We start from the raw sequence: 72089 nt of genomic DNA, 5'->3' as shown, positions 1-72089 counted from the left end.
AGTAAACAGCTTTCTGATGTTCTGTGTGTCTGCTCTCACTCATGATTTAGGTGTTTTTAGATAACGAAAAACATACGACCTATAAGTATACATTTATTTTACTTGTTTTTATTTCCTTTTGTATTTGGGTGCTCTATTTCTTTACTCTTGACATTTTCTGAACAAAATTTCATCCCTTTTTGTTTGATTGGGTCACAAACTATATATATTTTGTTTGATTGGGTCACAAACTATATATATCTATATATTATGTTTTTGGGTGTTCATTTCAGAAATCTGCCCTTATATATATTTATTTATCTTTCAACAATCATTTATTATTTCTATGTTCAAGGTACTATGCTTGGTGTGAAGAAGAATAGGAAGTTGCAAATGCACTGTGCCCTCCAAGAGCAAGCCATTTAGTAAGGGACAATAGCAGAATGCAAACTACAATATCAACTATAACCTGACGGTGCCACGGGAGCTAGCGTGCAACTAATGCTTTCTTGGTGTTCAACTTCAACTTAATACCAGGCAAGTGGAAGGAGTTTTTGGATTTATTACATGTTCACGTATGTGTCATGAAAGGCAGCTGAGGAACCTTGCTTATCTCTGACTTAGCTACATCTTAGCTCTTGCTGCCTCAGCTCCCACTTGAGATCTCAGTGAATAACAAGAGCCCTTTCTACCACTGAAAGAATGGAGGGCCAACAGTAGTGGAAAATGAAACTACATATGAGAGAGGAAAGCATAAACAGAAGAGAACCCCATGAGAGTCCTACTACTGGTATCTTTATAGCTGGATAGTGAACACTACCCTTAAAATAAGTGGTCACAGACAACATGTGCTAGAGTATACACCTTCATTCTAGATGTTTCTACCTGTGCAGTTGCAGGCAACCTTTTAGGCCCGAGTTCTATAGCTTAGAGCAGGTGACCTTCAAGGGCCTCTGCTATGCATCAGTCTCTGAAAAGCATAGGAAATTAAGCTTTAGCATATTAAGCATAGTTTTGAAAGTCCACCCTTATTTTTCCCCCTTTTCACTTCTAGAAGAGCCTCTAAAAAGAAGTAAAACAAAGAATGAGTTAGCTCTTTTCCTGAATTTGATATATCTTGATCATGGCTTCTTTCCTGGGTGGCTTCAACTGCCTTTGGTTGTGAGTTTCTGTTGGATTCAACACTCCCATGTTACCATGTTGGCACCATAAGGAACTGATATATGTTCCAAGTGGCAACCGGTGAGTTGAGAAGAAAGATGGAAGCGGTGCAAGGAAACCAGCACGAACACAGTGACAATCAGTTCTGGGTTTAACCACCTGTTTCATTTCCAGCAACATGATTTAGCATTAATGTGATCCATTCCAAAGCAGACAAGTAATGTTGAAGTAGATCAAGAGGAAGACGAGTGCCCGACAATCAAGGAGAGAAAAGACGAGCAGCCGCACCAGTCCTGCAGTCAGATTGCCTGCGGTGCCCTTGCACGTATGTATCTCATTGATAGCTTCACTTTTCTAAACACATTTTAAATAAACTTAGAAATGCCCAACTGGGAAGCAGTGAGTGAGTGCCTTAGGAAGGTGGAGGGAGGGTGGAGGCATGTCTGACCTCAACATCATAGAAATCTGCCGTGGGCAACGCTGATGTGAAGTGTGATGATCCTTCCATGTCTCTATTGTTGGACTAGGTCAGACTTGGCACCACACCTTTCCTTTTTATGGGGCGGTCTCAATGAATAAAATGAAACATAGTGTGTATGAATTGTTAAAAGTAAAATAAGATCTGCCCTGTTAACCTTTTCCCAATTCACATTTTAAAAAAAAAGAATGATAAATTTTATAACTGGGGGATATTTATACCTGCTTCACAACGTTTTTTAGTTCAAAACTAATGTAGATATAATAAACCAATTATAGTACCCAATTTTGTATGTCTCCTTTAGCTTTCAGTAAGTTGTACTGAGTGGACACCAAAGAAAATTAAGTCTAATGGCCAATTCCCTGTATTTTAAATCCATTGAAAAAAGTTTGTAATATATATATATATATACTTATATATATATATCAGGTTAGTAAATATTGGAAGTATTTTTATTTAGCATGGATACTCATAAAAAGCTAAGTAGAGAGCAGTTTATATATTTTAGATCTAGAGAATTGGTAGAATAGACATTAATGCATAGATCTGTAAATTTCAGAGGTACTTTCAACAGAATTCATTAACCTTCACAGTGTGTGCATAGGAAAGGAAGGGATCATGTAAATTTGGTATGATGAGGTTAGAGTATAGAGCCTGTTGACATTCTGTGTCCAGGAATTTTAATTTCCAATTTGGGGTTATTATTTCCATGATTTGGAATATATGTGCTTTATCAGGCGCTCTGGTAGCATAGTGGTTACGCATTGGGCTCCTAACCAAAAGATCACCCATTCAAAACCACCTGCTGCTGTTTGGGAGAAAGATGAGCTTTTACTCCCATAAAGAGTTCTAGTATGGGAAGCCCCCAGGGACAGATCTATCCTATCCTATCGAGCCATTATGAGTTGCAATCTACTTGAAGGCCGTGAGTGCCTTACATATTACCCTAAAACAGGAATCTCATTATAGTTGAGGGAAAAAAGCTTTGTTTGTTGTTTTTATCACCTAAGTACACTTCTGTTTTCAAGAATACAAATGATGTTTATCACTTAAATTCATTCTAAAAGCTTAAAATTTGCAGCGGTAGTGCCACCAGTATATTTTCTTCCTATGACATTCAAATGTATTATAACAAAAATAACAATGCAATTAGTAGTTAAAATAATGACAATATTGCTCTATATACATTTCATTGAGAAAATAACTGTGAATGCAAATAGGAGAAAGCACTGTATAAATTTATTAGAGGTGATTTGTATTACACTAAAACACAAAGACAAATTTGGTTACTAGAAATAATTTGTTATAATTTTCCAGTGCAAATATAAAACACAAAACAATAATTGTATAATAATCGATCTACTATGATGAAATAGTAATACCAGTTAATAAACAATCTGACTGGCAGAAAAACAAACTATTTTTTCTCTATCACTTAAACTATTAATAATTTTTTGCTACTGCTATATATTGAGCCCAGTAACATTCATGGTTGCTGACATAGATCTATTCATTTGGACAAAAAAATTTTCTCAATAATCTAAATGACATAAAATGATTACTTAGAAAAACTTGTCTCATAGAAAGGGTACTGAATGCCAAGTTCAAGGACATTGAATGAGGGGTCCATTGCAATACTAATAGAGAGACAAGGAAAGACAAGGAATACATGTAAATTAAAATAACAATGTGATTGTCAAACAGTTTAGATATAAGTGAAAAGGGAAACTGAGAAAATGCACTTATATTTTCACATAAAATTGCCAAATTATGACTCACTTGTTATTATTTTCTCCCCTATCTAGACTTGATTATATCTGTTACTTTCCTATAAGCCCACTTTTCCATTATTTTGTAATTCACAATTTGAATTTTACAGTTCTATTTTAAAAAGCAAGACAAAAATTTGCCTCAGATGTTTTAAGAGAACAATGTTGTATGGAGGGGAGCGTCACTCAGTGCACCTGGAAGAAACACACCAACCTTCATCACGGAGAGTTGTAAAGCCTGTAATCACAAGTCGAAGGAGGGAATAGTATCAGAGCCTAAATTGTAAGAATCCAATTTGCAGAAAGCTATGGATGACAGTGGGATCCCAAGGTACATCTATGGGACATCCATAGGAAATAAGCACCAGTGGTTTCCCTCTATCCATAGCAGAGGAATGGGAGGAAAGTGGTTACTGAGCAGAGTGCATTGGAGAGATGATTATAGAGGACAAAAAAGATAAACCTGACATAGATGGTTAAGACCTTGTCAATTGATCCACTCTCTGATGCACATTAGGCCTGATGTGGCTTTCAACACTTGCTGTATTTTTTTGTTGGTTCATATTGGGGTTTATCTCAGACATCTTATGTCCATGGGGACCTTCTTTAATTTTTGTAACAACTTTTTCTTCTCTTTTTAATTTATTTTAAAAAATCATTTTATTGGGGGCTTGTACAATTCTTATCACAATCAACACATACATCCATTGTATCGAGCACATACGTACATTTGTTGCCATCATCATTCTCAAAACATTTGCCTTCTACTTGAGCACCACTTAATATCGGCTCCTCATTTTTCTCCCTCCTTACCCCAATGCCCCTCCTTCATGAACCCTTCATAATTCATAAATATTGTTATTTTGTCATATGTTACACTGTCCAACATCTCCCCCTGCCCTCTTCTCTGCTATCCATCCCCCGGGAGAAGGCTGTACTTAGATTCTTGTAATCAGTTCCCACATTCCCTCCACTCTCCAGGCATCGCCACTCTCACCACTGGTTCTAAAGGGGTCCTCTGTCCTGGATTCCCTATGTTTCCAGTTCCTATCTGTACCAATGTACATCCTCTTGTCTAGCCAGATTTGTTAGGTAGAATTGGGATCATGATAGTGGGGGGAGGAGAGGAAGCATTTAAGAACTAGAGGAAAGTTATGTTTCGTCGTTGCTACCCTGCACCCTGACTGGCTCATCTCCTCCCCACAATCCTTCAGTAAAGGGGTGTCCAGTTGTGTAACAACTTCTGTTTTTCTGTATGTGAAATCCAGGATTGATGAACCTATAGGGACAGCAAGTGATTATGGGTTTCTGGGATATGGCGTCTTGGGGCGAGGGTAATATCAAGGGGATGATGTCAAGAAGTTCAGGAAGAAAAAGAATGTTTTGAAACCGATTGTGGTAACAATGGTACGATACTGCGATGTAATTGAATTGTGGAAGGATATCCTATCTGTATTAAGCCATATAAAATCATTTTGAACAAACAAAATAAACAAAAATAAAAGGAGGGCCAAAGACTTGATTATGTACTTTAAACAAGCTGAAAATATACCATGCAAACCTCAAACACTGGACAAAAGTTGATGTAGTTTCTATTGAAACCCTTTTGACTATTACTCTGAAAAAGCCAGAATCCCAAGTGCTAGATATCTGTCACATTCAATATTAAAATAGCTGATGATATAGTGGTTTAAGCAGTGGACTGCTAACCCCAAAGTCAGCAGTTCAGAATTGCAAGCTGCTCTGTCAAAGAAAGATGATGGTTTCTTCACCTGGAAAGAGCTGCAATCTTGGAAAGCCACAGAGGAAGTTCTACCTTGTCCTACAGGGTTGCTATGAGTCAGAACCAACTCAATGGCAGTGAATTCCATTTTGGTATATCCACTGATTAAAACTATTATTCTCAGTGATTCCCAGACACTGAACATGTTTCTTCTTCATAATGTAATATAATGTAATAACTTTTCATGATGTGACTCAATGTGATCAGCCAAACCAGTGGAAAAGGGAATTTCCTTTTATGTATATTTTCTATCTAATGTTCAAGCTGTCTATCCAATGTTCATTTCTATATAGATAAATATCTGGCAAGCCTCTCATTATATGCCCATCTCTCCAGCCTGCACTCTTCTCTTCTCCTGACCTCTTAGCCACAAAAGAAGGATGATACATAGCATTATACAGTGCAATCTATGTAGAAACGATAACTGCCATCAAGTGGATTCTTACTCATGGCGATTTGTGTGTCCGAGGAGAACTTTGTCCAGTAGTTTCAAAAAGAATAAAACCCAACCTTTTTTTCAAAGACAGATTTAGGTGGACTCAAATCATCAACCAATCTTACAATTTTTATCATCCAGTGACTATGTCTGTTGCTTATCTGGCATTTCCCACAAACCAAATCCAATGCCATAGTCAATTCCTATCCTTGCTGATAATTTATAAGGTTTCTAAAACTTGAAGTTTTTAGGACAACAGAAAGTCTCCTATTTCTCGTATTGAGGGACTGGCGGGTTTCGGCCTTCACCTTTGCAGTGGTCTCTCCAGTGTCTCACAGGGCACACTGTCAGGTGGCATCGAGCTGGTGCATGCTTACAATGACCCTGGTACCACAGAAGGACCTACCTCCCACCACACCATCCTCACAATTTCTATATTTGCGCTAATTGTTCTAGGCTCTGTCAATCCATCTCATCTGGGGCCTTTCGCTTTTTCATTGCCCCTCCACTTTACCCAACATGATGTCCTTCTCCAGGGACTGATTTCTCCTGACAACAGGTTGAAAGCACATGAGACAGTCTCACCAGCCTTGCCTCTAGGGAGCATTCTGATTTTCACTCCTTCCAAGACGGATGTTTGTTCTTTTGGCAGCATTTTCAATATTCTTTGACAACAACATAGTGCAAATCCATCAAATGTGGCTTTTTTGCGTCCTTCCTTAGTCAGTGTCCAACACCCACATGCATATGAGGAAATGGCACGGAAGGCATAGTGCCACCAGACCTTCTTTTCTATGACATTAGATGGCAGAACTAAATGTTTTTTTTAATCATTTTATTAGGAGCTCACGCAACTCTTATCCCAAATACATACATACATCAAATGTGCAAAGCACATTTGTACATTCACTGCCCTCATCATTCTCAAACATCTGCTCTCCACCTAAGCCCCTGACATCAGCTCCTCATTTATCGCCTCCCTCCCCACTCCCCTCTCCCTCAAGAACCCTTGATAATTTATAAATTATTATTTTGTTATATCTTGCACTGCCTGACATTTCCCTTCACCCACTTTTCTGTTGTGCGTTCCCCAGGGAGGAGGTTATATGTAGATCCTTTTAATTGCCCCCCCCCATCTTCCCTACCCCCCTTCCCTCCACCCTCCCAGTATTGCCACTCACACCACTGATCCTGAAGGTATCATCCGCCCTGGATTCCCTGCATTTCCAGTTCTTATCTGTACAAGTGTACATCCTCTGGTCTAGTCAGATTGGTAAGGTATAATTGGGATCATGATAATGGTGGGGGGTGGGGGGAGAAAGCACTTAGGAACTAGAGAAAAGTTGTATGTTTCATCATTGCTACATCGCATCCTGCCTCGCTTGTCTCTTCCCCAAGACGCTTCTGTAAGGGGATGTCCAATGGCTTACAAATGGACTTTGGGTCTCCACTCTGCACCACGGCCCAATTCACAATGATATGATTTTTTGTTCTAATAATGCCTGATACCTGATCCCTTCAACACCTCGTGATCGCACAGGCTGGTGTGCTTCTTCCATGTGGGCTTTGTTGCTTCTCAGCTAGATGACTGTTTGTTTACCTTCAAGCCTTTAAGACACCAGATACTATATCTTTTGATAGCCAGGCACCATCAACTTTCTTTGCCACCTTTGCTTAAATGTTTAGATTTAGAATCCAAGGTAAAAACTGGCTATGCACAGAAAACATGAGTTTTCTTATTGAATAGTTTTATACATATAATATAGTTATCTTATTGAATAGATAGAGTTATCTTATTGAATAGTTTTATACATATAATATAGAGGCCATAACCATGCAAAATGGGCAGCACTATAAAAATCTCTTTCCTAGAACCTTCAGAAAGAATGAAGCCCTACTGACAGCTTAAGTTTAGCCCATTGAGACTCATGGTGAACGAAATGCCGCAGAAGTGTAAGATAATAACCTTGTATTGCTTAATGCTACTGAATTTTTGGCAATACACCATTTGTTCACTTTATTTTAAGTAATTTTTAAAGAAAAAATATTGCCCATAGAACCAATAAAGTTGATTATTATTCATGGAAATCGATATATTTAGAGAATTTCTCTTTCATACCTTCAATAGCTGATTTTTACCCCCACAAATAAATCATCAGGTTTTTTTCTTCCAAAACATGTCTGAGTATGTTTGAACCACCAATCTTTTGATGAGGAGATGAGCATGTTAATCACATGCACCACTGAGGAACTCCATATACCAAGTGTTTATTTTGCTCTTCATTTAGCAGTCTACCAGCAGAAATATGTGTGGTTTCTCCCTTCATATCTTATAAACTTGTTATCCAAATATTTATATTCATATATGTTGATTTTTTTTCCTTTTTATTGATTTATTCTCTGTGACAAACTAACATTTACAAATTTAGGAGTAGCAAAAAATAGGATTATCTTTTGAAACCTAGTTACCAGCATTCATTTAAAATGTATATGTTCATATGTCTTCTTTGTAGCATTACAATCTTAAATATTTTATGTTTGCTATTTTCATGATAAAAATATAAATGCAATTTTATACAATTGTGAGTAATATTCTTGATTTGGCTTATATTACCTACTTCTGTCAATGAAAATGTAACAATATCTACTTTGAGGAAATGGCCTGCATTTTGCACATAATGACTACATTTACAGGTTTATTTTCCTGTTACAAGTAGCCAAGATGTCATAATAATGGAATGTTAATTTAACAGCAGCATTTTAAATGAAAAATGCAGAATGAAAAGCATTTGGACTATAACATTAGTGAATGTTTTCAAATGCTCTGACCTATCCCTATTGAAATAATGTAGTTTTACGCTCTGTTGGTTCAGGACTTGATGCTGTAAGAGTTGTTCTTAACATAAGAAGCATAAATCACATAAAATGTCCCAGAACCCCTTACCCTCTGGCTGTGTGTATATACATTTATTTAAAAAAGAAATTGCACTGATGCTATTTAATCAAATAACATAGTCAACAATTCTTTGTTTTCAATGCCTATTACACTTTATGGCTGATGTTGTGATTGGTAAATCACCTCCTATTATCACTTTTAAATTGTATTTGACCTTGATAAAACTATTTTTCCTACTGAAATTAATGTGCAGCTCGCAACTGCACCTTTTATATAACACTAGAAAATACCTAACGACATATGATTGCACTTTGAACAAACCTGTGTTTTCAAATAGTTGGTGTGTTATATTTTGATCTTAGGCAATGATACTGTGAAGATTGAATGCTTACTTTTAGGACAATTTTCTATCCAGGATTTTCTTGCAAAAATAATTTTTCTTTGTGTATTCTTTTTTTCAAAGGTTTTTTTTCTTTTTTTTCGCATCAGGGATTCATTTGTCCCCCTGATCCACTCTGTTCTCTGGCCCTTTAAAATGGGTGGGATTGCTGATGCTCCAGGAATTTCATTTTCTGGCCTACACAATGAAGTAATTCCAGAAGACAAACACTTTCTATGAAGTAATGGGTCTCTGTGTGGCCAGCGTTTCCAGGTTTCTCTGCAGGGAGATGCAAATGGTCAGAAAGCGTTCCAAAGAACCATCACCAAGTTCACAGTCCGCCTGTGAGGAATGCTGAAGCAAAGGCCGTCAGAAGTGGAGGCAGGGACTGCCCTACCTGAAAGAAGCATTCAATACAGAAAACCAAAGCTCCTTTAAGTAAATTAAGATGTACAGAATCAAAATATTGCTTAAAATTGTCTAAGTAAATGGGATTTGTGTCTGATCTCCTCCAGCTTCATAAGAATAGCAACCTCAACCCAAAAGGTTTCTTCCGAGTCAGTGAAGGGCAGACATGCTCCAGCCTCCATACTCCTTTACCGGTTTCAACACGACCTCTTCCTCCCATGGCACTCTCTGCTTCTCTTTTGCAATGGTCACAAAGAAATAGCAGACCACACTCAGAATCATAGGGCTTATTAGGGGATTTAGTAGGCGACAATTCCATTTGATATATGTTCAGAGAATATTTCTCCCCACGTTTGTTAGTTGTGCCCAAGGGCACAACTCTCTGGAACCTCAGGTATTTAGCCACGTGGCCTTTTGGTCTCTGTAATGCTTGGATAATCTTACAAATCTCTTTTAGCACTGCCAATAAATGCCCAGAGGGATCCCCAATCAGCCAAAAGGCCTAAATCTAATGGCACTCACTTCTACCTCCGTGGGTCAGCAAACTTCACTCCCCAAAGTAAGTGCCTGAAGGGACCCACAACTCTTCCAGCAAATCTGCTTGAAAACACGAAGCATTCTGGCTCTGGAGGTGGGCAAGTGCATAGCTCTGTCAGGTACTTTGGCTGCTGCCGCAGCTGCTGCTCCTGCTTCTGTGCCGCTTTTCTGGTGACATCGCCCTCCATCGCCTTGTAACTGAGTGCACAGGGACAGTGACCTCCGAAGGGCTGTGTTCCTGGCTGCTCTTCACTTATGATACTGAGTTTTACTCTTTTGCTTCTGAGATGACTCATTTTCAACATAAAAGGATGGTGGAAATGCCCACTCCTTATGTCCTATTTAATGCTTCCACCCTGCAAGGGTGCCTGGCACCACATGGATAGCAAGCTATCCATTTGGCTTAGATCCATATTGACTCTATGTAGAACAGAAGTAAGCACTCCTAGGTCCTATACCATGATAACAGCCATTGTTAAGTTTGAGCCCTTTGTTGTAGCCACTAGGTCAATCTGTCATGCTGAGGTTCTTGCTCTTTCAACCAGCCCTCAGTTTTATCAAGCATGATGTCTTTGCTAGTCTAGTTCAGAGGCACCAGTGTCTCTTGATAACATGTCCTAGTTACGTGAGATGAAGTCTCGCCATTGCTGCTTCTGAGGAGCAGTCTGGTTATCTCTCCTACAGAAGAAATGGATTTGTTCTTCTGGTTGTCCAGGGTTCTTTCAATATTCTTAACAAAATCTTCATTCAAATGCATCAACTCTTCTCTGACCTTTCTTACACCTTTTTGCCCACCCTTTGCATGCACATGAGGTAATTGAAGATATCCAGACAGCATTTTAGTCTCCAAAGTGATATCTTTGCATTTAAATATTGTAAAGAAGTCTTGTGCAGCAAATGTGCTCAATACAAAAGTTTACATGATATTTTCACGGTTGCTTCCTTTAGTGTCGATTGTGGGTCCAAGTAAAATTAATTCCTTAATGACTTCAGTCTTTTTATGTGTATCATGATGTTTACTTGTCTAGTTGTAACACTTTTTTTACATTGAGCGATAATCAATAATGACAGTTGTATATAGTCTTTGATCTTCTTTAGTAAGTCTTCTTCTCTTTCAACAAGCAAGGTCCTGACATCTACATATTTCAATCTGTAAATGAAACATCCTCCAAATATAATGCCACATTCTTCTTCATATACTCCAGTTTCACATGCTATTTGCTCAGCATACAGATTGAACACGTACGACCGAAGGATACAGCATTAAAGCACACTTTCCTGATTTTAAACCATGCCATAGTCCCTTGTTCTATTCAAATGACTGTTTCATGATCTATGTCCAGGTTAACAGGAGGAAAACTAAGTGCAATGATCCCCACAGTTGAATGGCTTTTCATAGTCAATAAAACACAAGAAAACATCTTTCTGACATTACCTATTTTCAACCAAGCTGCATTTGAAGTCAACTGACTTGCACTCTGGCAGCTTCCTATTGATGTGCTGATGCAACTGCTTTGGAATTGCCTTCAGCAAAATTTTATAGAAAAAATATTTTATGGATATTTTTCTATAATTTCCATATTTTGATCTTTTACCTTTCTTTGTAATAAGCACAAATATGAATGTATTCCAGTTGGTTGGCCATGTTGCTGTCTTCCAAATTTCTAGACATAGAATAGTGAGTAAATCTAGTGTTGTACCACTTTTTGGAAACATTACAATTGGCATTCTAGCAATATCTGAAGCCATGATTTGGATTAATGCTTTCAGTGTGGCTTCCACTTCATCTTTCAATACCATTAGTTTTGACCATTTACAACCTATTGAAATGATTAAACATTGGCTTATTTTAAAATTTTTTTACCGTGACTCTGTATTTCTTCTATTTCTTTTTTATGCTTCTTGAAGCATCCAATATTTTCCCCCAAAGAATCCGTCAGCATTTCTACTCCAGGCATAATAGTTTTGCCTTCAGTTATTTCAGCTCTCAGTATGCTGAGCACTCTTTTCTCCGATTTTCTCACTCTCAGCCGTGGCACATTTCATTACAATCTTTTCCTCCTAAAGCTGCTTATTGAAAATTTCTCTTCAATTATTTTACTTCCTCATTTATTTTTCTTTTATCTACCTTCTCTATGTGCAAGAGTAAGTTTCACAGTGTCTTTTGACACCCATTTTGGTCTATTCTTTCTTACCTTGTATTTATCTTTTGCTTTCTACAGGTATGATATTCTCGATATCATTTCAGAGCTCATCAGGTCTTCTGTCATTGGTGTTTAATTCAACAAATTTATTCTAAAGATGCTTTCTAAATTCAGAAAGGATGCTCAGTTTGTATTTTGACTCTCAGGGACTTGTTTAAGTTTCTGTAACATCATCCTAATCTTACTGATAAGTTATTTGTGGTTTCATCCAGAATCAGACTTGTTTGGCTGGTGACATGAAGTTCCTCCATTGTTTCTTTCCACAGATGTAGTCAATCAGATTCTGTGTTTTACATCTGGTGTCACATGCTTGTACATTCATTGTTTATACTGTTGGAAAAAAGGTAGTTAAATGAAGAAGTTATTAGCTTTGTAAATTTATATCATGGGATCATTAGTTGTTGTTGGTTTTTTTTCTATCACCAAGGTCTTATTTTTCCAACAAATATCTTTCATCTTTGTTTCTGCTCTTTAAATTATAATCATCAATAAGTGTCAACATATGCTGTATGTTTTATTAAGTGCAGACTGAAGAAACTGGTAGAATTCTCTGATTTCTTCCTCCTTGGCTTTATTAGTCGGTGTGCAAATTATAATAGTAATTATATTTACTGGTTTTACTTTAGAGCTGATAGGTATTATTCCATCACAGAGAGCACTGTACTGAAGCAGGTATCTTGAAAAATTGATGAATGCAGTGCCATTTCTCTTTAATTTGTCATTCTTGGCATGGCAAACCTTATGACTTTTTAATACCAATCCATTTCAGCTTAACAGGACTGAGGTTATCAATCTTTATATATTCCATTTTCACTTTAATAACTTCCAATTTTCTTAGATTAATTCCCCTGTGCAATCCATGTTTCTACAATTAGCGGATGTTTGTATCCGTTTCTTCTCATTGGGAGTCATATCCCATTAGCAAATGAAGATCCTTAAGCTTTTCTTCAACTGCTCCATTAAGGTCAAGTTCAGTGTGAGGAGGGAGCTCTTCCCCAATCATTTTCTGAGTGCCTCCCAACCTCAGGAGCTCATTTTCTGGCACTATAGGAGACAATAGGAGTCCTGGTGAGGTAGTGTTTCATGTTGGGCTGAAAGCCGCAAGGGCAGCAATTAGATGTGACCAGTCTCTCCTTGGTAGAAAGACTGGGTTTTCTATTTCTGCAAATAGTTTCAGTCTTGGAAACTCACAGAGGCAGTTCTACCCTGTCCTATAGAGTCAGTATGAGTCGACATTGAGTCTACGGCAGTGAGTTAGATTTTTGGTATATCATAAAGTTTTCTGTGGCTGTATCTCAGAAGTGGATTACCTCCCACTTATTCCTAGTTTGTTCTTCATCTGGAAGCTCTGCTGAAACCTATCTACCATGAGTGACTCGGCTGACATTTGAAATACCACTGTCAAGTGGCATAGTTTCCAGTATCACAGCACCATGCAAGCCAACCTAACAGCCCACACTGACAGAAGGCCGAGTGTGCTAAAAATCTGATCCGCTATCTACTTGTATTATCCTATTCAATAAGCACGACCTTTATTCCCTTTTTAGGTCCACACATTAAGTGATATAATGAGTGGGAAGTTGCACACCACACTGGGTGGGGGGACGGAAATATCTAATAAACACTAATAGTGTCTATCAGTTTTACATATGCAACCCTGCTAATTAGAAAAATGCATCAAAATGATAGATCAAAATAAAGTATGTAATAATTTATAAAACAAATAGCTGACTGACTCAGTGCCTGGAAGATCTATAATGGGTACATTTTATTGTTATAATCACATTTATTTTTTATTTCTAGTTTTTATTCTAAAGAGAGTTTCATTCAGGAAAGAACACGCATTTTAGATTATGTACATATAAACTCACTTTTCAAAATGTTTATCCTTAATGTCAAAAGAACATTTCAAAATTTACCTGAAGAAGCCGTTAGCAAGCATCATGTAGTTCTTTATGACCACTTAAGTGACAATGTGGAAGTGTGGGGAAAACTGCAGATAGAAAAATAACACAAAACTAAACTTGTGTTTCAAAGCAAGGCCCCTGAAGACTGCTTTTCTGCCTTCAGCTTCCAGTCCCGTCAAATAGCGCTTCACCAGCCCTGTCAGCTTGGGAGAGTTGCTTCTACTCTCTGGAGTCGCATTGCCAGAGCAATATTTGTTTTGCATTTTTCTGACATAAACTCTCCAAAATACCACCTAGCTTTGCCAGTTACTTCCAGTGGCTTCTACTTACTAATTATTCTTTCTTCCAGATTTGAAGTAGTGAAACCAATATACATCTCTAGATTTTTTTATTGATTATTCTTTCCTTAATTAACAATACTATAAATTGGATATTGTAATCATATATACAATGATGAATCAAAAATGAATATTAATGATCAAATCTTATATTCTATTTTACTAGAAATCTTCACTTGTTTATTGAAATGGCAATTAAAATTCAGCATTTAAAAAGTTTTGTTCACATCCTTACTTTTCCCAAGCAGGGATTTTTCTTATCATTCATGTATTAGCCACATTTCTGCACATGTGAATTTTTGAAATTTAATTTTTCAGCACTCCTGAAATTGACCAATATCTTCCACTCCTCAGTCAAGAATGTTGCTGTTGCTATCTGCCATTGACTTGGTTCTGTCTTACAGTGATAGTGCCCCTATAAGTCAGAGTAGAACTGCCCCTGTGTGTTCCTCGGGCTGTAATTCTTTACAGAAGCAGAAAGCCCTATCTTCCTCCTGAGGGTTGGTCGGTGGTTTCGAACCGTGCCCTTGTGTTAGCAGCCCAGTGCAGAACTACTACACCACCAGAGCTCATGGTCCTATTAGGGCATAGTGGTCACAGTCTCATCAATATAACACAATAATCGCAAGTGGGCCAGCAAATGTCATCTAATCATGAGCTCAGGATAAAAAGCAAGGAAGTTGGGGAGGAGAGAGAGGGAAAAGTGAGAAGCTGATACTAAGGGCTCCAATAGAAAGTCAGTGTTTAGAAAATGCTGATGGTGGCAACATAGTACAGGTATACTCGATATGATCCATGCATAGATTGTACAAGACCTGTAAGAGCCCTCAATAGAATGATCTTTGGAGGGGGGGAGCAAGACAATTTAGTAAACAGTTAGCAAAAGTCTACCATATCATTACCATATCCATTTCCACCAAGTTTATTCTACCTCCTAGCTGCTCTATACAGTTTCCAAGGCTTTCCATCTTTATAAGAGTACACAGTAGTGAAACCTATACACATATCTAGATTTTGTAGTGAAACCATACACATCTCTAGATTTTTCATTTATTACTATTCTTTAATTAACAAAACCATAAAATGAATTTTGAGGCTAAGTCCTGTCTTTCCCATAGCCTCATCTTTTTCCTGAGGAGCAGTTGATGGATTTCAACCACTGACCAGAAATTGTTTACAGTGCTACTGAAGCTTTTATGTTTTTACCAGCAAGAATTATTAGGCATAACATTTATAACTTGTTGGATTCTGCATAAATATTAAGCTATAAGATCTGTACGTGCAATAAAATTAAATTTGTGTTTGTTTTGGTGGAAGAATCACCACAGTATAGAGCCTTGATTAACTTGAAGAAGTTAACAATTGTAAATGCTCTAAATAAAGGTGGCTGAAATTCTGGTCCAATATAGGCATGTAGTCAGAGACTCTCTGAAAACGTCTTCAAACACATTTGAAAAAGCAGAGCAGACTCAAGAACTTGAGTTCTGGACCTCCCTTGAAGAATAGAAATCTCTACCAATTACATCATGGTATTTCAGAAGGAGGCAGCATCCCAACAAAACCACCATCGATCTCGCATGGTCACGCGACTGAGGCCTCGGAGGAGCGCGGTGTGTGGCAAGTCCACTCGGACCCGCAGGCAGTGTGACGAGCGGTGGGTATTCTAGAGCAAGAACTGCGAAGGCTCCGGACACAGTGCCCATGGTCCTGGAGGCATGGCGACAGCAGGAGTGTTTCTAAGTAGGGATTGAAGACAGCCCCTGCCCAGTGACAGAGATCCATCTAGAGCTGACAGTGTGTATCCATTTCCCCCGTGCAACAATGTCAGCTCAGTCTTTACACTGACTCTTGGCTACAAAGAACAGGGGAGATAGAGACAGGATGAAGAAACTCACCAATATTTGCCTTCCAATGGTACTGACTGGTTCCAAGAAAAAAAGCCGAAACCCCGAATGCTGGTAAGCTGGAATCATCTCATTTTTCTGAACCGCTGGTTCAATTCCCAGGAAAAAAAATTTTTTAACTGAGATTCTTTATGTTTTAGAATGTACTTCTAAATTACTCTACACATCCATATAAATAATATCTAATGATGGCATTTCAATGGACTCACTCAATTCCTGGAGCCTTATTTTTTTGATAATTTCTGTGCAGCTTGAATTTCTTCTTTCAGCACTATTGGTTATTGCTCATATGCTACCTCCTAATATGGTGTCATGTCACCTCGTTCTTTTTGGTACAGTGTCTATTTTTCCCATCCTATTTTAATCCTTCCTGTATTATTCAATATTTTCCCCATAGAATCTTTCAATGTTGCAACTTGAAGCTTGAATTTTTTTTCATGAGTTCTTTCTGTTTAAGGTATCCTGAGTGTATCAACAAACAGCTGAAACACTGGAAGCAGGGAATTTGGAAGACTGCTACTTGGTCAATTGACTGGAAGAGATCCATATTCGTGACCATTCCAAAGAAAGATGGCGCAACCGAATGTTCAAATGATAGAACAATAGCATTGATAATCTCATGCAAGTAAAATTTTGCTGAAGATCATTCAACAACAGTTGCAGCAATACATTGGCAGGGAGCTGCAAGAAGTTCAGGCCTAATTCAGAAGAGGTCATGGAACAAAGGATATAATTGTGGGTGTCAGCTAGATCTTGGCAGAAAGCAGAGAGAAACAGAAAGCTGTTTACTTGTGTTTTATTGACTGTGCCAAGACACGTGACTGTGTGGATCATAACAAACTCTGGATAACGTTGAGAAGAATGGAAATTCTAGTACACTTCATTGGTTTCATGAGGAGCTTGTACACAGACCAAGAGGCAGCTCTGTGAACAAAACACGAATCATGCGAGGTTTAAAATCAGAAAAGGTGTGTGTCAGAGCTGTGTCCATGCATCATATTTATTTAATCTGCACGCTGAGCAAATCATCAGAGAAGTTGGTGTATATGAAGACGAGGTGGCATCGGGATTGGAGGAATGCATGCTTATTTGCTTGCATAAAATGAGGAGGATTTGAAGCACTTGCTGATGAAGTTCAAGGATGGCAGCCTTCAGAATGAACTCTGACCCAATGGGCAGAAGACTCAAACCCTCACAATTGGACCAATAGCCAATATCATGATCAATGGAAAAAAGGTTGAAGCGGTCAATGATTTTGTTTGGCTTAAATCCACAATCAATGCTTATGGATGCAGCAGTCAAGAGATCAAATGACATGCTTCATTGGGTAAATCTGCTACGTAAGTCATAAGAATGTTAAAAAGCAAAGATATTCCTTTGAGGATTAAGGTGTGCCTGACCCTAAACCATGGTATTTTCTTTTTTTAAAATCATTTTATTGGGGGCTCGCACATTGCCTCATATGCATATTGAACATTGATTAAGGAGGACCCAAGAAGAACCCATGCATTTGAATTGTGGTGCTAAAGAAGAGTACTGAAAGTACTGTCTTGTGCTAAAGGGACCGTCTTGTTAGAATTACAGCCAATTTACTCCTTACAGGCATTCTGCGGACATATCGTCAGGACAGACCATTTTCTGGAGAAGGACATCATGCTTGGTAAAGTGAGGGTGCAGCGACACGAGGAAGGCCCTGGAGAGATGGTTTGACCCAGTAGCAAGAGTAATGGGCTCAAGCACAGGAACAATTGTGTGGATGGCACAGGAATTTGCAATATTTTGTTCTGCTGTGCTTTGGACTTCTATGGAGCAGAACCGACTAGATGGCACCAAACAATGATGACAGTGTCGATGATGACACTCTATGTACTGTGCGGTTTTCTGCTTTGAAATTATTGACCTTTTTAAATATAGCATAATAGAGGAAATGGTGACAATACATTTCAAATGCCATCGTTCCAGGCTTCCATAATGGACAGTCTTATTTCCAGAAATATTATATCCTGGTACCAGTGGCCAGCACACCACCAATTTATCTGATCCTTGTCACCTGAACTGGGTCACATCTAGTAAGTTTAAAGGTACTGCCTTTCAACTATCAAATAGGCAGGTCCTAAGTGTAAGTTTTAGACTCACACCATACTCTTAACTTGTCCGCTACCTACAAATTTTGAGGGTTCCCTTTTACTCCAAACTTGCTACCTCCCTGGGAAATACATGGAAGCTACATCTGACCTCCACTGGATTCAGTAGGCAGAAGGTGAATCCAAATCTAAACACAACCCAAGGCTAATTGCCACCAGGACGAGGTGAGACTTGTGCCAACCCTCCATTGTCCTTAACCATGTTCTGAGACCAACTGTTCCCACCATGACATTCTACTTCTCTGTCGGCTTTAAGACCCCTTTAGAGTACCCATTGAGAACTCACATACAATACTCAAAATTATGGGGACTTGTCAGGGAATTTAACAGGTTATAAATTAAGATCATAAATCATTCAGTCCAAAGGATGGAATACTTTCAAAGTCTAAATTGTGAGATTCTGGTTTGCAAAATGCTGTGAGATCTACACAGGAAAGAAGCCTCCAATGATTTCCCTCTATCGATAATGGACGGATGGGAATGAACTAGTTACCCAACAGAGAGTTTTGGAGAGATGACAATAGGAAACCAAATTGACAAATCTGACTTGAATGGTTAAAATCTTGTCATTTGATCTCCCTCTGAAATATATTGGGCATGATCCAGTTTTCAACTGTCTCTCTCTTCTCTTTTCTCCTTCTTCTCCTTCTTCTTCTTCTTCTTCTTCTTCTTCTTCTTCTTCTTCTTCTTCTTCTTCTTCTTCTTCTTCTTCTTCTCTCTCTCTCTCTCTCTCTCTCTCTCTCTCTCTCTCTCTCTCTCTCTCTCTCTCTCTCTCTCTCTCTCTCTCTCTGTGCTTCCTTTTTTTCCCCTTAAGGGCTTATCTCTGATGTACTTTATCATTGTGGTAGCCCTCTTGAATTTGTTGTCTATGTTTTTTGGGTATATGAGCCTATAGAGACAACAAGTCCAATAAAGGTTCCTGGAGGGAACCGGGGCAGGGTGGGGTGTGGAGGAGGTGGTAAAGAGGAACTTAAATCAAGGTGTTTAAGAAGGAAGAGAATGTTTTGAAATGTTGGTAGCAATTGTACCATACTGCTTTATGTGATTGAACTATGGAATGATATATCTGTATTAGCTCCCACTAATATGATTTTGAAAAAGTAATTTAAATAAGAAACACCCCCATCCTCACCCCAACCACTACAAAAGCTGCTGATTCTATGCTACCCATACAGGATGTCTATGGAACCACTTCAACAGGATGCCTCCCACTTGGGCTCTTGGCCTCACAAATGAGAGGGGAACAGATGGGCTAAGGCATCATCTCTATACCTGCTCCTCAGGAATACCACCAGGACCCTAGGACTCTCCCCCACATAATTGCTGCCATGTGGGTTGCGTGAAGGTGTAACAAACCCATGCGTGGGGCGCTGGTGAACGTGATGGCATGCAAACAGGAGATTCACCTGTTACTGCACCCTGGGGCTGACAAGGTCACAGATCACTCACTGCACTGCAGGTAGATGGGAGACACATAAATCTTAACAGACAACTCTCAGGACTGGATTATGGAGACACTTTCCTGGAGTACCCGGGGGATGAGCCAGTCCTGGGGAGTGCAGAATCAGGTGGACCTGTTTTGGAGAAAATTCAGAACAGGAGACATCTCTCTGTGGACCCAGATTTCTAAGTGGTATTACGTGCCTGGCAGTCCGCTCACATCCGATGAGAACTTGAGTTTGCGATGATATACAGAGCCAGCCAATACAGCGTGAGTAGGTGATCAAAGATATTCACTTCTCTACCCCTTGGTCACATTTGTATTTATCAATGGCTGCACTCCCTGAAAACTCAGGAACTAAACCAGGATCTTGATGGGGGTCAATATTTAAGTGTTCTAGATAGAATGCCACAAGACCTGGTTATCCTTGACAATTCCGATCTACAGAAAGTGTTGAGAGTTTTTTATTCAGGCAGAAACAAATATTAATAAAACAAAACAAAATACCATCATGCCTGAGAGAAAGCACTCTTGTGATCATATGAAAAGAAGATAAAATGGCTCAATTGAGTGGGAAATATGCAGATGTAGACAGAGATGAAGTCTTGGAAAAAAGGAAAAATTTAGATCTTCCTGTGAAGGAGGGTATGACAATGATTTTCAATTGCTTTAAACAAATGGAGGAAAAATTGAGAGAGATACATAAAAAGGAGAAGAACTCAAGAAAGCACTGCAAGATCAAATTGACAAAATAAATTAAGAACTAGGAATAATTCAATGATTAAAAATGGAAAGTCTAAAATCAAATAGTAAGATATTAGAACTGGACAATATTTTGAAAGAATAAAACAGGAGAAGTGAAACAATGGAAACACAAATCAAGATTTCAAACACAAATTCCTGAGACCAAAACACAAGAAAGTCCAGCTATGAAAATGACCAAAAAGCTGAAGTGTAGACACTATCAAAAGAAACAATTTATATTTGATAAACATCCCAGAACAGAAAAGAGAGAAATAAATACAGAGAAAATGATTGAAGAAGTGCAAAGAGAATTTCACTAACATTATGAAAGAACAGAAAATAATTATCTAAGAAGCCCAGAGAATCTTAAATAGAATTTGTTCCGAAATAAAATTATCATAGCACATCATAGTCAGAATTTCTAACATCAAAGAACAGGAAAGAATGCTGACAGCAACATGGGGGGAAAAATTCACTTATGAAAGGTGAACAATTAGAAGGATCTCATATTTTTTCATGAAAACAATGAAAGCAAGAAGACAATGGATCAATATATTCAAAATCTTGAAAGGAAAATATACAACTGCCAATCATGATTCCTATATCCTGAAAATTTTATCTCTCAGACAGCTACAAAAGACTGAACCCACCAAAAGCACAATATACATTTTTTCTAATGAACATGCAATGTACATATTGGTTCATAAAGCAAGGATAAATACATTTTAAACATCAATTTATTACAAACCATTTTTTTTCTGAACACTATGCTATAACATAGGACGATCAGCCGCAAAATGTCAATTACATGGATTTTAAAACCACAGGGTAACTGGAGATATAAAAAAGCCCCAAAATCATTTAAACAAAGAACAAAAATAAAACACAACAAAATCTTGGTGACACAGTAAATATAGGACTCAGAAAGTAATTTAAGGTGATTAGTGCAGACATCAAAAATTAATACATAATTAAAATAAGCATGTTAAAATATCACTTAACACAATTAGAAAAAATCAGCAAAACAACCTCTTAAACAATAGCAGAAAAGAAAGAAATTAAAATTTTAAATATAAAATCAATAAGATAATTTGATTCTTCATAAAGATTAACAAAATTGATAAACCACTGGCAAATTTAAGGAAGGAAATGGAATAAAAAAGCAAATTATATGAATAAGAAATGAAATAGGCACTATTATAACAGCATAAGCCAAAATTTCAAAAGAGACAATTATTTAATATTATGAAAAATTTTATTCGAACAAATTTGAAAACTTGGGGAACGGGCAAATTTCAAGAAACACATTACCTCCTAAATTACCACAGACTAACATAGAAATCATCAGATGTGCAATACAGGAAGAAATTAATTTGGTCATTAAGAAGGTCCAAACACAGATGGTCTAAGTCTAGATGGATTTACTGAGGAAGTCTACCATACTTTAGAGAAGAGTTAACACTATTCTATGTAAACTGTTTCACAATTTACAAAAGTGCAATATACTACCAAACTCCTTGTTAGAACCAAGTATAATCCTGATATTTAAGTAAGCAAAAAATCACCAGAATTGAAAATTACAGAACAATAGCTACTGTAAATATAGATGCCATAATTTCCACAAAATTCTAGCCAACAATTTTCAACACAAAATTAAATATATATCTATGTAGATATGTAGATATACACACACATATATATATCATGATCATTCAGATTCATATCATGTATGCAAGGATGTTTAAACACTGGAAAAACAATAAATGTTCATCTACCACATAAACAAACAATATGAGTATATTAATCAATGCAAAGTGCATTTGATAAAAGTCAACATTCATACTAGATAGACATATTTAATAAAATAGGAATAAATGGGGACTTATTCATTATAATAAAGGCCATATTTGCAAACCCATATAGTCTAGTTAAATTAGTCCTGACAGTATTAACCAGAGTTATGTTGTTAGGTGTCATCAAGTCAGTTGCAAGCCAGAGAGAACTTATGCACAAAAGACCTCAGCATCTCACCATACTGCCCCTTGTCATAGCCATTCACATGCCCAATCTTGTTACATTCACTGTCACTGTAATAAGCCATTTCTTTGAAGGCCTTCCTTTTTTATTGAGCTTCCCCATCGTCTCTTCTCACAGATTTAGTCAATTTGATTTCTGTTTATTTCATCTGGTGAAGTCCATGTGTATAGTGGTAGTTCGTGTTGTTGTTAAAAAGTAATTGCTATGAAGTTGTTGGTTTTGCAAAGTTCTGTCATGCCATCTCCTGCTTTGTTTCTATCAGCAAGTTTATATCTTGCAATGACTATTCTTTCTTGTTTCAAACTTTCGCATTCCAATCCCCAGTAATCCTAATTGTCCCTTGATCATATTTTTGATCAATTTCTGACTGAAATCATTGGTAGAATTCTTCAATTTCTGTATCACTAGCTTTTGGTTTTGGTGCATAAATTTGAATAATCGTGGTTCTGACTGGATTTCCTTGAAGGCAGCTAGATCTAGCACTATCACAGAAAACTTCATGATTGATTTTTCAATGTACTTTTGGAGAATGTCACATCATTTCTTTTGCTTTTATTATTTTTGACATAGTAAATCATCGGATTTTCTGACTCAAAATGGCCAATGTTGATCCACTTCAGCTCTCCAATACTGAGAATATGGATCTTTATACATCCCATTTCATTTTTGACCACTTCCAATTCTCCTAGATTCATACTGTGAACATTCTAAGTTCTGATCATTTTCAGATTTCTGTATCTGTTTCTCTTTACCTTGAGTCATGCCTCCTCAGCAAAGGAAAATCCCAAAGGCTCCACTCCAGTAGGTTTTACCCAACTGGCATCACCATGTTCAACCCCCCTCCAAAAAAGTCATCTCCTTCTCGAGCCCCTTCGATCATAGGAGCCCATCCTTTGGTATTATCTCCCCAAAATGTCTGCTTCCATTCAGTTTGCCTACAGTATCTGACAACATTTTCAAGCTACACAAATTTTCCAGTGGTTCCTTCCTCTGAAGTAGGGTGCTCAATCATCTTAGTTGTCTGTTCTTAGTCTGGAATGTCTGCTGAAACCTGTTCACTTGGGGTGACCCTGCTGGCATTTGAAACATCAGTGACCTACCTTATAGCATCATAACAACACGCATGCCACCACAGGAAGACAAAATGGCAGGCAAGTGGTGGGGCCAAAGCTATAGGACATCATACAGATAGTAAAGGCATCCAAACTGTCACAGGAGAGACAAACTCTGCATTGTGGCTGACATCCTATAGAGCGAAAATCCTAAGGTTCTCCTTTAAAAATGCTGGAACTAATTGAAAAATTTGGCAAGATAGTAGTCTATAAATTCAATATACAAAAAATAACTTGCATTTTTGTATATTAAAGTAGAGGATTGGGAAGAACAAAACCATTTACAATAAGTACCCTAGATATAAAATATATGGACATATACCTAACAAGAGAAAGAAAAACCCCTACAAAGAAAACTGTAAAGCACTTCTACAAGAAACCACCTTCACAAATGGAAATGTGTCCAATGTTAGTGAGTAGGAAGGCTTAGTAGAGTGAACATATCACTATTACCAAAAGCACTGTTTAAATTTCATGCAATTCCAACTCATGTACCAGCACAATTCTTTGAAGAATGGAAAAACGAATCACCAAATTTATATGTAAAGGAAAGAAACCCAGGATAAACAAAATACTATTAAACAACAGAGTATGGGGGGCTTTCATTCTTAGATTTCAAACCTATTACACAGCCACAATAATCAAAACAGCTGGGCATTGGTGCAATGACATATAGGCAGACCAATAGAACAGACAACCCAGAAATAGAATTAAAAAAAAATAACCCTCAGACAGCTTGTTATTGTTAAAAGATTCAAATTTGTTAATTCAGAAAGAGATGACCTTTTCAGTAAATGGTGCTGGAAACATTGGATCTTTCTTCGCAAAAGAATGAAATAGAACCTATATCTCAATTTATGTAAAAAAAATCAGGCACAAGGTGGATCAAAGACCTAAATATAAATTCTAAACCCTTAAAGATCATAAATGAATCATTAGATATAAACCAATGGGCTCCAAAACAAAACATAAATAACCTATCAAACATGATGAAAAATACCTACACTACAGGTAACAAAATGGAGGACTTGGTCCGTCTAAAAATATGCCATTGTGTACATCAAAAGGCTTTGTCAAAAAGAGAACTTTCAGATTGGTAAAAAGGATTTGGCGATATATCAGACAAAGAATTATTTTTTAATCCATAGAAAACTGTAACACCTTCATAAGAAAAACACAAATAATTGAATAAAATGGACAGAAGATATGAATAAAAAATTCATTAAATATGACATCCAGGTGTTCAACAGTCATATGAAGAAATGCTCAAGCTCATTAGTAATAAGATAAATACATATGACAGCAGTGATAAGATGCCACTCTCTTTTCTTCTTATTGACACTTTGTTTTCTATTTTTGAAACTGCTTCTATTAAGATAAAAGTAATCAATGTTTTCTGAGAACATTCTGCCTTCATGGTTTCTCTAGGCAAATCTTAATAGTATTATATTATGAATCCATGATAATATAGATTATTCCCATCTTTATATTCATCATTTTAAATGTGGTCTATGGTTCATATTTATTTCTCTGAATTGTTGATATTTTTATTTTAACATTTTACTCAGGCAAGAGTAGTTTTTATTGAAAGCGAATGTAGAAATTGAAGGAACTGGAATAAGTGAAAACATGAAGAGCACTGTAAATGGAGGGATGTTAAAGAAACGAACCATACTATTTTGGAGACAGAGCTCACAGAGATGTCTGAACTTTAATTCCTTTTCTTTTGGTTTTTAAATAAAAATTTATTTACTCCATTAGAAAATTCAGTTTACTTTTCTCCAGTTAGACAATGTGACCCTCTGTCTCACCGCCTCTTATCAAATGCTAGTTTACCTAGTAAACTGATTATCTCTGTTGCTTCAATTGAAAAAAAAACATTTTAACAACACATGTACTTTATCAATGTTCTTTTTAGGAGTCATGGAATCCACTCTGACTCATAGTGACCCATGTACAACGTGTGTTACCTTGACCAGTCAGTCCTTAACCAGTTTCTCAAATGCTGCAGTGTTTGAGCTGCTTTGAGAGCCATAGTTTCAATACATCACAAAGGTAAGAAGTGAAAAATCACAAATTTTATTCCTCATCTCAGAGGTAGGCATACTTACATACTTTGTTTGCATTTAGAATACTTTAAAAATGTATTTGTAGGTATCTGTAAATATTTCCTAAAAAAAAGAATCATTGAGTATTTTTATTTCTTCCAACTTGATTTTTTATTTAATATACAAATATATTTTGGTGTACTTTTAAAAATTTTTAGATTGACTACAGTTGAAAATTCTTTAGTTTTCAGGTATTTGAAAAATGATTTTAAAATTATTTCATGTTGCTGTATATAAGATTTAAATAATTCACTTATATCTCTTTTTAATATTTGTAGTATACAATTACTCTATTATTGGCCATCGTAGCTGAATATATTTGGAAATACTCTCATTTTGGTTTTTACGTTATTGGTGTGTTAGCATTATGCTCAGGCTAATAGCAAATTGATAGATATTTTTAGCCAAACCGCACTAATTTTATTAAGAGCATTCAATATGCAGATGACATAATTTGCACTCTGAGACTTAAGAGTACTTGATAAACTACTGATGAAGATCAAAGACTGCAGCCTTCAGTATGGTTTACAACACAACAAAAAGAAAACAGAAGGAGATGGAACTACATGGCCATCAAATAACTATCATGGGGAGAGCTCCTCGGCACCATCAGAGAGGCCCACTAGTAAGGACGTCCTGTACTTGCTGGCAGTGAGAAGTTCAACTTAAAAGCTCAATCAGCAACTGGATGCTCTTCTTCCTCTCTAATAAGTTTGAAAACTGACCACAGGTGAAGGGAGGTCTCCTTGTGTAAGTGGTTTAAAGAGGTACATAGCATGGGGGTGACACATGGTTCAGGGGCAGTCCACAGGCTCACTGCCTTGCTGCTTGGGAGATCATAACAGAAGACTATGTGACAGGAGGGCAAAGGCCTGCCTTCTTTGGTTGCATATCCTTATAGTAGTGGACTTCAACACAATATTTGTCCTCTTGTGATTAGCTAACCTCATTCAGCGTACCATATATACTCGTGTATAAGCCAAGTTTTTCGGCACATATTTTATGCAGTTCTTATGGTAAAATTAGGTGCCTTGGCTGATATTCAGGTTGGCTTATACTCGAGTATATACGGTAATTGTTTCCAGGCCCATCCATGTCCTGAGGTGTTTCATGGTTTCATCTCTGTTTTTAGGAATGCATAGCATTCCATTGTGGGTATGTACCATAGTTCCTTATCCGTTCTTTTACTGGTGGACATTTAGACTGTTTCCTGCTTCTTGCTATGGGACTTGTGTTGCAATGAGCATGGGAGAACATATGTCTATTCGTGTTATATCTTACTTGGGAGGGCGTTGGGGAGAGTCTATGCCTAGCAAAGTTATTGCTGGGCCGTATGGTATTTCTATTTCCAGTTGCTTTAGGTATCATCACATTGCTTTCCACAGTAGTCCCGGATACTTGCAAGCCAATCAGCAACGTATAAGAGTTTCAACTTCTCTGAACCTTCGCTAGCACTGCTCCCTACTTTGCTGTTGAGAGAAAAGGCTGGCTTTCTTGTTGTGTTTATCCTCATAGAAGTGGATGCAGACAGCATTTGTTCTTTGGGGTTTTCACTTAATTCTAGCAATTAATCCTGATGACATAGTCCTATTAAATACCCACCCTCTTAAGGAGATCACTGAAGATATAGGTGCTGTAGTAAAGTGTGGTGAAAAACCTAATGGTGTTCAGCTGCTAGAAAGAATGGTGTCTGGGCTCGTCAGGGCCTGCCTTTAAGTAAGCAGACATCTAAGTGAAGCATCAACTAAATCCAGATAAAAGAAATACACCAGTCTGTGTATTCCATGGTTGTAAATAACAAAATCCAAATCTAAAGGAGGGAATAGGATCCGAGCTAAACCTCTGAACACCGGTTTGCTGAAGGCTATAGCTGAGAGTGGAAGTCCCAAATCCATTTACAGGGTCCTCACATGGATTGTCTTTGGTGAATTCCCTCTGACCATACTCGAAGGAGGTGGGTAATATTGGTATCGGTTGTTAGCTCCCCATTTTGTTTCATTCTCCCCTGCCATCCCCTATCCAGTTACTGTCCCTATAAATCAATCTATACCGGATTTCACATGCAGAAAATAATACAAAATGCAAACAGGAAGCAAACAAATAAACAAAAAAGCTCAACAACAAAGACAAGACAAAACAGAAAACGCCTCAAACACAAATAGTGCAGAAATATTAAAAACTGAAAGAACTTTAAAATGGGTCAAAAGGGAGGATCAAGTATAAGGTATTCCATCTTAACATAACTCTATGGGTAAGCATGATTCCGCCTTTGTGAATAAGTGTTATTGAAGTTTTGTTTTATCTACAACTTTCTTTGTTCACATACATAGTCGCCAGTCACTTAAGAATTTAATCTGTACAAATTAATAATTCATGTACTGTAGTGGTCTAAAGCTGCCTTATTTTGTAAAATTTCCTTTTCTCAACATAGTATTATGTACCATTCACTAAATTAATGACTATCAATAGAATTGCCTTATGCCCAAGGGAATAATTCACACTGTTCTCTATGATAAATGATAATACTGTTTCCAAAGTTAACGAATGAATTGTTGTTAGGTGCCATTGAGTCCGTTTCAACTCAAAGCAGCCTATGCGCAACAGAAGGAAGCACTGTCCGGTCCTGTGCCACTGTCCCCATGCTTGAGCCTGTTGCTGCAGTCATGCTGTCACTTCATCTCCTCGAGCGTCCTCCTGTTTTTCTCTGCCCCTCTGCTTCTCAAGCATGATGTCCTTCTCTACGAAGTTCACCTGTTGCACAAGTCTTATTTAGAGTATTGAGAAGTAAGGATGCTACTTTGAGGACTAAAGTGAGCGTGACGCAAACCATGGTGTTTTAATTGCTTATGTGCATGTGAAATTTGGACATCGAATAAAGAAGATTAGAGGAAAATGGATGAAGTTGATTTGTGTTACTGGAGAAAAGTATTTATAGTACCATGGTCTGCTAACAGGACAAACTGATCGGCCTTGGGAGAAGTATGGCCAGCGCCCTCCTTAGAGTCAAGGATGGCAACGTTTGTCAAATACTATGAACATGTTGTCAAGAGAAACCAGGCCTGGAGAAGGACATCATGTTTGATAAAGTTCAGGGGCAGTGAGAAAGAGGAAGGGCATCCAGGAGCTGTGTTGGTGTGGGGCTGCAACAACAGGTTCAAGTGCAGGTGCGCTCCTGTGGATGGTGTGGGGCCTGGGTAGTGTTTCCTTTGTTGTGCTTGGGTCTCTGGGAGTTGGGACGGACTTGGTGGCATGTAACAACAACAACAACAACTAAATGGAAGGGTATAACATGATCATTAAGGAAGGTTTAACAATGTGAACATGTCAGCACTACCCCAAATCATCTGTAATTATAATGCAACCATGATTTTATGATACTCTTCAAATGCCTACAAAATTCCCACAGCAACAACAGGGAGAAACAATTGGTCTACTTAGTGAACAATCTCTATCCTTGAAGGTTTGGGGCTTAGTTATGATTCATGGACCCATCCCTTAGAAATCTTGATGTAGACTGGTGGGCCTAACTAAGGAGAGTCATTTTTGTAAATCCAATATGTTTTAGTTTTTGTTGGACGTGTTTCATCGAGCCTTAGCAAGTCAGTAAAGCAAAGCTGATCTATAGATCGCAAAACATGATATAGCCATGATCAATAAATATCAAGATAGATAGACAGACTGACTTGACTGAGAAATTCCTAAACCAATGCAAAGCCAAATAAGATTATTTAAAAGTCAAAAAGAATATTTGGAAAAAAGGAAATATCTCAAAATACAAAGTTTAAGCATTTCAGATATAACTTCAAACCTAAGTTCTAAAGATGCCATCTAGTTGCTGAATTGTATGACTGAGAAATTTTTGGAGTGATCTATTGGCAATAATTTCTCAACTTTGCTTCCACTGGCTAAATGTACTTAATATGATAATCACCATCTACTCGAACTGATCATCACTATAAACTGGTCATGTTATAGCGCTTCAGGTCTATTGTACTAGCGATGGATTCAGTCTTTTAGAGGATATGATGACTCCCATAACATTTGTCAGGATTCACCAGCTCTTTTCCCCATTTTGGGAATACATCCACAAAATTTGATATAGTACTGCAAAGGTTTTAAAGCACTCATTTTTTTCTTGTTTTCTAACCCAAGGCAAAATTCACTTCCCTTAGACCTTTCAAACTCACCACAAACCCTAAAGTTAGCCTTTGTCATCTTTCAAATTCTGGTACAAAAGACATTATGCTTTAAGACGAAACTACTTTCTTTTTCCTTCTTAAAATGATTTTTTTAAACCCCCAAAATGTTATCAATTGCTCTGGCTTCTTTCTAGACTGCCAGCCCAAGTTAAAACTTTCTAACTTCATTCTTAAGTAAGGTGATTTTCATCTAGTAGCCTAGAATACACTGAGTTCTTTCACGTGAGTTTGTCAACCCAGATGTTAAGTTTTACCTGTTGACTATAATACACCAAATTACAAATCAAGGAAGGCATACTAATTTTTAAAAGGCATATAGGTTAAAATGGTAACTCTATTTAAGCCAGTAATTAGGTTAAATCTTATTAAGCCTATAAAAATGTTATCAATTTAGGAATTAAAATGATAACATAGTAAATAAAAATGATAATCTCAGATGTGAATGTATATTATTGTAATTAGATAAAGCAATAAGACTAACATTTGTGATGCTTGAACAGTATCCTTGGCTGTCTTAGTGAGCCTATGGATGGATTTGTCTTACATGGCCCTCGAAAACAAATATCCAGACACCATTCCTTTCCTACAGCAATATAAAAGGTCATGGGGGTGGGGAGAATCCATGAATCCTGGCGTGAGGAACAAAGCAAAGATGGCACACTGGTGACAACAAAATAGAAAGTAAGTAGGTTGGATGACTTTCCATAAAGATTTGACTTGGTCTAGAACTTACAGAGATCAGAGAAATACTGAAGCATCAGCCCTTTTTCAAGATCATAGGGTTTGGGGAATTCAGTCTACTCTTCACTTGAAAGTCAGACTATTTCAAGATAGGATTTTATTTTCAAACTTGTAATAGAAAAATTTAAGTTCCCCAAGTTCCAAGAAAGCCAATTCCTTGGTAATACTATTTATTATTTAAACCTCCCCTGCTCCCCATCCCCCACTCACAAAGACTTAAACTGGTTAGTTAAACTTTTAGGCAGACAATTAAGTGTTGGTTATATCAAATAAATTTATCTTTAGTAAATTTAATGGTAAATTGTTCTTGTATGTCTCATAATAACCCTTTAATGTAAGGAGAAAAGGAACAAAATAAAGGAGAAATTAACACATTATTTAGCATACTTGAATGTATATTTTTTCTTTAAAAGCATGTGAACTTCTAATAACAACCATCCTCTATTAACTTAGTTTTATTGTAACAAATCACTTAAAAGACCTTAAATTTATTTATGTAATACAAGACCCTACTAAAAGTTTAATTATCTTAAAGTATTTATTTTTTATCTAAATTTAGGTTTCTTAAACTTTAAAATGTGTACATTTTTATTTGAACCAAACAAAACTTGGTCATCAAGTCAATTCTGACGCAGCGCAAACTCACAGAATAAAACAGAAACTGCTTCTCGGGATCCCTGCAATAGTAAGAATTGATGGAAGCTGACGTGGCGACCTTTTTACTAGCGGCCATTTCCCTCCCCTGCGATATTTTCATTAGCAGGCCAGCCTTTAGCCGACTCTGCAACCTGGCCATTTCAACGCAGAAGTGACTAGATTAGCCCTAGCCACTCCCTATCTGAACTACCTTGCTCTGCCCTTGTGGTTCCACCAGGTCCTAGTGTGCATCCATAACAAGCTTCAGTAAGATTCCATAGCACTGTCCTGTGGCATCATAGTATCCCATTGTCCCCTGACGGTTGTTTAGCCTGAAAACCCACCCAGCCAGTGTGTGTCTTTTTTTAACAAATAATGGAATAGTGGTTCCTCCTATTTAGTGTCCCGTGCTTAGAATGCTACCCTGACTTGTCCCACAATGGTTATGATAAGTGAATGTTTTTTAAAATTTTTTTAGGATTTACAAATGTTTGAGCTGACTCCTTGTTTCTTCCTATGGCTCTGAACTCATTTGTTTTCCAATATATGTTGATTATTGGATTATTATATATCAGGCCATGCTTGTTTCTGCTCGTTGCTCACTAGGATGGTTACTAGGGACACAAATGGAACCACATTGCCACTTTGCCAGCTTCCCAACCCTTGAAATATTTTGTAGGGTCAGAGTTGAGAATAATTATTTCAAGAATAGATTAGTAAAATTTGATAAAATATGTTATAATTATCCAATACAAATGTTATGGTGTATTTTTTTGCATTAGGTTTCAACTCAACATAGAGATAAGACATGCAAAACATAAAATAAAGAAAACACTATTTCTAACCGTTATTAACAACTTTTTCTAAAATGTTCCTCTAAAGTTTTAATACTCTGAAAACTAATTGAAAAATTACATTTATATGTAGTTTCCAATTTGAATTTTGTATGTAATGTAGGATTTCAGGCATCACTTTTAATCCTAAAATTGCGTCTTTAATTTTCATGGAAAATCTTCCGTTCTTCAAGAATGTTCTATGACAGAGGATAACATGACTCAGATCATGAAATGCTCAGATAATTTTACCTACCTTCCTTGGATCCCTGTACTATGCAAAAGAAGGACAGGGGTGACACAAAACCACTGATCCTAATATTTTAGGGTGTGTTTTATTACCCAGAACAAGAGCATTGTGAATTTTTTGAACTCTATGTAAATTAAGAACATGATGGGTATATATAGTTTGGGTGCTGAACTTAATTGTCCATAAGATTAGGTGCTGCCCTTCCAAGGCCATTTGTTTCTTTAGTAATCCAGTGCCCCTGCAATGTTCATTATGTGCTCTAATTATAGTCGATGACAAATAATTTAAAAACCAATGGGGAAAAAAATAAACAAAATCATAGCATTTTCTTAGGGAGGTTTTGTTTGACAGGGTTCTCTAGAGAAACAAAACCAGAATGCTAATAATTTTATATATATTTATACAGAGAGATGTATAACATAAGAAATAAACAGTTAAATTATAAAGCAGTTAAATCATAAAGCAGTACAAATGGCTCAGTGTAACTCACTCCCTTGAGACAGTTGTGAGATACTGGCAGTCCTTCAAATATTGAGGGCTGCCAGGTAGTCCTCTGTAGAGCAATTCAGGCTATCCGGGCACAGGCAGCAAACAGCTAGCAGGTCACCAAAAGTCAGCCAGATTTCAGGGCCCGACAGTCCCCAGCTCAAGGGATATAAATCCCAATAGTGTGGTGAAGCAGGTCTTGAAGGAACCTCAAATTACAGCAACACAGTCCACGGGTTAGGTGTCCCACAGGTAGTGTAGCTTACAAATTGAGGCAAAGAACAAGCAAGACAGCGCACACTGGTCCAATTATCAAAGAGCAAGAGACAAAAAAGGCAAGTCTTGCTGAGCCATTTATCTCTCTGCCCTTCAGTTAATCCCACATGTGTTCATTGGCAAGATTGGCACAATAAACGAACTACCTCAACCCCTTCACTCTTAATGCTCTCGATTTGACAACAGATTATGTAACTACCACATTATGAAATAATGATTTATTTTAATAAGGACATGTGTAATTCATATATAGATTGCTTGTGAATGACTAGAATCAAAAAAGGAAAAAGGCATGAAATGTTATCTGAAACAATTTGCATGGTTTTCCAAAATTACATTTCCTCTTCCTTCTAAAAGCGTAACATATGGAACCTCCCTTGGCCTTTTTGAGGGAATCCCTGTAGCACAATTTTTATAACACTCACCTAATAACCAAAGAAATTATAAACCCTAACCACCAACTCCTCTAAAACCTGTTCCCTCCACCTCAGTAATACATACTGTCTTTTAACTTACCAAGTAAAACCTAACTCTTCTCTAACTCATCATAAATGACTGTATGTAATGGGAAGTCTTCCAGTGTGATTAATACTACCACTTAACACCTACCCTTGAGCACCCATACCCTGATCCGCCTAATCACCCAACTAATACTCCTTCCTCATCTACACACAATACGTTTTCCAGAACCTTTCTGAAACTCCCCTAACTTAAAGAGACAGACCCTCCCAACCTACACATCTCAGGACACTAAGCAACACCTTCAGACCCATTAAGATGTGAAACAAACAACAGCCAACACCAGCAGCTACTATGAAACATCAAAAGACAATGACTTAAGATGTCCAAAACACAATGGTTTACATGGAAGCAGCCCTTGAATTGTCAGAAGAAGAATATATAAGAATGTTGTTTAAGACTATACAAGAAATTAAGGGAATAATTTTGAAAAGTGATGAAAAATTGGAGATACTAGAATCCCCACATGGATTGGATATCCAGGAGTTTAGAAAATATGTAGCAGAAATAAACAAATGGAAAAACAAATTAGCAATTTTGAAGATAGCCAACCAAATTTAAACAAGTGAAACTAAACTCAAACAAGCCAAATAATCTGAAGAAAGTCTGAGAATTATGTAAGATTCCATGAAGTGAAACAATATAAATAAGCCACCAGGTAAAATAGTAAGGGAATTTGGGGGGGGGGGATTTGCCAATATTACAAAGGAGGAGATGACAACCATTGAGGTAGGAGAGAGAACACCAATTAGATGAAAAACCCCGAAACACATCTAGACATTTGGTAGTCACATTATCCAACTTGAAGGAAAAGGAGAGAATCATGAGATCATCTAGAGAGGAAAAGAGCAGTCACCTATATAGGAAAGCAGATGAGAATAAGCTCAGACAGCTCCACAGAGACCATGCCGGAAAGAAGAAATGGGATCCATGTGTTCTCAAAGCTGAAAGACGTCTGCTAGCCAAGATCCTTTATCCAACAAAGCGGTCCATCAAGTTTGAAGGAGGAATACAGGTTTTCTCAAATAAGAAAACATTTAGAGAATTTATAAAATCAAAATAAACATTACAAAAAATACTTTCCAGTTATTTATGGGCAGAAAACCAATAACCGAATCACACAAACATGGTCACCACAGGGTGTAACATCACCCAGAAACCAACACACTGAAAGCAGTACCCCAAACATTACAGATCCAAAGGAGAAAGGAAGACAAAGAAAAATATCATTCACAAATAGTACAAGATGAGAGCAATTAATCTACATCTATTTTAAATTACAGTGAAATTAAATGATTTAAACATATCTATTAAAAGTCAAAGGGTATCAGACTGGATTAAACAATAAAATCCATCAATATGCTGCTTTCAATAGACACATGTCAAACTCACAGTCAAAAAGTTGAAACTTTTGCTATTTGTAGATGATATGATTTTACATATTGAGAATTCTAAGTGGTCCACAATGGGATTGCTGGAGAAAATAGAAGAATGAAGTAGAGTTGCAAGATACAAGCTTAACAAGCAGAAATCAATTGGATTCTTATATACCAGTGATGGGAATTCAGAATAAGATCATTAAGGAGTCAGTAAACTTCCCAATAGCCACACCAAAGCTGAAACACTTATGAATAAATCTAACCCAAAACCAAAAGACCTTGTGCTAGTTAGGTTTATTGTGCCAACCCAGCTAATAGGAACATGTGGGATTTATCAGGTTGTAGGTTAATTGGAGAGCAAAGAGATAAATGGCTCTGCAAGCCCTACCCGCTTCTTTCTTGATCTCTGGTGATTATACCAGCATGCTGCTAACTCTCTGCCTCAGCCTGTGTGCTACATAACCTGTGGGCCAAGGCACCTGTGGATCATGTTGCTCCTTTAAGACCTGCTTTGCCATGCTGCTGGTGCATACATCACTTGAGCTTGAGGCTTATGGATTCTGTTGCCTTGTATTGCTTGAGTTTGATATCCCATCAGGGTCTGCTTTGCCGAACTCCTGAGCTGCTGACTGTTGTTGACCCACCTTGCTGTTTGCTGCCTTACCCAAGGGAGGACTCAGCTGTCTGCTTCCTTGACCTTGGACCCAGCAGCCCACGTGTGAGTTGAAGGACTTCCAGCATATTAATTGTTCCATGAAAGTGAGTTGAACTGAGCCCTCTGTACTGCTCTGAGGACTAAATAGCTGTTATATTCCTTCTCGCCGTATAAACCTAAATATATAAACTCTTAAGTGTCCTGGTTTTGTTTCTCCCAAGAACCCTGCCTAACACAACCTGTATGAAGAAAAGTACAGAATAAGACTAAAGGAAGCCAAAAGTGATCTACAAAACTGAAAACATACTCCATGTTCATGGATCAGAAGACTCAATGTTGTGAAAATGGCAATACTACCAAAGCAATATACATATTCAATGCAATCTCAATCCAAATTCCAGGATCATTCTTCAAAAAAATAGAAAAACTGATTACCAACCTCATATGGAAAGGGAAGAAGCCCAGAATAGGCAAAGAATTCCTCTAGAAGCAAAAGTAAGTCATCTTGGCCTTACCTCAAAACCTACTAAATGGGGGTATCCTCCCCAGACAGATTTTTTACAAAGCTGTGTATTTCATTTTTTTCTTACTAAACAACCTTATCACATTCAAAGTATTTTCCATTACACTTAATACATTTGTCAAATCTGCGATTCCATTCTTGGAAACAGTTTTCAAACGCATCTGTCTAGATGGCTGAAAGCACGTCCCTTGTTATTTGTTGTTGTTGTTCACCTCTTCTGTCATCAATTGTTCTCCTTTCATGTCCCTCTTCATTCAGGAAAACAAAAAGAAGTTGCACAGAGCAAGGTCAGGTGAATAAGGCGCATGGGGCAAGAGGCATGCTGTTTTTTTTACCAAAAGTTGGCACACTGAGAAGGCTGTGTGAGCAGGTACATTGCCATGGTGGCAAAATCAGTCCATGGTCTGCCACAAATCGGGCCTTTTTGGCCGCAAACTGTTATGCAATCTCTTCAGAACCTCTAAATAGAAAGCTTGATTAACAGTCTGACCAGGTGGAACAAACTCCAAATGCACTATCCTTCTCATATAAAAACAAACAAACAAACAAAACAAATGGGCATCAGTTTTGTGGGAGTGCTGGCTCGTACAGCCACAGTTGTGAAAAACAGCCTGGTAGTGGTATAAAGACAGATTCTCAGACCATAGGATGAGAACAGAAAACCCAGGGGGGAATAATCTACAACTCATGGTATGTTTGTTTCTTTGTTTTAGGCAACGGATTTTTAACAAAGTCCCCCAAATATTGGTTGCCAAGCAGATGCCTTCTTCAATAAATGGGGTTGGAAAACCTGGATCTCCACTTGGAGAAAAATGAAACAAGATCCATTTCTCACTCTCTGCCCAAAAACAAACTCCATGTGGATCAAAGACCAAAATGTGATCTATACATCTATCAGGATCATTAATGAGAAAATTGGGACACAGCTAAATCCCTATTGTGGGGAATACATGGACTATCAGAAATAACAAAGGAAACACTCTGCGGTAGATAAAATAGATGGGTGGGACCTATTAAAAACAAAACACTTTGTATATCCAAAGACTTCATTAAAAGAGTATCCACAGAAAGGCAGAAGATAATTTAGTTTTGATATATGAACAAAGGGCTAACTAATAAGATCTGCAGAATTTAACAAGAAATAAATTAATAGACCTCTGAGAAGGTGGGCAAAGGACCTGAACAGACAATTCACAAAGGATGATACTCAAATTGCTAACAAACCCATGAGGAAATGCGTCTGGCCATTAACCATCTTGAAAATGAAAGTCAAAATAATCTTGAGATACCACCTACTGCCCATAGCTGTTGCCCAATTTTAAAAAGCAAAACCTGAGAACAACAAAGTTTGAGAGGTTGTAGTAAGAGTGGAACACTTGTCCAATGTTGGTGAACTTGTAAGTAAGTACAGCCACTCTGATGAAGACATGGCGATACCTAACACAGATAGCAATTGAACTACCATATCATCCAGCAATACCACTATTGGGAATATACCCAAAAGAAATAAGAAACAGATCATAGACAGACACTTGCTCCCCCAGGTTCATCACAGCACAGTTCCCAATAGCAAGACGTTGGAAACAACCAAAAGTCCCATGAGTAGAGGAGTGGATAAACAAACAAACAAACAAACAAACCAACAAACTGTGGGGACACACACCGTGGACTATCACACAACTCTAAACACTGGCTATGAAACCAGCAAACTCCTCAAGATGCCGAGGGGTCTAGAAGACATTAAGCTGGGTGACGTTAGTCAAGCACAATAGGACAAACACTGTATGCGTTCACTGTGGTACAAAAAGCAGCAGAACAACACTAGCTCCAGTTTGTAGGGCATCCAGTCTTCTGCCCGGAAACCAGGCAGCCCGGTAAAGGGCCATACCAGTGCCACGGAACCATACAATACTGCTCCAGGTCAATATAGGATAGGTCACATGGCTGCCCGGCACCTCTCAACAGCCGGATCAAATGATCGGGGTCAAGGGGGTGAGATGCTGCCTGCTGAGTTGTTGCCTTGTGGATCTGGGTGAGGTCCCGGAAGAGGGAGGTGGCCCTGTCAGGAGGATAAGGCTTACTAATGGGAGAGGCAGCTCAGGAGAAGGAAGAGGGAATGGTCAGTCGCCTTGTGAGATCATAGGTGCAGGCCTTTGTGGGGTGCGGGGGGAAGGAAGGGCAGACCTCCAGGTCTGCGTAGGTGTGACTGGGGTTGCTATTGGAGATATTAATTGGGGAGTGTCTTTAGTGGTGTGCAGCGGGTGGGCAACACAAAAAGTAGGGCTTCTGGAAGTATCACCGGAACACAGGCCTGGTGCATGCAACACCGGGACCCTGAATCCTGGATCGTTGGTGAGCACCCCGTACTCCAGAGGCTGCACCGGTGAGACCCCACCTGGGAACTCCACTCTGCATCATAGGCACTGGTGGTCTGAGGACTCCAATCAGAAAATACATGGTGTTGGAGGCAGCAGAAGACAGGCGAACAAACAAGCCCCTGCTACATCAACGCCGTATATGTTATATTAGACACACCTTACTCCGTCAATCCTGTGATGGACATTGTGTTTTATTTTGCTTATGTTTGTTTAGAGTAGGGTGTATCTCAGAGGCGTGTGGTCATTAGGGATCACCTTCTTGAAGTTCTGTTGTTTTTCAGTTTTTCAGTAAATGAAACCAAGGGACTTAAAGTCTATAGGGAACAAGTCAAAGCAAACAGAACAAGGTTTAGGGAGAGGAGTATATGGGGTGGGGGGCGAGGGAGCAGCGGGCGGTAAAAGGGAGAGGATGTCAAGGGCTCCAGTAAGGAAACGTATGCTTGGAGACTGATTATGGAAGTCATTGTACAATTCTGTCTGATGTCATTGAAGTAAGGAGGATACGACATATAGATCGACTCCCAAGTCAATTAAAAGAAAGAAAGGATGAGAGCGTAGATCCAGGAAAAAGTGTTGGGCTCACATTAACCCCTAGCTCTAATTTAAGAACAATTAGTTCTTACATCATGGCCCTGCTCTCTATTTGCCCTCAGGAAGGAAACAGGTACTATAGCAAAACGTGGCAAAGAGTTTACATGGTACCTGGCTATCAGATAAAATGCATCAAGGGTCTTAAAGGCTGGTCTCTGAACAAACATCCATCTAAGCGAGAAGTCAACTAAGTGCATGTGGAAGAACCACACCATCATCAGTCAATGAAGGATTGGAATCCAAATAATGTGAAGTCAAAGGATGGATCAGCATCCGCCTAAATTGTGAGAATTAGGTGTGCAGAGGTGATGGATGACAATGGGAACCCAAGATTCATTTGTGGAACTCCATAGGAAATAAGCCTCCTGAGATCTCCCCCTAACTAAAACTGAGGGATGGGAGGAAAGTGGTCACTAAACAGAGTGCTTGGGAGAGAGGACTTAGGAAGATCAAAGGCATAAATCTGACCTGAATAGTTACAATCTCCTGATTGTAAAGCTTTCTTCTTTTACCTAGTCTCTTTCTCTATATATAAAATGCTGAATATTGACTTGCTTGACACTTGAAAAATTATACAATTTGTTTCAATAATTTCAATATCTTTTGGGGGGAAATACCCCAATTTCCCTGAGGTGTCAAATCACTTTATATTGACTAGAAGTCGGTATAAAACCATTGAGTTTTTAATTCTCTATGCATTTTAAAATAGGACATTTTGTTGTGATTCTCTGAGTCTGTAATTTTGCATGTTTATTCTTGTTCTCTCCAGGCTAATTTAGAGCATCATTTACTACCAACATTTGTAATGGAGTTTGACATCCAAGATTTGTTTTGTACACAGGAAGTTAATTTGGAGAGAGTTTTGTATTTAGAGAATACTTTCTAATTTACAGAAGATAAAATAGAAGTCAAGCTTAATACCTTTCTGTTTACACATTCTTAACAAGGTTTGCAATTATTATTGTGGACAGTTTGCATTGGTATAAATGTAAGAGCTATTTAAATTCTCTGAGAAAAAAATAGATCGACCTGAAGTATAGCTTAATTAATTCATTGCCTTTACGCAGAATCCCCCCACCTGGGTATTTTCCTGAGAGGGAGCAGCACACAGATTTATAGATCAAAGCTGCTGGAAAAGTACTTTAAAATTAGATGCAGTTAATTATGGGAAGGTGCTTTTCCTTTCGCTTCAAATTTCCATTAGTGCAACAGATATGAATTTGTAGGCACTACTGGATATGCAAGATCATTCAATGAAATGACCTCAAGCTCTTCATTTACAACATTCTATGGCTGAAAGGATCATAGGGAACAATTACGAAATAAGTAAAAAGTAGATAGGCTACCTTTAAATCAATCTAAGTTATGTATAACTAATAAAATTAGATATTGTGTTTACAGAGCAGGATCTAGTGCATGGTCATAGGTGATATTTCATATATAGCAACACTCATCTTCAAAGCCAGACAGTAATGATAAATTCCTCCTTACTTGATTTGAATTTAAACATTGCCATCAGAGAATATAGAACATGTACTAAATGTATATTATTTGGAGTAATGTGAGATGCTTTAAAGTAAATAGTCAATAAAGATAACACATTAGAAAAAAAGTAACACTCCTTGCCTTCATTTTATAAACTATTCACTAATATCAAGGGAGATATAGTCAGCTTTATTGAAATAGAAATTCACTTTCTATAAATGCGCATGCTTCTAAATAGCTAATATTTTGGTTCCTCAAGTGCATAGCGACACCTAGAAAGAGTGTCTGATGAAATGAATACATTTCAAAATAAAACATGCTGCTGTCTAAACTGAGATGGAGTACATTTAGTCTAACAACTCTCAGATACACAGGTTTACTTATTTTTAAACATAAGGACCCTTTTAGTATACTAATGATCAGTTTTCATTAATATTTTGCTTCAAATCCCTCTACTTATAATGTTCATGAACTATGTAAACTCTAATTTTAAAAATCAGATTTCAGTCAAATCTGTAGAGGATAATAGACTATTAAGTGATCATAAACTTGCTAATTATAAGAGAACTGAAAACGATAGCTATCATGATAATTGTCAGTGTAAGTTTTAAGGTGACAGAAGAGTCAATTATGTCATCCATGGGAAAACTATAAATGACTAGTTTACCTTGTACAACACAAGCCTTTTGTATTCTGTTTAATTGTGTGTTTAGATAACATACTCACAGAAGTTAAGGAAGCAGAGAGAGGTCATTACAGTTCTCTCTGTGACTGGTTCAAGTTCAGGGTAAGGGAATGTAAACGACAAAGAAGAAATCCGTTGCCAGAGAGATCCAGAGACCATGGCCACCCAGGAAGAGGCACAGGAAGATTTCTCACCAAATACCAACAAAATCCCCCAAGAGGAAAGTCCACCCCTAGAAGTCAGCAAAATACGACGGGGAAAAGTACACATAGCAATAGTTCTTAAAGTACGAGGTCAACAACTCCAGCTGACTGATGCTGACTATACTTAATCATTGATCAGTGACCCAAGCTGCTTCTGGGCGCTTCCCCTACCCAGCACAAGCTGTCTCCGCTGCCCCTGCTCCACCACACCCAGCTACACGTCTTACCACGCTAGCATCTAGGGCCCTGCTAGGGAGCAGAATGCCTGAGCAGTTTCAGACAGACATCCTGACGACTGTCTGTGTGTGAGCCTTCAAAACAATATTTTCCTTTCTTTCTTCTTTCTTCCTCTGGCACGCCTTCAACCTCTGTGTACTGTGGACACATGCATGTGCCAACAGCAGCACCAGGGGGGCAGGAATACCCCCTCTTTCTCTTTTTTCCTCTTCCTGTCCAGTCAGCCTCTCCCCAGAGCAGGTACAGACATTCATTCCAACACCACAGACCTAGGCACAGCCATCCAAACCAGGAAAGCCTGTTTTGCTTTCGTTTCTTTCTCTTACTTATCCGGTCCATCCATACAGCCCACCACACTTGCAATGTGCTCATTTAAAGGTGGACAAGGGCATGCACAGCAACAGCTCCAGAGATGCAAGCACAGCCAACCAACCCAGATTTTCTTTTACTTTTTCATTTTTGAGACCAGGTTTTAATTTTTATTTCCCTCTTAGTTGCATGTGGGCTCCTGAGTGCACACATACCCCCATAGTCATGTTACCATAGCGACAGAACTCTGCATCCATTCCCAAGCCGTGCGCCCTCTTTCCCCCTCCCTTGTCTGCCTCTTTATGCTTTGACCTCTTTTGCCTTTCTTCTTCTTTTTTCTCCTTGGTCTTCACTCTTTCCCCTTTTCACTCTCTTTGTTTTGGATTTTTCCTTCTGTAACTCAATTCCTTGTGTATACATACACAAGACCTCCTGATATATTTGTTGTGCATTGGACTGCAATTCACATGGTTGGAAGTTCAGCAGCTCTGATAGAGAAAGACTGCTCTTTCTACACTACTCTTTCTGAGCTCTCTCCATTTTTTCTTGTGAAATATATTTCATGATATCTATTAATTCTTACAACCTCTCTTAAAGAATGATCTCAGATTATTTTAACAAACCATTTGGCCCATTTTAATGACCCATTGCTAGTAGTAGTAATATTTTTACTTTTTTCTTTCTCTGTGCTCTCTCACCTTCTTCAATTACCCAGAATTCCTTTTCTCCATTTCCCCACCATATATAGCTTCTATCAGTCCTATCTCAAACGACTCAGCAAAGCTGACTTCCCCAGAAACTCACACATTATTATTATTTTTTAAAGTCAGAAACCGGTGTTGGATATTGTCTAAAGCCTTTGCTGCACTTATTAATATCGTCATGTGTTTCTTATTCTTTGTCTTGCTCATATGGTAGAGTACATTGATTGTTTTTCTGATATTTAACCATCCTTGTGGACCTTGTATTACTCCCACTTGATCTTAATAAATTATTTTTTCATATGTTGGTAATTTCAATTTTAATAAGAATTTTCATTTATGTTCATGATGGGTATTAGTGTATAGTTTTCTGTCTTTGTGGGATCTTTGCCTCATTCTAGTGTCAAGGTTATGCTTTTTACATAAAATGAGTTTTGGAGTTTGCTATCCCTTTCTATAGTCTAAAATGGTCTCTGTAGAATTGATGGCATTTACTCTAAAACATTTGGTAGAATGCCCTTTGGAACTATTTGATCCTGAGCATTCCTTGGTTGGAAGTTTCTTGATGAACTTTTCTCTATATTCCTTTGTTGCAGGTCTTCTCACGTTTTGTATTTCAGTCTGCATTAATTTGGGTAGATGGTGTATTTTTTAGATATTTGTCCATTTCTTCTAGGTCATCAAACTTATTGGTATACAGTCTTTTGTAGTAGTATGTTATTATTATTTTTAATCCATTTGGATCAGTTCCAATGCAACTCTTTTCACCTCTCAGTCCAAATATTTTCATCTTTTCTTTTCCTTTATTACGTTTCCCAGTAGTTTGTCAACTTTGTTAATCCTTTCAAAAAACAACTTATTATCTTATTGATTTTCCTCATTGTTTCTGTTTTCCAGTTCATTTACTTCTCCTCGAATCTTCATGATTTTCTATTCTGATGAGGGTTTATATTGTTGCTCTTTTTCTAGATCTTGGAGCTATTGTATTAAGGTATTTATGTTACATTTATCCTCTTTTATTTCACATACATATTGGCTTCTATAAATTGTCCCCCAGTAACTTCTTTGGCTGTGTTTAAAGGTGTCAGTGTATTTTTTAATACAAAAATATGCATTAGTATTATGTAGCTCTAACATAAATGTGCATTTTGCTCTAACTAGAACTGTGGAAATGCTACAAAAAATTAATTCTTTATTTTTATTTCACTTCGTGATTCATGTTTTTACCAATACTACTTTACCTTCAGCATAGTGATGAGTGAGGAAGAAGTGAAAGAAAACAGAATTATGGACCATTCTTTTTTTCTTTCCAAGTAAGTGGTTGGCTAATAAAGGGACGTATAACACAGACACACACACACACACACACACACACACACACACACCCCACTCCATACGCCCCCCTATGGGGTAGTTGTACTGTGTCACTATTCCACCACAGTCAGCAACAGCCCAAGTGAAAAGCATATCATCGGCTGCTTGGATTGCTTATTTTTACCAGAAACCACTTCTTTCTTTCTGTGTTTAAAACAAGTCGTAGTTTAAATGGAAAACTCGGGCTCCTGGAGTGTGGTAGTTACATAATCTGGTGTCAACTTGACAGGATTACAAGTGAAGGGGTGGAGGGAGACTAGTCTGTTGATCAGATCATAGCCAATGAAACCTCTGTGTGGGGATGGCCTTCTCCTGAGAATTCTGGGAATTCCTGAATTTCCTCCTTGGAGGTGGAAAACACTCCTCTTCTCTTCTCTTCTCTTCTCTTCTCTTCTCTTCTCTTCTCTTCTCTTCTCTTCTCTTCTCTCCTCTCCTCTCCTCTCCTCTCCTCTCCTCTCCTCTCCTCTTTTCTTCTTCTTCTTCTTCTTCTTCTTCTTCTTCTCCTTCTCCTCCTCCTCCTCCTCCTCCTCCTCCTCCTCCTCCTCCTCCTCCTCCTCCTCCTCCTCCTTCTTCTTCTTCTTCTTCTTCTTCTTCTTCTTCTTCTTCTTCTTCTTCTTCTTCTTTCTCTCTCTCTCTCTCTCTCTCTCTCTCTCTCTCTCTCTCTCTCTCTCTCTCTCCTCACTCCCCAGGAGACATTGCAACTGATAAAAGACACAAGGGAGAACCTCTACTGACCAGACACATGGCACAACACTGATAGAGCCTGTGCCCTGGGAAACGGAGAAGCCATGTCGAGACCCCTGCTATCACTGAGATGCTTACAACACCACTGGATCCAAAGACTTTCTACTCACCAGCTTGTGATTGTCCTGCATTGGGCCTCATTGTATGTGTTTCGTGAATTGGATGAGAACTTTAAAGATGGGTATCAGACAAATGGACTAATATATGGTCTTGGACTGGACTGCGTTGGAAGGTACAATTGCCCTTTCTATAAAACCCTCCCTCTCTAGTCTACCCGGCTAACACGTGGAATTATCAGTGTCTTTCTTATTCAGTCATTGGTGCAGAATATTTACCTCATACTCTTTGAGTATCACCGAGTCTCACAATTCCAGTGTCGACAAGAATTCTGGATTCAGGGGCATGACAAACACTATGTGCAAGTGGACTAGGAAGGAATGGTATGCACATGAACCACAGATTTCTCCTTTGCTTATGTTTCATTTTCCCACAAGACTCCAAGTGTGAAACACAAAATCAAAGATTATTATAAATGATTAGTGATTAAAAATATTCTTTCAAAATTATTAATCCTTTGAAGATGAAGACATAAGGAGTTGGGCTGCTGAAATATACTTATTATGCAGTAATTTTTAAGAGTCACAATAGATCAATGCTTAAGCACTCAGCTGCTAACTGAAATGTCCATGTTCACAAGCTGCTGGATGAAAGAAAATACCTGATAATCTAGACTTGTAGCCTGATGTGACAATTCTATTTTGTCCTATATGTATGCTAGGAGTCAGAATTGACTCAAGACAACACATTAGTAGCAATGACCATATTTTATGCAAAAAGAGCTTGTCTCCTATATTTTATTGCCAACTGCCTTACCCAGAAATTTTTGTAAATGCTCTATGCTATTTTTAACAACATGAAAAAATGGCATAGTGTCAGGTAGCAATCAAGTGTAGAAGGTGCATTCTACCTGTGCCAAGGTATAGTAGTTTCCTGATCATAATAAGCTACCATAAACAGGTTGGTTAAAACAACAGTTTATTATCCCATCATTCTGGATGCCAGAAGTTTGAAAACAAGATTTTGATAGGAAATTCTTCTTCCAAAAGCTATTTTTCTTCCCTCTTTTATGCTTCTGGTGTTTAAAAACCATTCTTGCTATTATTCTGCTTGTATAACTATCACTCCAATCTCTCTCTCCCACCTTCTGTGTGTCGGCATCCATCGTTGTAGAGTGCTTTCTTATGAGAACATCAATCATATTGGGTTTGAACGCCCCTTACATCAGTATAATTTCATCTTTACTCAATGATAGCTGAAGGGACTTTATTTCAAATAAAGAATGATTTATAGGTAACAGGTGTTAGGAATTGAGCATAATAATTGAAAGGATACAATTCAACCAGAATAGACTTATTTGCTTTGATTTCTTTATTTTATTTTCTGTTTGTAATATTCTTTGATTTCTTGATCTGGTAGAAAGGGAAGAGGGATAATATTTATCAGAATTATATTAGAGCCTAAATTCTAAGCAGCTCATTTGCAGGAGGCTATGGAAGACTTCATAAATGCACTTCTTAAGTTATTTTTGAGGTTGGGTTCTCTTTTGTGTCCTACAACAGGATCAAGCAATATGAATTGTTATACAGCTATGTTCTGAATAAAAAACAAGAATAAACTGAGCATTGTGTGATTCACGGTGTTTTTCACAGACTGTGTCCTAAAAAGTAAAGGGAAAAAAAACCCTCTCTACTAAAGTTTTGTATTTAAGGTTTTGAGAATACAGTTCTAAATTTTCTAAAATCTAACTTACCTGTTTCTATAGACTCTGGGGGGAAAAAAAACCAAAAACCTCTCAATCCCTGCAAGTCAATTTTTACTGGCAGCAACCTTGTAGGAAAGTGGAAAGATGCTTCAGTGGGATTCCAAACTGTACTGGAGAGTAGAAAGCCTAGCTTATCCCCTGTGGAGTGGCTGGTGGTTTTGAACTGAGGAACTTGCAGTTAGCACCCCAACATGTAATCACTATGCCAGAAGTACTCAGAATATCATGTAATTGGTAAATCTACTTTCTCCAAGTTCTCCTAGTTAAAAAAATTACTGAGCAAAATTTAAAATGATATTGACACGTGATGCATGACAGCATGCTTTTGATAAGATATCAAGTACTTTAAGAAACAATATTGAAAATTGTTAAATATACTTTTTGAAAAAGTTGAAGCTATAAAAAGAAGGAATGGTGTTAAAGTGTTTTTCGGAAGAAGATATAAACCTACAGGTGATCACATACATAAGTGCTGAAGTCAGTAGTAAGCACTTAAAATTTGGCCTCAAGTTATAAAAATATTGAGTGTTTATAACACAACCTAAGGGGAAAAGTCTAATTTGGTGATAAAAACACAGTAGCTGCCAAATTTCTCAATAATGTTAGAGCAAATTGACTCAGAAGAGATCACAATATTTAATGTTTAACATTTGACAAAATATAAAAGAGGATGCCAGTAGAACAACATAAAGGAATCTAATTATTAAAAACTAGAATCCTCAAAGTGAAGATACCTTGCATGTACTGTGTGCTTATTAATGAAAACAGCTGGAATCAGACCTTAATGAAACAGAAAAGCCAAATGTAATATATTATTGGTTGAAATTTAATACTGTTGATTTAAGACACAATCGCAAACTGTGTGACAAATTCAGTGCTCCCATGTAAGAAATGAATTTCTTATATACTTACTCGCATAATTTAAAAGCCTAAATTCAAAGTCCTAGTTGTATCATAACTAAGAAATTAAAATATCATGTATTATAAAGTAATATGGTTGGATGAGTAATGTGGTAGTTACATAATCCATTGTTAATTTCAGGCTTACAAATGAATGGGTGGTGTTTAACCTTTCAATCAAGTCACAACTTGAGAACCTCCTTTGGAGGCACTAAGGAGATAAATAGCTCATTTGAGGGGGTGTCACACGCTGACTCCCTGGGAGACATTACAGCTGACAAGACACATGGAGCTAAACTAGTGCCCTGAGCTGGAGCAGCCATGTGGAGGGATTTTCTCACCAGCAGGAGGCTGGGGTGCAGCCTGTCTTCTGAATCTAAGAGGCCTGCACAGTGAACGTCCTGGACCAGAGGACAGCTACAACATCAAAGAACCAGAAGTTAGTGCACTGAACAGAATAACGACTTTCCCAACCCACTGAAACAAAACCGAGTGCTTTTGTTTAGGAGGCTGGCTTGTGGAGTGGAGTGCCTTTGGACACTTAGTCTGTGAAGTTGAATTCCCTGACTCAGGGGGTGAAACTGAGTATCTTTGCGCCGAGACTTACTGAAGTGAGGTGCCTCTGGGCACTTAATTCTGGGAGCTGGGTTTGCTGGCCCAAGGAGTTTAAACTGAATGTCTTCAGGTTGATGTTTATAGCAGTATGGTATGCCCTTGGGAATTTGTTAGGAGACTTGACAGGATTTGGTAAAATATCCTGATAAACAACACAACCCTGAGTATTTATAACTAGCATTGCAACATGTTAAGTTCCTTAATACACCCTTTAATTATGAATTTTGTCTTTGAACTCCGCAGTCTCTACCAGGGATAGTAGAACTTAGAGATAGAGTACAGAACACCAATTAACTCAACACAACTACCATCCAAATTTTCCTACATATTCGTCCAGACTGTAACATTCCTAACCACTGCGATTAGCCTTCTGTTTCTTAGTTGATAGCTTCACATCTGTCACTTTTATAAATCAGTGATAATATTACAGTCAACACTGATCTCTTCTTTGTTCACATTCTTTGATATTTGTTGAATTTCATGATCATTTTATAATCATTACATCCCCACTTTCATTCTTAGTGGTCTTTCCCCTTTCATCCGAAAGCTAATGCAAATATTCCTTGAGCTGTCAGGTGTGTGTGTGTGTGTGTGTGTGTTTGTGTGTGTGTGTGTGTGTGACTGTACATGGCCGGGCTCTCTAATGATGCAAAACCAGGACATGTATAAATGTGTCTAATTAAAGATGTTTATATTGAGAAAGTAATTTATAACTGGAAAGCACAGCTGCGGTGAGAAAGAATGCCCACTCTGACTCACTTTCTGGGGCATATGATGTGCTGAAGTTCCCTCCAACTGACATAGCTACCTGTCTCCGGAGCCAAAGAAACAAGAGGCAGAAGGTGGGGGTGGTGAACGCAGTGAGACAGGTCTGGGCGTGCAGTGAGGCAATTCAAGGCACAGTGAACACAAGCAGAGCTTTGTGGCCCTGTGGGCAACCCAGCCAGCAGGGCAGCATGTCCGTGTGAGACAGCAGGACCTGATGATGCCCCATTATATGTCAGATGACTAGATCATGCAGTGTAGTGTGTCCAGTGCAAGAAGGGAAGAGACACAGCTTGGCCAGTTCTTTCACTGGGTCTTCTTATATCTTGGCCAAAGCCCCAAGGGGAGTCACGAGGCTACAGATGTCACTAGTCTGCGGCTTGATTGATATTTTTACAGATGCCACATTGGCACGGGATGAGCTCAGATCTTTGAGTTATCCATGAGATTCTTTGCTTGTGCTTGAAGATGTGTTGAATTTTCATATGGTTTCCCTTGTTGTGACATGATAAATTATTAAAAGCATTTTAAAAGCTATGTAAATGAAAATATGTATCATTATAAGAAGCAGCATCTTAAGGTATACAAATAAATAAATATTTGTTGTATCTAGAATTTTTAGAGCTTGGCTTCTCTCCAGTGATTTTAACTAGGATAATATTTTAAAGGAATTGCTGACAATAGAGTCTACTCTTTGGTTTTACTGTGATGCAAAATAACAACAACAAAAATCAAATTGTAATATAGTAATAATGCTTATTTCAGCAAGCATGTTGAGAAATCGGAACAAACCAACCTCTATTTTTCTCATCCTGCCCAATCATTCAGAGTATACAAACTAAAAACAATGACAGTGGGAAAAATGCAGTTGTAAAGTGTCCCCCATCAATTATGAAGGAAAACCAAACAAAAAAATATTCAACTTAGACTTTGAAGTTGCTGACTGCTGAGAAATCTTACATCCATCAAAGTCATAATTGCCTCTGGATCGTTACGAATACCACAAAAGAAGCTTCATGAGCACCACACTGAAAGAAAAGTTCACTTGCTATGAATCTATCTGTATTCCTCTGACAAAGAAATCCTTGGATATGGTGCGGCATAGCTTTTATAGCCCCAAGACAATCTAAGTAGATTCACAAGCAAAACTACCATTTTTTTAAATATTCTATTTATAAAAAAATGCCACTCCATAAAATCTTTCATTTTATTCAGTTATAAGAACAATTTCTAAAATTAAGTTTTATATGACATTTGGTCTTATATTTTGTGTAAATCTGATTTTAAAATATACATCTTGATTATGCCTATTATATTTAAGTAACAATTAATCATAACTGTGTATATTTTGTGTATCTTTATGCAAATGATTTGTTTATGGTAATGCATTTTCGGTATTCTCCAGGAAACAGGTAGAAGAAAGTCTCTAATGATGAAATATTATAGCTAGCATCCTTCTCAATAGTTGGACAAAGGTTTTTAATAGCCTAGTTGGTGCTTAAGACCACAATGCATTATATATATTTTAGCATAAACCTGAATCATCGTACTTATACAAAAGTAAGCTAGCACTATGAGTCAACTTGTAAATTTCAAACGCTTTGAAGAAGTTCTGGGGAGGATCAGTGATTACAAAAAGATTGATGGTTGGAATCTAGGAAGGGATTCCTTTGGAGAAAGATTTGTGATTTACTTCTGTAAAAGGTTGCAAAAAAAAATGTGGGGCGAAGTCAAGCCTGTCAATCAAGTCATAGCCTGAAGATGCCTCTTTGTGGGTGTGACCTCATGAGGATTCTTGAAACTTTTTCTTTCTCCCTAGTGGTGGACCAAACTCTCTCTCTGCTCCACCTTCCTGTTGAGCAGCCACATGGAGACCCACACCAGCACTGAAATACATCCACTGCCAATGGATCCACAAGACTTTTTACTCACCGGTCCATGATCTTCCTGCATTTTGTATCATTGTATGTGCTGTGTATGCCTGAAGAGGAATTTATAGACTAGTATCAGATATGTGGGCTAATATCAGATTTATGGACTTGGTCTGGACCGAGCTGGGATGTTTTCTCAATATTCAACTGCTTTTTTATATAAAGCTCTTCCTTACACACAGGTGCGTGTCACTTAATCTATTTCTCTACTCAATCACTAGTATAACACAAGTGGGAAGACATTTTTATCACTACAGAAAACTGCATGGGCAATAGGCAGAGATGACATGAATCCAGAGATCAGTGTTACCGCCCTCATGCATTACATTCTCCCTTCTTCCTTTCCTAGTACTTTTCTCCTTTTATTCTCTTCTTCCTTGGCCTTTCCCTCCCACTTTCTTTCTCCCCTAATTCCCTCTTTGTCTTCCTTATTTTCTTTATTTTACATATTTGATCCACAGTTTTAAGAATCTTAAGCCTAATGTAAATATTATTTTATATCATAACAATTATGTGAGGTAATAATTAAAACTGTCCTCATTTAACAGATGGAGATTTTGAAGTAAAAGGAGGTTAAGATTTAAATAAAGGCCACACAATTAGTACCTGGATTTAGCTGTAGATAATTTGGCTTCACAGACATTCGCTTAATTATTTTCATCAAATAATGTATATCTCAAAAAATGTAATGCAGAGAATGTAGTATAGATCTTAGAGGGTATCCCAAACATTCAGTTATATTTCTAAGATCTCATGAAATTAGTAAGATTAATCTCTTACCTCCACACAGATCCTACGTTAGTAGGCACTTTAAGGAGGTAGACTTGGGTGTTTTATGATATTTTATGACATTGAGATCATCTGAGATGCATCTGACAATTGCATCATAGCTCCCGTAGAAAAATCACTACATGCCATCTGGTGACCAACTTCCCATTTTAGCTCGTGCATTTCCTTTATGTGTTATTACAAACTCATAAAGTCATTATCAGCAGATTCAATTGAAAATCCTCTTACAGCAAGCATTTAGAATTATTCATGGAAAATTAAAGTCCCAGGGAAGTCTACAAAGGAAATATTCACAATGCTATCTTGTGCCAGTTAACAAATACCTGCTACTTTTATCCAACTCTCACACATTCCCCTTTTATCCCTTCTACTCTCTCTCATATTCTGTCTATTGTGCAAAGTACTTGCACATTTCCTTTTGAGCTGTGGTATCACATGATTGATTCTTGAGATCAAACATTTTATAGCTCATTTATGTGGATTTTTTTATCCTGCATAGAAAAGTTTAAATCCTTTTAAAATAAGTTGATTTCCCACCTCTACAGGAAATAAAATTTCTTTATTGTATTATAAAAATGAGGACATGTATGTAGAAAGTAATAGTTTGCATATTTTTGCATATAACTGTGAGAATGTATAATATGGAGAGAGAGATAAATGCATAGGAGAGGTAAATTCACAACAAAATCAAAATGAAACTCGCTGCTATTGATCTGAGTGAGACTCCCAGAGACTCTGGGACAGAGCAGAACTGCACCTGTGAGTCCTATGCACTGTAAATCTTTATGTATCAGAAAGCCTTGGCTTTCTTACATAGAACAGATGATGAGTTTGAACTTCCAACCTTGCACTTGTAATTCAATTTATAACTCACCATGAGACCTGAAGCAAATCCAGAGACACTCATATGTATGTGAGAGAGAGGTTTATATAAGAGAGAAATTGTATATTGAGAACACATTGCAGCCTTGTCCAGATAAAGCCCATAAGTTCATTATTAGCCCATTTGTCTGATACTAGTCCCTAAGTTTCTCTCAGGTTCACGCAGCACGTGCAGTACTGCTGAATGCAGGAAGATCACAGGCCTATGGGTGGAAAGTCTTGTGGATCCAGTGGTGGTAGAATCATCTCCACGTGGGCTTCTCCAGCTCCTGAGTGTGTCTCCTCAGCAGGATGGTGAAGTAGAGGGAGAAAGGGGAATTTCCCAGAATCCTTATGAGGAGGTCATGCCCACCAGGAGGTTGTGACTTGATTGATAGGCTAAACAACAACCCTTCACTCTATTTATCAAGTTGACATGAAATTATGTAACTACTACAATACCAGTGCTACTTAATTCAAGGCAGAATAATGACAAAACTTTAATAAAAAAGAAAATAGAGAACATTGTTCTTTAGAAAACAGATCCTCTCATGCAGAGTATTGCTAAGATCTATAGAGGATTAGAGTGAGTGACAAGCAACACAGAATGATGATAAACAAAAAAAGCTTACTTGACACATTCATGTTCTTATAGCTAGCCCCATTTGATACAAGAAACAAAATTATTATTTAGAAATCACAAAGTTAAATAACATTATAAATTGTTAGTCTTTCTCAGATTTCCCTTTTAAAATGTCTGCATTCAAAAAAGATTAGATCAAAATTATAGCCTACTTAAACAAACTATTGAAGATACTATGGACTTCCAAAAGAATTAACAAATTTATTTGGGAAGTACAGTCAGAAATCTACTGAGAACGAGCATGTCAAGATTTTATTTATTGCAGGTACTTTGGGCAGGTCGTCAGGAATGATCAGTCCCAGGCAGAGGACATGCCTGGCAAAGTCAGCACTAATCAGAACAGTCCAGGAGATGGAGTGTATGGCACGTACTCAATTTCATGGCATTTTAATATCTATCAAAGTGGTGTTCAAGGTGATGGTGCCATGCTATGGGCATGGCCTTCTCGTGAAGAGGGCCCGGGAACTTTCCCTTTTCTCTATTTTCACCTTCCTGCTGGCTGACCTTGATTGCTGCCAGAGCCCTAGAGATGCATCCACTGCCATTGGATGCACACGACTTTGCACACAACAACCAACCTGTGATATCCCTGCATTCTGCATCCTTGCTTTGACCACATGAGTCTGATGAGGGACTTATGGACTAGTATCAGACTTAGGAGCTTGAGTTGGACCTGGCTGGGGTGTTTTCTCAATATATAATTACTTTTTGATACAAAACTCTTGCTTACACATATAGGAGTGTCATCGGATGTGTTTCTGTAGTTAACTCGGCCTTACACAGAGTGTCATGGTGGCTTCCAGCACGGGCTTCAACATAACAGCTGTGCGGATGGAGCAGGATGAGTCAGTACTTCCTTTCGTTATATAGAGGGTTGACACATGTTGGCACTGACTAGAATGCAAAAACAATAAAGTCTGATTGCTCTCACATTCTTTCCAGATATTTAGCTTATTTTCTGGATAACATGGGAATTCCGATGAATTTTTGAGTAGTCCTTACAATGTTATTTTGCTTTCAGTTATGCTTTTTAAGGGGTCTTCTTTCGAGTATATTTGAATAATGTATTTTTTTTTCTTCTGGTTGTAATTTCCAGCTACAATCTGAATATTGCTATAAACATGTTTCCAGCTGAGAGTTTTCCATGGAGCTTCAGAAATGAATGCCTAATATAGACCCCTGTACTGGAGTGTACCAACAACACCTGAAACTCATTATCTTAAATGGTGGTTTTATATGCCTTGCTCCCAAACTGGCTCATGGTTTTATGTTCTTTGTCTTATTTGGTAGAAATTACATTTATTCTGTTACACACATTAAGATCTAGAAACGCATTCTTGGCTTTCTTTCCTTCACCTCACACATCTAATCATTCATTGAAAATCTTGGGATTCACGTTTGTACTTCAATAGAAATGTTATTTCCTCATAAACATTAGTCACGATATGAAGTTTTAGTGCTAAAGATGAGTAATTTTTCATTACCAATGATAAGGTGATTTGTTTATATATAAAAAAATATATATATAGTCTCTGCTTTAAAATTACATCTACAGATCTTGTTCTGTCCAGATATTGCAGGTGATCTGAAGGTGCATTTATATTACTCATTAACACTTTTGAATTTTAATGAGTAAATATAGTATAAGCAAAATAAACACTAGTGGGCACTTAAGGAGTTATTTTTTTGGCATTTGTACATGGATATGTGAGCCATGTTTGTAATTGGAAATGTTAACATTAAGAAATTTCATTGGATATGGTATGTTTATACTTATTTTAATGCAATTTTCTGAGCAATGAAAGTATTTGAATTTCTTAAAATTAATGATGTTATTGAGTAGGAAACTTATCATAAAAATTATTTTATTGATGTGCTTATGCAAGCCAGGTTTTCAGTTTATACTTGAAAGATACTCAGACTGCCTACTATATAAACTTATCAGTTATTAAAAAGACAAAGAGGAAATTACCGGTAATTCGATATGTTCCTTCAGTTGGCTTGTTCCTAGCCTGAGTATCAAGTGCTAAAGCTATTAAAGAAGGGCATGTTTCTGTTGTTAATACCTGATACACTTTCCTTTTTCAAGTACATCAGCAACCATCATAGCTTATAGTGTTATACTGGGAGACACTTTCAGGGAAAAGCATAAAGAATATCATAGTCTCTGAGTCGCAAAGAATTGGCAATGGTAGAAATTCTTATCATTCAAGAAGTTAAAGAAATAGTTGGGCACGTTTAGCCATTGTGAGTGCCATCCCCTAATATCAATTATTTATCTTTGCACCTTAGAAGGTGAAGTAAGGCGGCCCGGGCCCCTGTGGCCAAGTGGGTTGTGCGCTGCACTGCCAACTGTAAGATCAGAAGTTCAAAAACTCATTCCAAGGACCAAAGTTGAGTTGCTAACCACCTGGTTTGAAACCAGCTGCTTCTCAATAGAAAGACTCAGCTTTCTGTTCCTGTAAAACGTTCCAGTCTTGAACACTCACAGGGAAATTCTACCCTATCCTACAGGCTGGCTATGAGTTGGAAATGACTTCCTGGCAGTGATTTCTGCTTTTGAATTAGAAGGAGTGTCATTAGTAAAAGGTCAGTTTCATATTCTTAAGTTAAACAGTGGGAGTTCAGATATAGAAGAGTGTTCTAGTCTTTCCCTCTATGTCAAAATGTTTTATTAGAGCTTATTTATTATACAGGATTCCATGAAGGAAGTGTCTGTTATAATATGTGCAAGAGAAGGAAGTATTTTCAACTATAAAATTAATTGCTAGCACTCACAGTGTGATGTTAAAATATGAACTGCTACTGCTTCTCTAACAATATCTTTAGAACATTTCTTATCTTAAAAAACCTTACAATGTTTTAGATATAAATCAATATCACATTAGAGTATGATGGATTTGCTTTAGGACTTTCAACGTTGAAAAGATGTATTTGGTTTGGCATGTATATCTAGAAAAATGTAACATCTGAAGGTTATTGGGGCACTAGAATAATAGTGGATACTATCAGCTGTACAAACATTTGCTTTGAAGCTGGAAAAGTATTTCTAGATAAATCATTATATAGCTTATCTCCTATCCATCTGTCTTATAACTATATATAATAAATAAACTATATAATATAGCTACATATAACATAATATACCAAACTTACAACTAAATATAATTAACCAAAAATCAAACTAAACTCACTCCTGTCGAGTTGATGCCAACTCACAGTCACTTCATAGGCTAAGGGTTGAACTGCCTTGTGTTTTTTGTGAGACTGTACTATTTACAGGACTAGAAAGCCCCATTTTTCCCTGCAGGGTGCCTGATATTTTTTGAATTGTTGACCTTACAGATAGCAGCCCCACACATAGCCAGCACACCACCAGGATTCCTGTGTACATAAAAACATACTTTAAAAATAAAATGCTATTACAACATAAATGTATAGTCACATATGTGATATTAACTATGGAATGATTATGAAATTATCATAGAAATTGTATAGCTTTTAAAAAGACAAGCCCAAAGAATTATTAATTTATTGTTCTAGCAATTTTCCTTGATAAGAAGACATTTTATAAATTAAAATAGCCGAGAATATATTTTCCTTTAAAAATATGATTTTCTCTAGTCTATCTGCCAAGCTTGCTTCCATACCAAACATTTTACACTCAAAGTTCACATCCGCAGTTACATTTTACCATCTTTCAAATTAAAACCCTTGAACTTTCCGTAACAGTTCTTATTCATTTTTCCCTTCATTGTTTTCAGATTTATCATTAATAAAATAGCTCATATGCTATATGTTTTATTTCTGTGTAATGTCTAATATTTAATTATTGTTAGTCTTCTTTATAGTTATCAGTTGTTCTGGGAGGACTTGGTAAACTCTTTGATATAGAATACTATTCAAAGATTAGCTAATGAGTGAATTAATTAAAATAGAATACTACGAAAGAGACATGATTTCATTGCTAATTGTTTTATAGATCTGTCCACATGGTGCTACTGAAAAGAATATAAGAGGTAAGGAGTCATGATCTGGGAGTTTATCTTATTTTTAGGAATGTTAGTAATTTGATCAAAATTCAACATCCTAGTTGGTAGAGTTCTAGCAGCCGCGGTCTTACAGGCCTGCAAGCAGCCATCTAAGCTGCAACTATTGGTTTCTGGTCATCTGAAGCAATATAAATAGATAACTAATAACGATTTAAAGAACATACTAGTACCAAATGAATCACAATGTGTTCTAGCCTGAGTGAGTCCAGAAGAGCCGGGTAGTGCCCAATGACCATGACTGACTGTTCTGATCTGATAGAAGGTCCGAGACAGAATTGAACAAAAACATAGAACAAAATTCATATTCCTAAAAAGGCCCAAATTACCCAACTAATAGAGACTAGACGATTCTTATGACTATCACCAAAAATACCCTCTAAATTTGGAATAGAAATTACTCCCAGTGGTCACTTTTTAGTGAGATAGTAGATTTAAAAATAGGCAATATTCCCCATGTATAACATGCTCTCTTAAGCTATCAGCTATATGAGAGCAAAGGCACAACCTTTACCCAAAAGCAAAGATGAAAATGCAAGGAGAGGAAAGGGAACTAGATCAATGGAAGGAGGGTTAAGTAAAATTGAAGTAAAAAGAGCACAAATTTAAACATGTAGCAGCTGGGCAATGAATAAGGAAGATCAAAGAATCAATGCTTTTGAATTATGATGTTGGTGAGCAATATTAATTGTGCTGTGGGCTTTCAGAGGAACAAACAACTCTGTATTGGAAAAGTGTACAATGAGATTGTTCCTTAGTAGCAAGAAATGGTAAGAGTTTATCTCACATACTTTAGACCAGCAGTTCTCAACCTGTGGGTCGCAACCCCTTTGGACATTGAATGACCTTTTCACAGGGGTTGCCTGATTCATAACAGTAGCAAAATTAAAGTTATGAAGCAGCAATGAAAATCATTTTATGGTTGGGGTCACCACAACATGTGGATCTCTATTAATAGGTCACGGCATTAGGAAGGTTGAGAACCACTGCTTTAGACATACCATCAAAAGAAACCAATTCCTAGAGAAAAGCATCACATTGGTAAAGCAGAAAGTAAGCAAAAATATGAAATTCCTCAACAATATGATTTGGCATAGTGTCTGCAATAATAGAATCAAATGTAGGAATGGTTGTGTAAATAGCACAAGATAGCACAAGACTCAGCAACGTCTTGTCTTCTTAGACCTAGAGTTTTTATGACTCACAATCAACTAATAACACTCAACCTCAACCTCACTGCTGGTACTTGACTTGGTATCTTTGTTCTGGAAAAGTTTTTGACGAATTTAGTTATAGGGTATCATAATAGCTATAATTTTTTGAAAATTGTACAAAATTAATAGAATTATAAAACAAATGTAAATGTTCACAATTGAGCAAACTGTGGATAATAATTTAACTAAATTAATATTTATCAATTGTATTAAGTTTTTATAAATCAAATAGGCCACAGTATTTTAGATACTATGATAGTTTATTAATGGGATGAATTGTAGTTCAATCATAATATATTCCAGATTTTATTGATCAGATTTTATTTCTCTTCTTATTACTTTGTATTTTTTTCTATGTGATAATGCACAAAAATTCCAGGGCACTTTGGTTTGTACACAGCTTTTGTTTTAACTTTATAAACAGTAAAAAGATAGGGAATTTCCAAGGAACTTAATCAGTCCAAATTCTGTTGAATTTGTATGTATATAAAAATAAAACTGAAAACATACCCATGCCATAGTGTTGTACTCTAAGGCTAATTCTAAAAGTTTAATTTTTTTCACATAGAACATTGATTTTACTTCAAAATTACAATTGAAATTCTCCAAAGATAATATCCATACAGTAAACAAATAGTCTTTAGCAAGGTTGCAACACTTCCCTTTAGGTCAGATGGACAATTAGATATACTTTTGTTTTCTCCGCAAAGCATTTCATTTGCTTTTCCAAATATCAGTTGTTACTCTTGTATATCTTAATTCCATGAATTATGAGAACTTCCTGGTGTTGGTAAGTGTGGCTGAGTATGAGTGTGGATTAACAGTGAGATTTTTGATGGAAGAGAAAATGCATTCATTTTAATGTATAAGAATTTTGTTAAGATGTGTAGATCAAGACGACTACCTAGACACTGATGAAAAAAAATCATTCTTAAACCAAAGCATAGAACGTGGAAATGAAAGGATAGCAAGGCAACTTCAAAAAATGGGAAGAACCTGAATGAATAAAAGCGGAAACTGGAAAATTTTTATTAAAAATTAAAATGACAGCAAAGGAAAAGGAGACAAGAACATACACACAAAAAAAGGAACTCAGAACAAAAATTTAGGATGAATTAAGAATCCAATAATACCACAGAAATACAGAGCAAAACGACAGGAATAAATCTTCACGGATCAATAACAACACTGAAGGTAAATGGATTATTGCATCAATCAAAATGCAGAGGTAGCTGTGTACTGGGTATAAAACAGGACCCATCTTGTAAGCGGCAGTTTAGAAAAAATAACCTTAGGTATACAGAACAAAAATGGGCTAAAAAGCAAAAATTGGAATATAACAACAGACTAATGACAACCAGAGGAAGCAAGAGTGACAATATTAATATCTGATAAAGCAGACTTCAAAGCAAAATTCATTATGGCACACCAAGGATGGGATTATATCAGGATTAAAGCACATTAGAAATATATATAACTATAATAAGCATATGCATAAAAGGTCTTCAAAGTACAATAATCAATTTCTTACAGAGTTGGAGAGTGAAATAGAAAATAAACACCAGTCTCAAGAAAGAATACATCATCGCAAAAGAAACTCAACAAAGATACACAAAAAAATCAAACAACACAATCAATATTACCTCTTAAATTGAGCGATATGTTGTCTAAAAACTGAATACTGAAGAAATCAGAAATAAACATTTTAAATACCTTGAAATAAATGAGAACAAAATAGAACATACCAAGACTCTGTTATTGCTGTGAGTGAGTGGCATCAAGTTGGTTTCTACCCACTGCGACCTGACACACAGAGTGAACGCTGTGTATGGCATCCTAGTAGTTGGTCCTATGCTTGAACCCGCTGATCAGCCACAGTGTTAAGCCATCTCCCTGAGGGCCTTACTCACTGTTGCTGCCCCTCTACTTTACCAAACATGATGTCCTTATCCAGAGATTGTTCTCTCACGTCCAAACATGTACGACAGAGTCTAATCCTCCTAGCCACCAAAGAGCACTCCAACCATTCTTCTCCAAGACAGGTCAGTTTGTCCATGTAGCAGTTCATGGGATTTTATATATTCTTCTCCAAAATCAAAATTTAAACACGTTGATTCTTCTTCGGGTTTCTTTGTGCAATACTCAACTTTCACACGAACATAAGGTATGGAAAATACCATGGCTTGAACCGGTCATGCCTTAGAGCTCAAAGTAACATCCTTGATTTTCAATACTCTAAAGAGGTCTTATGCAGCAGATTTACCAAATGTAACTCTTTGTTGCTGCTGTTGATTTTCTTTGGCTTTTTAAAAATCATTTTATTGGGGGTTCATACAACTCATCACAATCCATACATACATACATTGTGTATAGCACATTTGTCCTCATCATTCTCAAAACATTTGCTCTCCACTTAAGTCCCTGGTATCAGCTCCTCCTTTTCCACCTCCCTGCCAGCTCCCCCCTCCCCCATGGACCCTTGATAATTTATAAATTATTATTCTGTCAAATCTTACACTGTCCAACATCTCCCTTCACCCACTTTTCTGTTGTCCATCCCCCAGGGAGGAGGTTATAGGTAGATCCCTGTGGGATTTCCACCCCACCCTCCCCCAAATTTTTCATTATTATTACTTCTTGACTGATGCTTCCATGAGCATTAATTGTGCGTATAAGCAAGAAAAAATTCTTGACAACTTCAACCATTTCTCCATTTATTATGCTGTTACTTGTTGGTCCAATTGTGCAGATTTGGGTCTTCTTTATATTGGGTTGTAATCCATACTGTAATCCTTGATCTTCCTCAGCAAGTATTTCACGTCCTCCTCGCTTCCAGCAAGCAAGGTTGTGTCATCTGCATAGTGCGGTTGTTAATAACCTTGCCCCCAATCTTGATGCCACATTCTTCGTTATATAATCCAGTTTCTCTGGTGATTTGCTCAGCATGTAAATTGCATATTTATGACGAGAGGGTATAACCCGTCACACAATTTTCTTTATTAAAAACCCTGAGTTATTCCCTTGTTCTGTTCACGCAATGACCTCGTGATCCAGGTCCAAATTCCACATGAACAAAATGAAGTGTTCTAGAATTCCCATTGTTCTCAAGGTTATCCATGGATTATTATGATCCACACGACCAAATGCCTTGGCGGAGTCAACTAAACACACGTAAAGTTCTTTCTGTTGTTCTTTGCTTTCACTCAAGATCCCTCTGACTTCAACGGTGAACCCTTGTTCCCCATCTTCTTCTGAATCTGACCTAGCATTCTGGCAGCTCCCCAAAAATGTACTGCTACAACTGAACTGCGAATGAGTTATCTCCAGCAGGGTTTTATTTACATGTGATATCAATGATAATGTTCTATAATTGAGTCTATTGGTTACGTGTTGGGTTACCTTTCTTTAGAATAAGTGCTAATATGGATCTCTTCCAGTCAGTTGACCAGGCAGCTGTCTTCCAAATTTTCAACTCTGACATAAAATGCTTCCAGCGCTTTGTCAGCTTCTTGAACCATTGCAATTGCTGTCCATAATGCCTGTTGCTTGTCTTTGCCTAATGCTTTAGGGGCAGCTTAAAATACTTCCTTCAGCACCACTGGTTGTTGATCATATGATACCTTCTGAAATGATAGACTGTGGACTAGATATATTTGGAACAATGACTCTGAGTATTCTCCCCATCTTCTTTTGAATGTTATTCAATATTTTGCCCACAGAATATTTCAATATTGCAACGCACACTTGATTTTTTCCCTGGTACTTTCAGTTTAAAATATGCTGTTCTTCCATTTTTATTTTCTTACTCTAGGTGCTTGCATATTTCATTATAATATTTTACTTTGTCTTTTCGAGTTGCTTTTTGAAGTTTTCTTTGGGAAATCAACAAGACAAGAAATCAGTTCTTAGAAGTATTATCAAGACTGATAAACCACTGACAAACTTAACAAAGGAAAAGAAAGGAAATAAATACCATGAATGAGGTAATATCATAACAGAATCATTGAAATAAAAATATAACATAAGTACTGCAAGAGCAGTACTTAAAAACAATTTATAGCAATAAACTTGCACATCATCCAAAAAGAAGACAGTCAAAATCAAAACCTGAAGCCAACATTTTCAGCAATTATAACAAGAACAACACAATAAACTTTCTGTCACCATAGGAAAAGCAATTTTTAAAATTAGTGAACCATTAAATGAAACCTAAATCTGAAACATGATTAAGAAATCAACAAGAAAAGAAATCAGTTCTTGGAAGGATTAACAAGACTGATAAACCACTGACAAACTTAACAAAGGAAAAGAAAGGAAATAAATATCATGAATGAGGTAATATCATAACAGAATCATTGAAATAAAAAGATAACATAAGTTTATAAAACATTATACTATAACACATTTGAAAATTTAGATAAAATGTATATAGCTCCGATCTACCTACCCAGGTTAACACAAACTGTTGTAGAAACATCAACACACCCAAAGAAAAAGAAAAATTAGTTCAGGTCATATAAAAATTTCCAACAAAGAAAAAGTCCATGGACCAGATGCACCAGGAAATTCTACCAAGCAGTCAGAAAAGAGTTGACATCAATTGTACACAAAATTTCCCCAAATGCAGTAAAGGACATCAAAAGTAAGCATAACTTTAATACCAAAACCAAGTGTGGTAGTCACCTAATCTGGTGTCAATTTAAGGATTAAGAGAGTAGGGGTGGAGTCTAGGCTGTCAATCTGGAGATAGCCAATGAGACTTCTGTGGGCATGGCCTTCTCCTGAGAATTTTGGGAAATCTGGTACTTCCTCTCTGGAGGCAGAAGACAACTCTCTCTCTCAGTTCACTCCCTGGGGAACCCTACTGACAAGGCTGACTTGCTGCGAGGCACCTCTGAGGAGATGCCACATGGACCTACCCTGTTGCAGCCCTGGGAATTGGAATGGCCATGTGGAGACCCCTGCCAGCGCTGAGATGCTTCTACCACTAAAGACTTTCTACCAACTGGCCTGTGATCTTCTACATTAGGCATCATTTCATGTGTTTCGTGAGTCTGAAGAGGACTTTATATATTGGTATCAGACATATAGGCTAATATCAGACTTATGGCCTTGAACTGGACTCGTTGGGAAGTTTTCTCAATGCTTAAATCCTCTTGTATATAAATCTCATTCTTATGCACATATGTGTGTCCATGGATTTGTTTCTCTAGTCTACCGAGATTAACACACCAAGCAAAGACATTACAAAATAAAAATTATAGATCAGTACCGCTTATTAATTTAGATATAAAAATTCTCAACAAAATCATGGCTTACATAATTCAACAATATTTCAATAATAACAATAATACTCATGACATAATAGGACTCATACCTGGTTCATAAGGATGGTTAAACATTTAAAAAAGAACGATGTCATACATTATGTAAATAAGACAAAAGACACGAACTATATAATCATATCAATTGATGCAGAAATGTCTTTTGATAAAATGCAACATAGGTTACTTATAAAAATACTTAGCTAAATAGGAAGAGAATGGAAATTTCTCAATGTAATAAAGGTTATATATGGAAACCCATTGCTAACATCTAGCCCAAGGGGAGAATTTGAAAGAATTCACTTTGTGAACACGAATCAAGCAAGGATATCATTTATCCCCACTCTCATCTGTATTGTACTGGAAGTCTTAGACCTACTAGATAACAAACAAGATTTTGAAGTCTCAAATTGACAAAGATGTGAAACTCTCGCTATTTTCAGATGATATGATTCTATACATGGAAAAGCCTAAATTATCTATTAAAAATTTCTTGGAAATAATTGAAAGATTTGACCATATGTTAGGATACAAGATCAGCATACAAAACTCAGTCAAATTCCTTTACATTAATGGCTAGAGCTCTGTAAAAGAAAATAAGATCGCAGTATCATTTAAACGCACAAATTCAAGAAACCTCACTGCCATAGAGTAGACTACCACCCACAGTGACCCCAGAGGATAGAGCAGAACTGCCTCTGTGGTATTCTGAGACTATAAGGCTTTATGTGATTAGAATGATTCATCTTTCTCCTGTGGAGTGAATGGTGGATGCCAACTGTTGACCTTGCAGTTGGCAACCCAAAATATAACCCAATATGCCATTGGTGCTCCTATAATTTATAATAGCCACAAAGAAGATGAAATACTTAGAAATGAACCTAAACAGAGAATCAAAATACTAGAACACAGAAAACTACACAGCACTATTACAAGTAACCCAGAGATCTATACACATCTAAGAATGTCCCATGCCCATGGACAGGAAGATTTAATATTGAAAAATGTCAATTTTACCCAACGTAATATGTGAGTTCAATGCTATTCAATCCAGATCCCAACATCATTCTTTAAATACATGGAAAACAAATGACCAACTTTAAACAGAGAGAAAAGAGATCCAGGATAAGCAAAGAAATACTCACGAACAAAGAAGGAGACTGTCTGAACTCAAGGCCCTAAGTAGCCACAGTGATCAATAGAGCGCTTGTAAGTAGATAGATAGATGCATAGACTATGGGGAAAAAATGAAGAGCCCGGAAACAAATATATCCACCTACACTCAATTAAGCTGGGTGAATGGACCAAAAATTAAAGTTGAAAGAGAGAAGACCCTCAAAAACTGGCACTGGTAAGATGGCAGGACAGTGCAACAGAACCCATGCCTCAGCACATGTACAAAAATGAGCTCATGATGGATCAAAGACCTACATGTAAATCCCAGAGCTATAACGATCATTAGTGATAACAGAGACACGCCTAAGGACCCTTAACACAAGATAAAAATCTATTACTGATCATAACAACAACAAAAAATCAGAAGAAAAATTAGATGACTGAGAGCTACTAAATATAAGACAATGGTGCACATCAAATGATATAATAAAAAGAAAACCTATGGTGTTCCTGTTGTTGTTGTTGCCATCTAGCTTCTTCCAACTCATAGTAACCCTATGCCCAGGGAAGGAAACGCTGCCTGGTTTTGTGCCATCTTCACAAATGTTCCTTCATTTGAACCCATCATTACAACTCGGTGGCAATCCAACTCATTGTGGACCTTACTCTGTTTCTCTGCCCCTCTACTAACCGAGCATGATTTTCTTCTCCAGGGACTGGTCTCTCCTGATATCATGTCCAAATTATGTGAGAGAAGTCTTACCACACTTGCCTCTAAGGAGCACTCTGACTGTGTAACCACCAGAGAGATCAGCTTGTTCTCTTAGTAGCCCACAGTACTTTCAATATACTTTTCAAGCACGGTCTTCCTGATACAATGTCCAGCTCTCACACGATATGAGGCCATTGAAAATACCATGGCTTAGGGCAGGCCCACCTTAGTCCTTGCTTTTCAATACTTAAAGGGAATCTATAGATTGGGAAACAATTTTAACAACAACACATTGGTCAAGAGACTAATCTCTAAAATTTCAAAATGACAAATACAAAAATTAACAGTAATCCAATTATAAGAATCCACAAAGGAGATGAACAGACCATTTATCAAAGAAGCCATGAGGTAGACAAAAAAAACATATGATGACATGTCTAAAATCACTAGTCATTTGAGAGGTGTAAATCGAAACAAATAAGAGATACCACCGTACACTAACAATGATGACCAAGTTGAGAAAAACAAAATTAGCAAGTGATGGAGAGGGTGTGGAGAGATTGACACCTTCATGCATTGCTGGTAAGACTGTAAAAATGTATTATTACAGTAGAAAGTGCTATGGTGCTATCTCAAAGAACTGAAAATAGGAATACCATACAACCCAGCAATCCCTTTGCTGGGTACATAGCCTATGCAAACCCATGATTTCTTCAACACTGTTTACCATAGCAAGAAGTTGGTAACAACCTTAATGCCCATCAGTATAAGAATGGATAAAGAAACTTTGATACATATTCACAATGGAAGACTTTGTGTCATTAAAGAGGGAAGGTGAGGGAAAAAGGGGGAAAAGATTACAAAGATCTACAGATAACCTCTTCCCTAAGGGACGGACAGCAGGGAAGTGGATGAAGGGAGAGGTCGGGCAGTGAAAGATATGGCAATATAATAATAATTTATAAATTATCAAGGGTTCATGCAGCAGCGGGGAGGGAGGGGAAAAATGAGGAGCAAATACCAGGGGCTCAAGTAGAAAGCAAATGTTTTGAGAATGATGAGGGAAACAAATGTACAAAAGTGCTTGACACAATGGATGTATGTGTGGATTGTGATAACAGTTGTATAATCCCCCAATAAAATGATTTAGTTAAAAAACCCTACTAGAATAATAAAACCATCTATCTCTCAGAAAAATAGAAAACACCCTAAAAGAGTAAGGGTGAACTATGTGGATGGACCTGGAGAAAAGTATGCTGAGTGAAAAAAGTCAATCACAAAAAGCCAAATACTGTATGAGGCTGCACTTATAAAAGGGGAGAAAATCACAGTAATAATTTTTATACTCAAGGAAAGAGTGTTTGATGCTTAGCGCGGAGGAAGACTAGGGAAGGGAAGATGGACTTATTTGTGTCTCATATCTAAAAAGTTACCAATCAATTATCTTCATGAAAAATATTGATAAACTTACATAAAATCCAACTTTTAAATATCGGTAATTTATAGCAAGCATGTTATTCATATCACTTGTCAATTTTTGTTTTACTTTGATTCACTGATATAAATTATACATTAGAATTCATTATAGATATTTTAAGGGAATGGTTACTATTTCACTCTTAACATTCTTTAGTTTCAAAATGAATAAATCTCCTGAAGGTTTATATAAATATACATACTTAATTCAGAGAAGCTTCAGAGATATATTTAGTCACAGGGAGTTAATCAGAAAAAATATTAAGTGATGTTTATACCAAAAGCAACAAATTTCCTGAGGCATCGACAGAATAGCACAAGTGTAGCATTTTTTAATATATCTAGTGAAAACAGGACACATAAGTTATTTGCATTATAAATATATTATCCAGAAAATGTTGTGTCATATTCAGCCCATAATTCAATGTAGTTAAGTCTCCAAACCTACAATAAAGAATGAAGCTTTTAATTTTATATTAGTAAGTACAGAGATTTTATTTATTATTATGTTTTCTTTAGCTATTACTATAAATTTAAAGATATCAATCCAAAAATAATGTTGGTACGCACTTTACTTCATATATACCTATGTTCAATGAACAATAAAGTGCTTACATTTAAATATCTAGCTCATTGATTATATATCCTAAAAATAGTATGGGGTTGGGTTTTTTGCTGTTGTTGTTATGTTTAGTATGTTCAAATTGTATCTAAATTAATGCCTTTCCTATGTGAAGAGCATGACAAACCAACAATAGAAAACAATAGATATAATTATCAATGCACAAGGTAAGCCTTCTAATTAGGAACAAAGGAAATAAAGTAGCATAGTAAAAATGTGGCCACCAGTCATTGGGCATCCTTAAGCAAGAGATCTGAATCAAAGGCCAACGACCACACTTTCTAGAAATTTGGAATAGCAGTCATCGCATTCTTCTAACTAGGGCAGTTTAGGCTTAAGTCCAATGAAGTATGCTGGCTCCATAAATCTGTTACATGTGAGTTTGAGGTAAAGCCAAGTTCCCTTACTGGGATTTCCACACAGGATACCCATGGTAGATGTGCACCTTGAAAGGATAATAAAGAAATAATATATTTCATGGTACCATGTTTCAGGAGGAAAACTGAAGAGCAAAAACATTACAAGTTGATGTACTGGGGAAAGAAGGGACCAAAGGGAGTAAATTGAAAATTGGCTTGGGTTTGGCTTTCATGTGGGCTGATGTTCTGTTGCTATGGCATCATGGATCTGAGTGTGCCTGTGTACTCAGAAGTGGAGAAAAGACCTTTTTCCCTTTGTGTGTGTTGGGCTATAGACCTTGTTTTTGCTTGTGATGAATGCATATTCTGTGGAGGGTAGAATCACACAGAAGAGGACACAAGAAGAGGAAGGGGGAAGATTTCAGAAGAAAATAAATCTATTATAATAGAACAAAGTATAAAAAAGGGGGCGGGGAATAAAACTGCCCATTGGTGGGGAATTCTGTTCCTGGGGTTGTTATTACTGCATGTGGTGTGTGAATCAAAAGGAGGGAAAGGCACTGGGGAAAAGTAGGAAGGATGGAAGAAAGGTGGGGTGTGGAGGATCTGGCGATAAGTGTAGTTTGGGTACTGATGATGTCTGCATCAATCTGTCCATGTGATCTGCTATCCACCAGGACACCAAGAGGTCAGTAAGGTTTGACTTACTAGTTTGACATAAAGGCTGTCCCAGGGAGGAGATAAGCCCACTGAAACAGTTCATATAAGTGGTCAATGGTAAAGGGAAGTCTGTCCGGATGTGTTGCTGCTCTATTTTGAGAAACTTGGTTCTGCTTAGCTTTTAAGTTGAATTTCTCACTGCCAGGAATTGTGGGATATCCCCTCCAGTGAAACTCCCTGGTAGTTGTAGAGGAGATCTTCCTGTGCGTGTTATCAGGGGACTGTTTTCTCCACTTTCTAAAATTTAATATGTTTCTCTACTTAAGAGAAAAAATTTCTTTGTTCAAGGTGGACTATTTTAACAACCGGCTAGCTAAGGAACTATATAAAGTTATTACAGAAATTTAGGCATACTATGCTTAATATGATTGCTTACCTTTAAGCTGGTTATTTGTACTAGAGTGGACATTATGAAAAATGGGGAAACTGTAAATTTCTCAAGATTTCATTCATTAATTATTATATTCATATTAATTATATTAATACGAATATAGCAATTGTAAATAATTTATATTAATTATTAATATTAATGGAAGGAACAGTTATGAAATCAAGAAACATGGCATGTGACAAATCTGTTGAAAAAATAAAGAAAATCTTTAAAGTTTTTCAAAGTAAAGATGTCACTAAGTTATCAATCCATTCCCATGAAGAAGATTGCTGGTTAGTGTGCATAGAAGAAACATAAATTATTTGTTTCGAACTATACTGTGAATAAAGACTATTTAATATATCATGGATCACCAAAGGACGATCTCAGAATGCTTCGTAGAAATTCAGATGACCCGACTTCTTCTAAAAAGCTCTCCTGGCATAGTGGGTTAACAATTGGCCTGCTAATCACAAAGTAAGAAATTCAAAACCAACAACTTCCTTAAGGAAGGAAGATGAGCCTTTCTATTCATGAAGCTGGGGACTGGAGGAGTTTAAACCCTGTTCAAAGGTGGAAGTAGCTGTGGTTGTGTTGAGTGATAAACCAAAAGTCCACAGCTCATTAAAACCTATCGGATATGTATCTACTTATCTTTATGATGCTCCTCCTGTGACCTGGAAATGTGGAGTTTTCTTCTCAGTGGTTTCTCTGGGCTAATTTCCATGGAGTCCCTCAGGTGAAACTTCCCCAGCTTCATGAATGAAAATCAGGCAACTATTCAGGAGGCTGAAAGAACACCCCCTTGACTGAATCCCCAAAAGACACAAGGCATATAATACATATACTATCCACCTTTGAGAAAAAGGAGAAAATCATAAGAGCAGCTAGGGAAAAAAATAGTTACCTATAAAGGCAATCAAATAAGAATATGCTCACACTATCAGAGGACACTACGAAGAAGAGCAGAGAGTAGAGTAACATATTCAAAAAAATGAAGGAAAGTAACAGAATCCCAAGAATACTTTATCCAGCAAATTATTTATCAAGATAAAGGGAGAAGTATGAGTCTTCCCGGAAAAGGGAAAACTCAATGAATACATTAAAAGAAACTCAGCTCTTTAAAGATCCTTGCCAAACCAGTATGGGCAGAAGAAATAACAGTCACTGAACACAACTAAAAGGTCATCACATAGAACAACTCCACCCAGAGGGCAACCAAGAGAAAACAGTCCCAAAGATAGCATTGGCACAACAGTGGAAAGAAGGTAAGAATGAACCACACGCACACACTCAGAACACACTGAGAAGAAAAGGAGGTAGGAAAACACCCAACACTAAAAGTACAAGATGATATCACAGAGTCCACAGATGGATGTGATAACCTTGGATATCAATTAACTGAACTTAGGCATGAAAAGACAGAGATTAGCAGACTGGTTTAGAAAACACAACCCCTCACTCTGCTGCCTACAGGAGACACGTATCAAGATTACAGACAAAAATAGACTGAGAATTAAACTCTGGAGAAAAATATACCAAATGGCAATTCAAAAAAGCAGGATTGCAATGGCAATCTCAGACAAAATTGATCTCAAGGTGCAAGCCATAACAAGAGATAAGGAGGGGCACTATATAAGGCTCAAGGGAACAGTAGACCAAGAACTAGTTTGCATAATAAATATATACATGCCCAATGAGAGACCCACAAAATTCTTCAATCAAATGCTCCAACAGATGAAAAAAGAAATCACAGGCTCAAGAATTACAGTAGATGACTTTAATACACCATTCACCAAGAAAGATAGATCATAGGGAAAAAAGCTTAACAAGGAGGCTACAGATATAAACATAATTATATGATTTTATCTGATAGATATTTTCAGAGCTCTCCGCCCAAATGCAAAAAAAAAAAAACAAAACCAAAAAAAAACAACATTCTTTAATACCCCACATTGCACGTACTTGAAAATAGACCACATGCTGGGACACAAGTCAAATCTGTGTAAATTCAGATCACATAGAGATCATACAGACGTCTCTCTCTGGCCAATATGCCATTAGGCTAGAAATCAACAAAAGGGAAATTAAGAAAACAAGGGCAATCATTTGGAGGATGAATAACTCTATTACAAAAGAGTGGGTCCTGGCCCAGAGATGAAATTAGGAAGGTTCTAGAAACCATTGGGAATGAGAAGACACACAAAACCCCTTGGGACACAGCAAAGGCAATTATCCGAGGAAGTTTGATAGCAATACATGCACACATGAAAAAGGAAGAGACTTATGATTGATATGCTGACACAGTCAATAGAAAAATCCCACTAATAGCAAAATAAAAGATATAATCAGAATCAGGGCTGAGATTCATGAGAGAGAAAACAAGAAAACAGAAAAAATGCAACTAAAATTTGTTTCTTTGAAAGGATTAACAGAATTAGCAGATCACTGGCAATCCTAACCAATGAAAGGAAAGAACAAATTTCAATAGCAAGGATAGGGGATGAAAGAGGGGAAACTGAAATGGACCATACTGAAGTCAAAAGGATAATTACACAGTACTACAAAGGTCTGTATTCCAATGATTTCAACAAATTGGAAGACATGGACAAATATTTGGAAAAACCATCCCTCCCTAGACTATCCCAAATGGATGTCAAGATTCTCAGCAGACCCAAAGCAATAGAAGAAATAGACAAGATTATCAAGGGATGACCGACAAAAAAATCCCCTAGACTGGATGACTTCACAGGAGAATACTACCAAGCATTCAGGGAAGAACTGAGACCAATCCTACACAAACTCTTCCAGAACATACAAAAAGATGTCAAA

The sequence above is a fragment of the Tenrec ecaudatus genome, chromosome 11, assembly GCF_050624435.1.
Source record: "Tenrec ecaudatus isolate mTenEca1 chromosome 11, mTenEca1.hap1, whole genome shotgun sequence".
Classification (NCBI taxonomy): Eukaryota; Metazoa; Chordata; class Mammalia; order Afrosoricida; family Tenrecidae; genus Tenrec; species Tenrec ecaudatus.
The sequence above is the reverse complement of the archived record's forward strand: the minus strand, read 5'-3'. Positions refer to the sequence as shown.